The 72,089-nt window shown below is 36.4% G+C and overlaps 1 protein-coding gene and 1 long non-coding RNA gene across 3 annotated transcripts; both read left to right on the top strand.

Moving 5' to 3' along the window:
• The first annotated feature begins 14,975 nt into the window (after nt 1-14,975).
• On the top strand, nt 14,976-68,872 carry LOC149559615 (cell division cycle 5-like protein). The gene is made up of 4 exons (XM_089833463.1): nt 14,976-15,543; nt 63,601-65,328; nt 65,644-65,925; nt 66,733-68,872. The coding sequence occupies exons 1-4, from the start codon at nt 15,367-15,369 to the stop codon at nt 68,278-68,280; spliced, it is 3,735 nt and encodes a 1,244-aa protein (XP_089689589.1). The 5' UTR covers nt 14,976-15,366; the 3' UTR covers nt 68,281-68,872.
• Nucleotides 55,551-59,005, top strand: LOC149559616 (uncharacterized). Of its 2 annotated transcripts, XR_016364346.1 has the most exons (3): nt 55,551-57,802; nt 57,911-58,199; nt 58,314-58,985. It is a non-coding gene; the product is annotated as an uncharacterized LOC149559616 (long non-coding RNA). The 2 variants fall into 2 exon arrangements; XR_016364347.1 differs by having other exon boundaries at nt 55,551-58,199; nt 58,314-59,005.
• Nucleotides 68,873-72,089: the final 3,217 nt, after the last annotated feature.

Genomic DNA, 72,089 nt, shown 5'->3' with positions numbered 1-72,089 from the left:
ATCTGCATTAACCAAGGTAAAAAAGCAAAATACTTTGTCCATACTTAGGCAGGATCTAGAAACAGGGTGCCTAACAATGGAGATAGCCAAGCCCAACAAAGAAGGAAGAATTGAAGATATGACTATTGATGATTTTACTCTACACTTGGTGGACCTTTGAGAAGCTAGACATGACACCAAGGTTGGCTTGTGGAAGTCAACCAATGAAGTAATTGAGGGACAATTGGAAAACCTAAACTAGGATGAAGGCTGAGATAAAAGAATTGAACAGATTCATCAGACAATTGGTCACTCCATTGGCAACTATCTCCAAAGTATTAGTAACAATAAATCCTACTACTACTGAAGTTCAAGCCCTTATCTCTCAACTTCATGAAGATAGGCATTTTGGCCAAATTGGTAAATATTAGATCGGGAAGCTTAAACTAGAGGGAGTCGCTATTATAGAACAAATTGGCAATGTTATCTTAAGATTAGAAATAGAGAAGGATAACATCTTAGAAAATATCAATACTTGGGTTGGAGAAAGAGTGAAGTGCGACAATTGTATCTCTCTTCTGAAGATGATCATTTAAATGAAGATGAAGGAAGCCGTTGAAGCAAAAATCTTGTTGAAGGGAGATGAACCTCTGTTCAAACAGCTTTAGAGCATGCAGTTCAAGTAAGAAATGATCCTATTAGTAGAAAAAGGACTTAAGGAAATAGAGGATAAAGCGAAGAAGACCCAAGACAGAGGATTTGAGCTCATGAGGGGGCTACATATAGATTCACAAACAAGTGGCCAAGGGAAAGCACTCATTGGGATAAACGTCATAAAGGATAATTTCTCCAAATTCTTGGATAGTTTCACTGACGTGTCTTCAGGTAATCAAAATAGAGTTACAAAAATCCAAAAATTCAACAGATGCATACACGTGGCCATGGAGGAATTTCCAAGTCAATTGAATGTTGTGAAGGAGTTAGCCAGGGAACATTCTAAGTGGCTCTTGAGATACACCAACATACACGTGCCTAGGCATGAAGAGCTAATCCCAATCATAGTTGCCGCTAAGGCCTATAGAAAAAAAGTAGAAAAGGGGAAGAAGTCAAAGTGATTCACATTCTGCCCCCTTTTCACTTTCTTATGTAATTATTGCAATATGATAAACTACTTTCTTGCCATTTGTCATTCTTTGAGGAGATGAACTGATTGAACTTCTATTGTAACGATCATCTCAAAAATCCTATATGTATGAAATTGAAAGATTAATAACAAGTCAACAAATTTTTGGTGTGAAGTACTTGATGTTGCAGAGTCAATTGAATGGTATTTTGTATCAACTATTTTCTGTTCCATTTATGTTAGCTGTAGTTATATGTTTTATCTTTTGTCTAGAATGAAGTAAGGATAGAATGAAGTTTCATTCCCCTGTTTCAAGATAGTGAATGAATGTGATAAGTAGTGTCATTTCACATTCAAAGAGGAATTTCTTAAACCTTTTTCCCTTTAGTTGACTTCTTTTTCTCTTTAGTTCAGATCCTAATTGATCTAGTTCAGTATTAGTTGTTATACTATTAAGCTTTGTGAGCTCATAAGATGTGTGGGTTCATAAACTTAATCAATTCCTTATAAATATTTTTATGCCTAAGTTAGATCCTATTTAGGTCTAGCTCAATTTTACCTCTTTTGTTCTTAGGTCAAGAACACACCCCCGTACTAGTTTAGGAATAAAACATAATTCATTGCAAATCTACCATAGGGAGCTGTACCTATTAATTCAAAGAAAGGCCAATCTATCCAGAAGTGGTTTTTCAATTGCTTCTAATCAGATATTGTTCATAATTCGAGCATTCAAGAGTCATAATTAAAAAAGAACAAATCTATTTACCAACACAGTCATCATATTGTCTGGTGTATGTATTAGCCATAGATGTTTGCTTTGTGTGTGTTTGTGGTTGGATCATTATCTCCATCAGCATGACGAGTGTGGACCTACGGGTGCCACATGGTTGGGAGGCATAGCTACCTATACCACTACTAGGGACCGGTGTATAGAGACGGTCTATTGTTCTAGTGTGACCATTGCTGGATGTTTTCACCTGGTACTTAAGGTTCCAGAGTATGCATTCTTGTGATTTATGCTTTCTTTGGGATGCTTGTATATCATGTTTAGATGATTTTATATTTGATGCATTTCCTTATTATGATGATTAGCATGTGATAGGTGATGTTATCTACTTGTAGGATTATTTTATGCTTTACTTCTAGCATGTTAGATTTCCTTATGCTTGTTGTAGCATGTGTTAGTAGTGATGTCCCTATTATGATAGTACCGATGATTTGATCGTTGGCTTGAGATGTTACACGCAGGGGATGGCTAGGACCCATGATGGTCTTATGATGCTATTGACGGTTGGGAGGATCCACATACTTAGTTAGTTTGTACTGCTCATTGCGATGTTAATTCTGTTCATTGCGATGTTATTTCCATTTACTGTGATGTTGCTTTCAGTAGTTTGTGATGTTTCCCTTTTGTTCTTTTCCTTCACTGTATGTTTAGATGGTTAGATGTTATTTCCAACTTTGCATCTTTAAGATATGGTTTGAGTGTTCTTTCCTTGAAATGTAGATTCAGTACTCCCTGGTGTGGAGGAACTTCGTTACTTAGTTTCCTTAGTTTCCTTCTCTATTTTTGTTTTCTTTTTCTGGCACGTTGACTTGAGTTCTCATGTGAAATTGCACTTTCTCGTGCGAGATTGCAAGTCTTCATGCAGAGTGTTGGGTTTCTTCATGTGGCTTGGCACTTTCTCGCATGAAACCCTACACTAGTTTTGGGGTGACTTGGTTGTACGACCAAACACTTCCTCATGCATTTGAGCACATCTTCACATGAGAATTTGGTGCTCTGTGGTCTCGTGCAGAAAATAGGGGCTATCTAGGCTTATCGGAGAAAAGTTTGGAAATTGATTTTGGATACCCTTTTTGGTTTTACACCTTCCTAGTTCAAAATAGATTTCCTAAGGGGTTTAAAATATATCGTTTAAGTATATACTTAAGATATATATTAATATATGCAACGAGTCTTTTGAGATAGGTTCCAAACCTGTATGAGCTAAGATAAAGATTCTAGGTAATTTCAGGGCTTCAAAAATTCAAACTTAGCCAAATGTCAAGGCTTCAAGATTTTAGACTTAGCCAATTTTTAGGAGTTAGTTTTTGTCTTTCAGCTTGGTTGTTCTCTTATGTTTTCTTGCTTATGTTTTAGTCAATGGTGACGCTTGGAGATCTTTGGTGGTTGGTTGTTGGTTAGTCTTCTGTTGCGATCTTTATGATCCATGTATGATGATTGCCTTATGCTTTCATACTTGTTTGAATTTTTTTTATCTCGTCTTATATTTAACCTTGTTCCAAGGATCTCCGGGCAGGGCATTACATCTGGTATCAGAGCCCATGTTGCAACATTGGAATTTTTGTGTCATGCTTCCACTTTGGTTTTGTTCTGTTGTGTATTATTATTTGATAGTTGTTATTTTGTTATCTTGTCAGTTCATGGTTTTGAATCTTATGCTTGTGATCTGAGTGCTCTAACATTATCTTGTTGTTTCTAGAGAGATGCATCCTTTATGTAGACCTGGCAGCCGTGGCGGTACCCATAGCGATAATCGTAGAGAAGAACACCATGAAGAAGGATGTAGGAAGGAGAGGGATAACAGAGTAATGCTAATCATGTTGTTATGGGAGCATTGATGCTAGTGCTCCAAGAGATTCTTGCTTGGTTGGGCCCTCGCATAGAGGAACGTCAATATGAACATAATCATGAAGAGGGATCTCATCATGGAGATTCCCATCATTCTGAGCATAGAGAGGAAGAACATGAACCTAAACGTTCCCATACTCCACCTAGTGGCAGAAGGCACCATCAGGGTGGTATAGACCGCAATAGTGAAGATTCCATTAGATTGGATATCATGAAGTCTCTTCAACAATCCAAACCACCATTGTTTGATGGCAAGGGAAGTGACCTCAAGGATGAGACTTGGTTGTTGGACATGGAGCACTACTTCACCATGTATCTATATTCAACCAACATGAGGGCCCGTTGTGTAATTATACAGTTGACGGACCATGCATCCATTTGGTGGAACATTGAGAGTCAGAAGATTCAGATTAGTGTTGTTGATCTCACCTTGGAGATCTTTGAGGAGAGTTTCTGAGAGAGATTCTTATCTCCTCAGTTCAGAGAGGCCTGTGTTAATGAGTTCTACTTAATCTAACAAGGAAACATGATAGTGGATCGATACAAAATTCAATTCTTTGAGCTTAGGCAGTATTTATGCTACAACAATGATGATTTACTCCTAGCTCATCATTTCATGTGAGGCCTTAAGGATGCCCTCATTGGAGAAGTCTATATGCATCAGCCTAGGAATCTTGTTCTTGTTGTAGAGAAGGCACAAATTGTAGAGGAAAATCTGGCTAGAGGTTTCAGTAGTAGATTTGGTTCTCAAAACCAAAGTGCAAGGAATTCAGGGCAGGATGCACAATATTCTTAGTTCTTAGTGAAGGGCCAAGCCCAGTTAGAGCCTTCTCAAGGTGGTTATCACGATAAGGATAAGAAGAGGTTTTGGGGAAAGAAGGGACAATCTTCTAGTACCTCTGGAAAGAAAGGAGATAACCAAAATCGAGGACAAAAATTGCAGTAGGATCGTCCTCCTCAGAGAAATTCTTCTTCTTTATCTTTTTCCTCTTTGTGATAGGTTCTTGCATGCAACTATTCTACTAGATCTATAGATTTGTTCTCATCAAATCCTTCACCAAATATAGAACACCAAACCTATTTTGTACCTTTCATTTCAATATAAACGTAAATCCTAGGTTCCCACAATAGTCTAGACCCTACTTTAGCTCATTTCTAGTTTCTAGTAGTTAGTTATCAATTTCTTATCTCCAATTTTGTCTCTATTTGTATATTTTTCCTTCTATGCCTTTCTTTTTTCCATTTTTCAATTTACACATCTTTAGTGTATGATATTTTCTCAATTAGGACATAGGACCTGCTTGAGCCTATTGGGACATCTTACTTCTAAGTGTATAATTTGGAAAGGGAGAAGTAATCTACCCCTTTCCATTAGTTTCCTTTTCCCTGTGTATAGATCTAGATTAGAAATTATGCAAGAAATATTAAATGACTATTATATATTTAGACAATGACTATAAATATGAATCAATTAAGTGTATATAAATCAAAATTGGAAATGAAAATTAGAAGTAATACAAACATAAGTGTTCCAAGTTCACTAATATGGAATGTATGTAATGGGGTTCAGTAGTCTAAACAAACAAAACATGAATCAAACCCTTTTACATCAACATAAATTGAAGAATAAACAAATAGGTCTAACTTTAAACCCTTGAGAGAGTTGGACATAATGATTAAGGTTATTCTCTTTGTGATTTTATATGGTCGTACAAGATAGAATGCACAAATACAAGTAATATAAAGTTGTAAATTTGACAATATTCAATATAAATAGCAAGCTACATAACATATATGCAAACTCTAAGCATAGATCTAGAATTAGGAATCACTAAGGAACTTGTATATGAAATCTGAGACCACTCATGTTGGACTTTATGGCTAGGCTTCGTAGTCCTAGAGGTGTTTAACACAAATAACAAAATCAAATTTATAACCAAGATGCCCCACGAATAATCTCCCTAAATTTTTGTCAAAAGTGTCAAACTATGTACCAAGGCACAATGTCTACGGAATTGCTCTCTCTCTCTCTCTCCCCTAAATATGCAATCCTTATCCACTAGATTTGAGTTTTGCATATAAGAGAGAGAAAATGGTGTTAGATTATATAAGGACTTACCTAAGTCAAACCCCAAGAAGAAACTAAAAGCTCCTACAAAAATGGTAATTAGAAAGAGAGAGAGCCCTCAATTAGGCATATGCTAAAAACAAAAAGGAAATGCACAATTTGAAATGTTAAACCTTTGTTATGAATCTCCTTTTATTGAATGTTGTTAACAAGGCCATTTTCATTCAATACATTCTCAATGAGTTTGGTATCAAATTTTATAGGGCATTTAGCATATTTCATGACAACTACAGTGCTACCTCAACCTCTTTGAAGCTACTCTATCATGAACATATAAGACACCTTGAGGTCTATGCGCTATAGTTAAGAGTTCATTAATGGGTAGATTGCCAATATTTATTGTTGCGAAGATGACTTCACCAAACATTTATTGAGAATTAGTTTCTTCATCTATGAGCTTTATTAGGGGTGCTAGAGGCCACATCTAGAAGGTTGGATGGTCCTCTCATTCTTATTTACCTTCTTTTCTTAGGAGATGATTTTTTTAATATTTCTTCTATATGGTTTTTAATAGACATACATGTTAAAAGTGATACATGCAGAAGCTTCACCAAAGATCATCTCCATAGACTGGAGAAAAACTAGTATGAAGCCGAGGGCACAAAGCATAGTCAAAATGAAAAACCATTCTATGTGATCATAAGCTTTAGCAAAATCAATTTTGAGAAAAAGAGCTTGTTGCTTAGATCGGTGGGCCCACTCCATACCCTCCTAGGTAGCAATGATGTTGTCTAGGATAAAGCGAGATTTCATAAAACCAATATGGTCTGGGTGAACAATCAAAGCCAAAAGATGTTGAATCTTGAGCGCCAGGGCTTTGCCTATAATTTTATAGGAGACGTTCAATGGGGTGATGGGAAACCAATTACTAATGTCCTCTAGATCTCTAGTTTTAGGTATGAACTTAATGTTGCCTTTGTTGATAATATTGCCTAAATATTTGGAATAATGTGCTTCCAGGTACACCTTATGAAGATCAGGCCCAATGGAGTCCTAGAAGGCTTTGTAGAATTCACAAGGGAACCCATCACACCCAAGGGCTTTGTCATCTACCATAGAAAATGCAACCTCCTTGAGGTCACTGAGGGTAAGCAATTTCTCATAGAAGGAATGTTGCTCAATTGTGAGACAGTTAGGAGTAACAACAATGCATTCCTTCAAGACTTGCTCATGCTTGGGTGTAAAATCCTGAGCGGTGAATACCTTCTCGTAGTGATGAACAAAGGCTTGAAGAATGTCAAGAAGGTTGGAAAAACCCTGTTGCCCTTCCTTGATTCTTTTAATCTCCATAGAGGTATGACGAGCTCTAAGAGCTTCCAAAAACTCTTTTGAAGCCTAGTCCCCAACTTGGAGCCAGTGAAGGAAAACTTTGACATGGGCTCCCCTGGTAGCATAATTATCAATAATTTGTATTGGTGGTGAGGATTGGCAAGCCGAAGTTGCAAGTCTAAATCAAACAGATTCAAGGCCAAAGCATTAGAGGCTACACACAAATCTTTGGTGGTCACTTCGTATGAGTGTCTATGATAGAAAGCAAGCTGCTTGCCATAGATCTAAAGAAGTCTTCTTGTACGATCGATGATGTCATTCCACCACTATATCCACACAAATTGAGTGTGGGGTTGAGACTCTAAGTTCCAAACACACAAAATATGATTCATAGTGGGTTCATGATTCAGTAATGATGCATTGATTAGAAGGAAGCCTCTAAGTTGTTTTCCAAGTGACAGTAAAGAGAATGGGGAAATGATCTGACAAGGTTGCATCCAGCAGAGAAATGACAGGTAAATCCCTTTCTTCAAAAAAAGAGAAAAAGATTGTGCAAAAATCATTGCATGATCAAGCCTGTTAAAAATCTTGCTAGAGTCGACTCTAAAATTAGACCAAGTATGACAAGTCCCACTAGCTCAATAGCAGTGGACATTGGGATAAAAAAGGCCTAATTTATTTTGCATGTCGTACCAGGCTTCTCATTCTCCAGCTATCCAATGAAATGGCAGAGCTCCTTCTTTATCAGAAGCTAACTCAACCATATTAAAGTCCCCACACACAACTCAACTGGCAGGTGGCAACGAATCCACCATTCAACGCCAAAGTTGGGATCTCTCAACAACATCATTGGGAGCATAAACATTAACAATCCCAAAATAATCGTTATGGAAGGACAATTAAATCTACACAATCTTGTGCATGGGGTTAGAACCATGAGCAATAATAGAAGAAATCAAATGAGGTGAGAGGAGAGAAACTAAACCACCTCGACCAGCTTCATGTTGGGAAGAAAAAACAACGATGTCTAGCCAAATAACATGACAAGCAACATTAATAAAAAACCCTAAAATCTTAACTTCTTGGAGGCAAATGATGTCCAAGATACCAATCTAATGTGTAGTATCCTGCACATACTATTTGTGAGGGAGGTTGTTAAGACCCCACACATTCCATGAGAGAAACTTCATGGAAATAAATCTTGCATATCTTCCTCATCCCCAAGAGAGTATAAACTATTGTAAAAGAATGTACTGGAAGTAAGTGTCAGAGAGGAAACTCCCGTAGAGACAAGTCTCCTCTTCTTTGAGCTATTGTTGAGGTCTTCACCATGACCTTTAGGACTACAAAAATGCTGCAAGGGTTGGGACCCATGAGGGACAACCAAGGAGGCCGCCTGCCAAGTGCAGACCTAAGTGAGTCAAGGAGCGTTCATAGTCAAGTCCATCCCTTGGGAGCTAGGGTTTGAAATAGGTCGCAGAGCCACCGGAGTGTCGACCATAGCAAAGGTAGTAACAGGAACAATCTTTAAGGAAGGCTAGGAAGAAGAGGACTCTTGATGCTTAGTCGACAAGGAAGCCTTTCCTTTGCATGTCACAGTCGTCCATTCATTTTTTTTGGACTGATCAGCAGGCTTTGCCTATGTCTCCTTAGTAGAAACTATCTTGCGAGGCACAACTATCTTGTGAGGCACAACTAGAGGACAGTCTCTGATCTTGTGATCAACTGACTGACACCTATAGTAGGTGTTTGATAGGTTCAAATACAAGACCTTTTGAGTGAAGTTGTGTGCTCTAACCTAAATATCCATAGATTCCTTGAGGTCATGAGAAAGATCCACCTTAATGTAAACCCTCCTTTGAGGGTGCACATTAAAGAATTTCTTAGGCTTCGCACAAACAACATTTCCAAGGGTTTGAGAAATAACATGGATAAACTTCTAGCAGGGAATGGGTAGCCCCAAAAACTCAACCCAGACAAGGACTTTCGACTTCTTTTCATCAGACAGTGAAATCGTGAGACCACTATTGGAAAACCAACAAGGAAGACCTAATTGACCACAACATGTGGTTGAAAATCGTGTCTACCTGGGAAGGGATAGCAAGGTAAATGAAAAAAAAACTCTTAGTAAAACTCTGAATGCCATTGATCCAGACTCCATGAGGAGTCCAATTCTTGGCAACCCATTCCTTGAGCATGCTTTCAGGAGGAATGCAACCCACAAATATCCTATTCGGGTATGCTGCTCTAACTAGCTACGTGAATCTTCAAAATATTCAATGTTAAGGATGATATCAAGGGAAGAGGGTTGATATAGGAGCATCATTGGTTGGCTAGCAATCCTGCATGATGGTATGGTTTGACCTTGGAGTTAGAGGACTTGGTCAAAGAATGAAGTGTCACTCAGTTGATAATGAGTTGGTTTAGTTGTTGTGTTAATCAAGCGACTTGGTTAATGAAGATGTTCAATGAAGCTTGGGGCACTTGACATATACTAGTAGCTCAGCTTGCACTAGGAGCTCAACAATAGTGTTGCCCAAGTCAGCTTTGTCAATGAAGGGGCTTGGTTGCTTCTAGAGGACTTGACACATATTGGTGCTTAGTTAGTAAAGGTAATTGATTATGTCTGGTGGTATGCTGACACTTGGCGTGGTATTCTCTGATGCTCAGTTTGGTCTTGGTCCCTGTGGTGCTCAAGTTGTCTAAGAGCTGACTTTTGGTATTTAATTTGTGTTGCAACCAACTTGTGGCTTATGCAAACATTTAATGTAAGGGTTTATTTAATTTTTAATGAGCTAGACCAACTTGTGGCTTTGTTGGATATAAGTAAGGGTGTTTTGTGAAGTCTTTAGTCATTCATTTAGAGGAGTGAATTAGATTGTAGAATCATCTAGCTTGGAGAAGAGGATGAAGTGTAGGAGAAAATTTTGAGAAGGGCTAGTAGCTGAGGCTTGGTAAACTAGGAGATTGCTTGGTGGGCTTGCAATCACAAGTTGAGATATTCCTTGGGGTTTTCTACTAGTGTGTGGATCTGGACTAGTTAGGATTAATGTGGAGTTGGGTCTTAAGGGATCTTGTTGAATTATTTTGTAATTATTTTTTGTATTTGACCCTAACCCAGAAGGCCTTACAACTGGACATATTGCATGCAAATAGTTGACTTGTGAATAAAGTGTTTTGATTTGGTACGAGATCTTGCATTTGTGTTGTGTTTCCATTGTGTGGTTATTTGTAGGGATCTAGATTACCTCTAGTAGGGGTACCCTTGGATTCTCACTGTATCAGGTGGTATCAGAGCACAATTGTGCTAGAGTGTGTAGTCTAAGAGTCAAAGTTGAGGCAATTTGCATTAGGACTTGGGTGAAGGTTGGAAGTGAAGGTTGATCTTGTGGAGCTAGTTGATCTTCTAGATTTGTGGATTTATTGCTTTGTGTTTGCAAGGATCTTGGAAGATGCCTCCAAGAAGATTAGACCCTAGGGCGATTGATGATCTCTGTGATGCTGTGGAAGCAAGGCTCTTAGAGAAGATGGCATTGATGAAGAGTGACATGATTGTTGAAATTGTGAGTGCTATAGGTGGTGTACCTCGACATGTGGGTACTGAAAAATGGTTATGAAGAGGTTGTTGAAGACTTTGAAGTTGTTGGATCGAGTGGTGAGGAAAGAACTAATCATGTAGAGAGACCTATGGGAAATAGGGTTGGTCCGATTGCTAGACCTAAATCTCAGTTAAAGTTGAAACATAACATGGAGGTTTCTAATTGCTTAGGTACTTTGAATCCTGAATACCTAATTGATTGGATTGGTGAATTGGAAGACTACTTTGAGATTGAGGTTATTGAAGATCCACTCAGAGTAATTATTAGAATATAGAGTCCACCAATATAATTGTGGGGGGGGGGGGGGGGGGGGTGAATCAGTTATCCAACTAATATCACAATTATCAACTTTATTAAACTTTAACCATATGAGAAATATAATCAGAAACCACAACAAGATACTCATACACAATAACACTAGATATGTTAACTAGGGAAACCCTTGATCAAAGGGAAAACCCTGGTGGAGATGGCACCACAAGATGATATACTAATATAAATGTTCCTTATTAGAGTATGGACATTGTTAGGATTCTATGAATACGTTTAGTACAAAGGAGTCCCTATGAGGAGACTTTGAATCTCCGTTAGGAAATTCCAACCCTATTGGGAGTTGTGCCAACCCTGTTAGGGGTTGTTTTAGATAGTTGAACCCACTACCAAAGCAACTTCAAGTTTAAGATCAATGAACCCACTATCCAAATGATCTTTATATTATTCCTTGTAGAATAATATAAATGAAATGTACTTTCTTCCTCTATCATTGTTTTGTCAATCAGACCTCTACTCCTTCTAATCTTGTAACCATATCACAAAACTCACATCTAATAATCCCTTGGATCGCTTACTTGCATTCAGTAAACACTCTGCTCTTTTTTGCACTTTGTACTTCATACAATGATCATGACACATTACAATCAAGGAAAACATCTTTCCTTTATACCATATCTTTAAAATAATTCGTTGAGTCGGCCTTGAGGCTTTCCTAATTAATTATAATAAGATAATTAATTAATTATGATTATAATAGCACTGTCGACTCATAGTCTATACAAAACTTCACATGTGCAATACTAGGGCTTGCGCAGTTGCTGACATCACCAACAGACTATCCTTTGTCACTGGTTGACTGCCCATCTTCTCATTACATCTCAGATGTAAGATAGTGAACAAACATCAAGAATTGCTTTTCTAATGCTCTGTCTTTGAACTACTCTCTATAAATCAGGTAGAACTTCCATACATCTTCGACTTAGACTTTGTGCATTGAACCACATCATCAGGACATAGTATAGAACACGTTCATGGCCACACATCACTAGACAATCAAATCATTGTCTGTACGACTAAGATCTCTGTCTATTACTCAGCCAGTCTTTACAAAAACCATACTATGTTGACATCAATGACAAACACAATCATGAATGCAACGTGTCAATAGTTTCCAATGCTTAGGATACTCCCCAAAGTAGTACCATCAAGATTTATGCTAACAAGGTTGGCACAAACTAAGTTGAAAGGACATGCTGCTCTTTGGTGGAAAGAACTGCAAAGAGACAAAGAGGAGGAAGGTGAAATGAAGATCAATAGATGGAGGTTGATGGTAACTAAGTTGAAGGCTAAGTTCATTCTTGCTAATTATGAACTTGAGTTGTTCAAGAGGTTGCATAATTTCAAGCAGAAATATAGGACTATGAAAGATTATACTGAGGGGTTCTACAAGTTGACTATTCGGTCTAGTCATAGAGAATTGTCAAAGGAGAAGGTAGCCCAATGTATTAATGGTTTGGGATTCAATATCCAAGATGAGGTTGGTATGTTAAAGATTGATTCAGTTGAGGATGCTTATTAGTATGCCCTAAAGGAAGAAGATAAGTTGAAGAGGAAAGGTCAAGGTAATTTTAGAGGGAAAAGCTAAGATAAACCAAAACCTGTTGGCCAGAAGAGAAGGACAGGTAGAGGTGATTTTAAGGGTACTTGCTACAAATGTGGAGAACAGGGCATAGATTTTATGAATGTCCAAAGGTTGGTGACATAAGAGCTATTATTGTGAATGAGGTTGAAGGCCATGACATTCAACTTGAGCAAGGAGAGAGTTTACTAGTTTGGCGAGCACTGGTTAGTCAGAGGACACTGGATTCTTGTCAGAGGACTAGTCTATTCAGGACTCATTGTAAGTCTGGTGGTAAAGTCTACAATGTGATTGTGGATGGTGGTAGTACTGATAACCTTATTGCTGCGGAGATGGTTCAGAAACTTGGTTTGGAGAGAATGAGACATCCTCATTCTTACAAGATTGGCTAGTTGCAAAGTGAGCATGCTTTAGAAGTAAGGGAGCAGTATTTTGTTGATTTCCAAATTGGGCAGTATAAGGATCAAGTGTTGTGTGATATTGTGGACATGAACAATTGTCATGTATTGTTTGGTAGACCTTGGCAATATGATTGCAGGGCTGTGCATGATTGTGTCAAGAATATATTTTCAATTATGAAATGTGGCAGGAAGCATTCCCTGATTCCTTTGCAGAATAAAGAGCTCGGTAGGAGGAACCTAAGTATTGGTAGTTGAGTTGAGTTGAAGGATTATGAGAGGGTTGGTGATCATCATGGAAAGTAGACTTGTAGCACATCGAGGATGGATGTGAAGGAGTAGAAGAAGGTTAAGGGAAAGAGTGTACAAGTCGAGGACTTGGAGGATATGTATGTGAATAACCAATTTGGGATTTATGTGCTGAATCCCATAAGATGTTCTTCCAACTATCAAGAACATCTCTTTGAACCTAGGGTATTTGATGCAGGAGCATCCTTCATTGGCTAGCAATCTTGCATGATGGTATGGTTTGTCCTTGGAGTTGGAGGACTCAATCAAAGAATGAAGTGCGACTTAATTGATACTGAGTTGGTTTAGTTGCTCTGTCAACCAAGCAACTTGGTTAACGAAGACGTTCGTTGAAGCTTGGGGCACTCGACAGATATTGGGAGCTTAGTTTGCACTGGGAGCTCAACAATAGTGTTGCTCAAGTTAGCTTGGTCAATGAAGGAGTTCGGTTGCTTTTGGAGGACTTGACACATACTGGTGCTTGGTCAGTGAAGGTACTGAATTATGTTTGGTGCAATGCTGACACTCTATGTGGTTTTCTCTAACACTCGGTTTGGTCTTGGTCCCTATGGTGCCCTAGTTGTTTGAGAGCCAACTTTTGGCATTTAATTTGGGTATAGGTGTTTAATTTTTGTTGTAGTCAACTTGTAGCTTATCCAAACATTTAATGTAAGGGTTTAATTAATTTGTAATGGGCTAGGCCGACTTGTGGTTTAGTTGGGTATAAGTAAGGGTGTTTTGTGGAGTCTTTAGTCATTCATTCAGAGGAGTGAGTCAGATTGTAGAATCATCCTGCTTGGAGAAGAGGATGAAGCGTAGGAGTGAATTTTGAGAAGGGCTAGTTTGCTAAGGCTTGGTAAACCAAGAGATTGCTTGGTGGGCTTGTGAGCACAAGTTAAAATCTTCCTTGGGGTTTTCTATCAAAGTGTGGATCTGGACTAATTGGCACTAGTGTGGAGTTGGGTCTTGCATAACTATTTTGCAATTGCTTTTTGTATTTGGTCCTAACTTGAAAGGCCTTATAATCAGGCATATTGCATGTAAAGAATTGACTTATGAATAAAGTGTTTTGATTTGGTATGAGCTCTTGCATTTGTGTTGTGTTTTCGCTGTGTGGTTATTTGTAGGGATTCATATTACCTCTAGTAGGGATAGCCTTGGATTCTCGTTGTATCAAGGGCTTACATCATGAAACACTTTCTAGACAAACTTTCTTGGTCGTTTATTCAAAAGAGGTGCCATGAGCATCTATTGTAGCAACTCCAACACTAGTAAAACCTATTGGGCTAAAGTTGGTCGACCCATAATAAAAAACCCCAATGATCTCGTAGTTAATGCGGTATGACAGGCACAAAACTAGAAGTAAATTCAGGAAAAATGTCGTACAACATGCAAAACCCTAATAGAGTGATTTCACATTTGGTAAAAAAAAGCTAATTTTTTATTTCTAAATACTCTTGAAAGAGAGGTCACAAGTTCAAATTCCGTTGAAAGGTAAGGTATGTACGCCTCGTTTGTAGCACCAAGTGCCTCTCGAAAAAAGAGCACGAGGTAGTCCCATATCACTCTGTCACCATACTTAAACCCAAAAACTATGACTTAGTGTCATGGACTATAAAAACCACTTCCTTACCTTCTTTCTTTCTTTTATCACGGAATAATCTGGGGAAGCTCAGAAGTAGCTATACAGAGGAAGGAAAATTTAACGCAGGGAGCTAGAAGCACTATTGGTTGGTCCTTAGAGTCAGAGGACAGCGTTGCTCTTATTAGTTTCAGCCCAGTCGCCCGCGGCAATTCTGTATTCTTAATGCTTGCGCTTTCGTCATCAGATTGACACTGGATTTGGAAAAACAAAGTTCCGCGGAAGATTCTGCAGTTAAATAAGGGCTTTTTGATTATTATTTTTTTCATATTTACGAACATAAAAACCTACTGCTGATTGAAAAATATATATCGGATCAGCAAAGTATACTTCGTTTCTGATCAGGGCACATACAGAGTTCTTGTTCTAGGATTTAATTAAAATTGGAGCAAGATGAGGATTATGATAAAGGGAGGTGTTTGGAAAAACACCGAAGATGAGATTCTGAAGGCGGCTGTTATGAAATATGGCAAGAATCAATGGGCGCGTATTTCTTCTCTGCTTGTTCGGAAATCAGCAAAGCAGTGCAAAGCTCGGTGGTATGAGTGGCTCGATCCTTCCATTAAAAAGGTATTTATTGTTTACTTCAATTTATTTATTGTTTCGAGATTTCTTTAGGGTTTGTATCCGACGTATGCGTTTCTGATATTTTACTATTTCTTATCTTTTTAGAAAATTGGGAGTTGTAATGCAAGCATATTTTTTCCAATTCTGCAAGAAAGTGGGTTTTGTTTGGAAATAGGGTTTATTTTTGTAGTTTTAATACTGAAAGCTGTTTAATTTTGTATTATTTGTTTGTAATAAATCCATCTGTATACTGTGATCACCATAGTACATTCTATCCTTAGGGAAAACTGCCACCTGTATTTGTGGCTTTTGGACCGTAGATACTTTAGTTAAAATGGTAACAACTCAACGTTTTCTGTTTCGTGTCAATAGGCAAATTACTTATATGTGTGTGGCACAACAGTTTAACTAACGAGACTAAGGAACTGAGCTTGCGTAGGTAATTACCAGATTTCCCTTAGCACAGACTTCGGAGAGAATTCAAGTATATTTGGTCGTAGAAAAGACCTAGTGCATCTCATCAATTCACTCAATTAGCTGCTCCCACGAAAACTAGGAATCTTTTTCGAGAAAATTACCTTGAAGAAACTTCGTACCATACAAAATAATCACACAATTTATCAAATGACAATTATTACGCTAAGTTTGTTGTGCCGTAAATTTCTTGTTCTCCAGTTTCCCATTCCATGTATGTCTTTCGACAAAGAAATCGTTTGTCCTTTTAAAGGGACAGCAAAATAAAAATCACGAGAGAAAGACGTTGATGCGACCATTCATCAAACAAATATGATTAATTAGTGTTTAATGTATTCTCCAAAGGAAAGGAAAATGATAGCCCATCGACAGATTTATTACAACTGAATTTTGGCCATCTCAGACACAGATAATTTGCTTCATTTCAAATTTAATAATTGATAAATATTGGAACTAATAACTCTCCAATTCACGTCATTTCAAATTTCTGTAACTGATAGTTGTTTGAACTAGTAAGAACCCATTGTACTTAAATCTGAGCAATCCACTCGTCACTGCTATTAAGAATTCAGTAGATTTAATGTCGATTCTCTAAGTAGCTCTCAACAAATAAATATGCCGATTTATTAGTCTTTGATGCATAAAAAGGGAAGGACAATTATTGCCGAATGACAGATTTGTTATAACTGAATTCTGGCCATTTTAGACAAAGATAATTTGCTTCATTTCAAGTTCAATGACTGATAAATGTTTGAACTAATAACTCCCCAATCCAAGCCATTTCAAATTTTAATATCCGGAAGTTATTTGAACCAATAACTCTCCAGTGTACGTAAATCCAAGCAATCTGTCCATCACTAGATTATATATAAAATACAACTAGAGATCAAGGTCACCAAGAGATGGAAGTTCTTGGAGGCTCCGGAGTTTGGTACTAGTACTGCTATGACTAATTTCAAAGATAGGAGTTGGGGGGTCTTAAATGACTGATGGAAGCAATACTATCCGAGGGGACCTTGGTCGTAGTGCAAGGGGCATTTCCTCAGTGATTAAGTAGCTCCTAGAGGTGGGTCACCTTCAACACCACTTTACTAGCTTGAGTTATTACAAATAGAAGCTTTAGTAAAAGTGAAATAGAATTATCAATAGAGTTGTAATAAAAAAAAGCATTTCTGTTTTCTAATAAGGAAAAATTAGTTTCTACCTTGAAAACATGTTAGATTTGGGTATACTTGAATGGAATTTGAGGCCAATCCCCAAAGAGAACCATATGCTGGAAACAGTTGTGGCTGAAAGGGGCGAAAAAAGTCATGAATCCAACTCCACATATGTTAAGCATGATGAGAAAATCGGAAGAGGTGTTTGAAAGACTCTGGTTGGTCGCAAATTGGACATCAAGGTTCCAAATTATCCTTATGTCGAAGGCAAGAGCACAAAAGTAAGCCTCGGAAAAGAATATATTAGGCAAAATGGGCTTGCATGTCTTCCAAAGAACGAAGATTCATAGTAGCTCTTCATAAAACAAGTCAAAGGAAGGGTGAATGATTTTGAATATGCAAAGACCACTAGAGGTTATGTTGGTTGAAAGGAATACCATCTCAAAAGCTAAAGCTAGCCCACCAATGTAAGGGTTTATAATCAAGGTCTTTAATGACCAAAAGGGTTTGAAAATCAATCCCCTTCAAAGCAGGCTGATTGACTAGGAAATTGGAGGAGGACTTTGAAGGTTTCATCCTTAGAAACAACATGCCCAATCCATTTCACACAAAGCGCCAACCCTTGACGTTGAGTGGAGAGGAGCCCACGATTGTCGGAGTCACACGAGAGACAACAAAACCCCCAAGTAACATGATGAAAACTGTTGTAGTCTTGTTAACGGGGCTGCGGAAAATTATGTAGCCCCTCCAATTTCATGTAAGAGGCAATAAGAGGGGATTGATAGGAAGAATAACACATGGGTGGCTACAAGAATTTTAGAGCACATTCGAAATTACTTGCCAATAAAAGTGTCTTCATAGCCCAGTAGGAAGGCTTCTTCTCAAATCTACCAAGGACTGCATTCTAAGGCAAAGAGAATGCTTAGAAGCCTCATTTTGCTCATGACCAATCCATTTGTAGCCACAGCTAAGAAGCCATGGTAGCACAAGAAGAATTGGCAATAACATTGAGTTTTATGCTACAAGAAGGAAGAATAGGGAGCAGGACAGAAGGTGCCAAGGCATTGTACGACCTCTTTGATAATTTACTCTTCAATAAGTGCGAGAAAGAGTCATTTGCAAAATTCCCATTAACCTTTGGGTTAGGTGACTAAGGAACGACAATTCCTCTAAACCACTTTGAGGAGATATAGTTCGCTAACAAAAACACAAACCCTTCAACAACAAGAACATAAAATGAAGGAGTGAGTAAATAGCCTTGACGGATGGGAATGGTGAAGCCCATAAGCTTGAGACTGGTGACCATTAATGGTGATGCAGTTTGAGGCATCTCCAAAAAGCTTTCTCAAAGATTGAGTAAAGCGAAGGCCAAAACATAACTTAGATGAAGTGTCATTCAATGTGGTTGTAGGTCTCAGCAAAATGAATTTGATATGGGGCTTGTTGCTTAAAGAAAATAGCCCTTCTATGTTCCCCAAATGGCAATGATGTTGTCCAAACATTATAAAACTAGTTTTCTTAGGAGGAATAATTTGAGGAAGCAAATGATATATTTTCAAATCCAAAGCCTTTGAAATGATTTTATGGGAGATGTTAAACAATGTGATTGGCTGCTAGTTTCAAATATCCTTTGGTTTTCGTGGTTTAGGTATGAATTTGATGTTACCCTTGTTTATCAATTTTCCTAGAGATTGGTTATGAAAGGCCTCGAGATAGACCTTATGAAGATCAGAACCACATAAGGCCATAGAGCTTTATAGAACTTGCAAGGAAAACAATCACAACTAGGAGCTTTGTTATTCACCATTGAGTAGACAACCTCCTTTAGTTTCTCAATGGAGAGCAATTGCTCACAAAGCCATGTTGGGCCTTAGAAAGCCAATACAAGCCAACCTAAAGGCAATCATGAAGAGCTCTATCTCACTTAGGTGAAGCATCCTGCGCGATAGAGACCATTTCATAACAAATGCCTTAAGAATGTCTAGTAGCTTAGAGAGCATTGTCTTGCCTTCCTTGATTTTTTATTTATTTTGGTGAGTGACGAGCATAAATGGATAGGTAATGTTCTTTAGAAGCAAGATCAACATTCTTTAGGCAGTGTAATTTGGCTTTTATTTGAGCCTTTATGGCTGTATTTTTTTTAGCAATATGCTTAGAGTGGCAGAGTTGAGCCATCCAAACTTGCAAGTTGGGAGAAAAAGAGTTGGTGGCAAGCTCATTTGTTGCACAACAAAGATACGAGGGGGCAACCTTTTAGGATCTTTGGTGCAACATGGCAAGTTGGCTACCATAAATGTGGAGGAAGCGAGACATATGTTGAATAGAATTGTTAGAGTTTTAGGTGACTCTACAACACCCCCAAGATCAAATGAAAGACCAAGATAACTTCCACAAGAGAATGAAAAGACAATTGCATGAAGACACCAGAATGCTATTATTGATAATGGACTTGATTGACATCTAATTGATTGATTTGAAATGTACATAATAGGCCTCCTTATACAGGAGAGGCGATAAGAGGGTATGATAAGGACAAGATAAGCTATCACCCACACAAGGTGGAATCATATGTCCACAAAAGGTGATCATCCTCCATTATGCAATGAAGTATGTGTGATGATGAGGATGACAATGTGATAAGTGCACTAAAGGTGGAATGAGATAACAACTATGACCACCTAGAGTGGAATTCTCCTACACCATGTGTTTAATTGAGGTGCAAACTCCCAAGTGTCTCAATCACAAACTACTATGTAGTGCATTATCCTAAGTAAGCTTAAGTAAGTGTAATTAGCGAATATTTAATTACACCAACACCCCCCCTAAGTGCAAGTTAGGGGAATGCACTTAAACTCACAATGCAAGATTGGTCCTAGCTACTAGGCCATTTTAGGTACCCATGTACAATATGCAATGCAATTCATGAAATGTAATCTCTCATGAAGTGGAGAAAGAGAGAAAACCTCATGGGAAAAACCCTCCTCCAATAAGAGAGATGAAAATAAGATGCATGGATGGATGGAGTACTCAAGACTTTCAAAAAAGTGCATACATCATGTATATACAAAGAATGATCCACTTATAGGAAGGAAATCAGGAGACATGATATCCCCCCCATAATGAAGAAGCTCCAATGTATATGAAGAGTACCTGCAAGCAAAATATAATCCAATGCCTACAAGAAACATGTCTCTCCTTAGGAGGAGATAAATACATCAAAAGATGAAGAAGCCACTCCATGTAAAAAGTGAGGAAGGAGGAAGAAGTTCTCCATGTATGCATCTCTGAAGACTGAATAGGTGTCTCCAAGCTCAAAGATTCTGGCACAACATCAAGCTGACCTATGAGATGTGAAAAATCAAGAGAACATGAAGAGCTGGGAAATCCAATCTCCAAAGAAGGTGAAGAAGTATCTCAAAGAGAAACTCCCTCAGATGTATTAACCAAATTTGCATTATGAGACTCATCTGAAAGAGCATCCAAGAATTCATCCCACACTGCAAGATTTGAAGCATAAAGATCATCTCGCTGAATAGTAGAACTCATGTCTGAAGAAGCAAGAGTTGGAGTAGTAGGAAGTTCAACACTTGTCTCAAGAACAAAATGATTCAAGTGTCCAATGTTCTCCTCACACGAATAATTCACCTTTGATAAAGGGTTAGGTACATCATGAATATCATCATCATTATCAACAAAATGTGCAAAAGAATACAAGTGTGATGTATGATCAACAACTCCCATAGCTATGACATCTCTAGTCTCCATGTTCCTAATATAGACATAATTAGGAGTGAACTCAACAATTTTACCTTGTGCCCCATGAGTAATTTGGTAAATGGAAAGGAGATTAGTGGTCAAGGATGGTACACAAAGAACATCATTAAATGTACCCTCTCCCATAGGAATGGAACCTTTCCCACAAACCTTCATGTATGTATTATTACCCATCAATATAGGTGGAGAATTACGAGGCCCAATAAAAGAAAACATATCCATAGAAGATGCCATGTGATGTGATACACCTGAATTAAGAAGCCATTTACCTTGCTTAGGATGGTGGAAGCAATGAGTGCTTGTCCTTTGCCTTTGGATGATGATGTAGATGTAGTAGTTGCATGATATTGAGAAGAAGGAGAAGACACTGATGAGGGCAACTAGATATTGTTCTTTTGAAGAATGTGAGTGAGCTCATCAATCTTCTTATTGAAACATTTATGCTCATCATGTCCTAACTTTTTGCAATAAGCACATTTTATCTCTCTTTTTTCTAGATGATTCCTCTCTTGAAGAGGATTTGGACTCAATATTATGTTGTGAAGGAGAGTCGTCACCTTCTTCATGTTGCTTAGGATCCTTGTGTTGTTTGTTTCCCTTTCCTTTGGGAGCCTTTAGAGAGGAGTCATTTGCAACCAATGCTTGATGCTTTGAAGGCTTCAATTGACCCATGTCTGCTAACTTTGCTTGTTCCCTTGTGAGCTGAGTTGCAAATTCATCAAGAGAAGGCATTTTGTATGCACTACCAAGAGCATCCATAGTAGCATAGAATGTGGAAACAAAGATTGAATATTTAGGACCTAGCTTGGAAAGAATAGATAATATCAATTGCTCATCATCTTTAGTAATACCACAATTAGAAAGTTCCAATCTAATGGAATTGTACTTAGAGAAAAGTTCTTGAATATTGTCAAAATCACATGGACTTAGATCTATAAATTCATTCTCCAATTTGAATTTTCTTATTCTATTAGGTTTACCAAAGATTCCTTCCAATGTAGTCCAGACATCATGAGGATGTGTGCAGGATGCAATATGATATAGTAAATCATTGGAGGTGGTAGATCTAAGAGAGCCAAGTGCTTTATCCCTTCTATCAAACCATTTCCTTCTTTCTGGAACACCTATAGTTGTTTCTAGATCCTAATCAAGAATCATTGTAAGCAATCCAATACTCATCAACTAATTAGAAACTACTTGTTTCCATTCATGATAGTTATATGGAGTGAGTAATGGAACTTTTGAAAAATCCATAATGAATCAAAGAATGACTGAAATCAATTGATAACTTCTTCAAATTACTGATTCAATTAAGAAAATTGAAATCCAAGTATTCACCAATTGCAAGTGTAGTAAAAAAAAGACCTATTTTTGAAAGTGATATGCCCACTCCAAATCACTGAAATCTGATTACAGATCTGGAAAGTAGATTAAAAATCATGCATTTTCAAAAAAAATTGCACCTAAAAATGTTACCGGATGTGCCCAAATAGAGCCTTGAAAGTTGCGAAAAATGGGATTTGCAATTTTTAGAAAACTTCAGAGACAGAGATCCAAAATCACCTGCACCCCTGTGTAGATTGTGAAATTCTACCCCAAAACAAAAAAAATTGCTCAGAAAAAGGAGTTCGTATGAGGGAGATATCGCTGTTTGAAAATCGCCTTTGAATTTTTTTTTTTGAATTGTTGCTGTCGCACCTTCAAAAATCAGATGGCTCTAGAGTTAGCCTCAAATGTCCAATTTGGATGAAACAAAATTCGATTTAGGGGTTTTTGGACCTCCTCTCTATGATGCCAACCTTTGATTTGCACTAACAAGCTCCAATTTTCACCTGTAATAGATGATCACAAAATAGGACTCCTGAAATCTCCTCCAAATTGTGATGTCCAAATTGTCAAATGCTGCACAAACAATGAATCAAGCCAAGATTGCACTTCTTGAGAAGAATTCTTCACACCATGAGAGCTCTGATACCATGTTAGAGTTTTAGGTGACTCTACAACACCCCTGGGATCAAATGAAAGACCAAGATAACTTCCACAAGAGAATGACAAGACAATTGCATGAAGATGCAATAATGCTATTATTGATAATGGACCTGATTGACATCCAATCAATTGATTTTAAATGTACATAATAGGCCTCCTTATATAGGAGAGCCGATAAGAGACAATGATAAGAAGAAGATAAGCTATTACCCACACAAGGTGGAATCACATGTCCACAAAAGGTGGATCATCCTCCATTATGCAATGAAGTATGTGCAATGATGAGGGTGATAATGTGATAAGTGCACTAAAGGTGGAATGAGATAACAACTATGACCACCTAGAGTGGAATACTCATACACCATGTGTTTAATTGAGGTGCAAACTCCCAAGTATCTCAATCACAAACTACTATGCAATGCACTATCCTAAGTAAGCTTAAGTAAGTGTAATTAGTGAATATTTAATTCCACCAACAAGAACGATTCCACTAGTTCATCTACTCAGATTGTTGACTAGGATGACACTTGGGATGAATGTGGGCCTTTGGGCTTGTTACTCAACAAAGAGGTATTTAGAAAATCAAGGTTTTGGAAGCCTATTCCAGATCCAATTGCCAACTAATGCTGATTTGAATGGAAAAGTGGTATGACAGGGTACGCTTAGGATGGGGCATTGCTAGAAGAGCTTGAGAAGAGGCAAATGAGAAGAAAAATTGCGACATTATCATTGACATGATCAAGTCGTTCCAACCTTGAAATTACTCCATGCAACTTCAGGATGGTGGCAAAATATATTGGGCTCATAAAGACTCAATTTATTGTGCATGTAGAACCAAACCTCCCATTTGCCAATTGTCCAACAAAAAGGCAAGAGCCACTTTTTATTAGAAACCACCTCAACCATATGAAGTCACCATAGAAATCCCAAGTGGTAGGAGGCATTGAATTGCCATAGAGCAGATTTCTCAAGAAGATTGTTGGTAGCATAAAACCAATGGTCCCAAATGAATGATTATTAATTAACATGAGGACCCAAACAAGCTACTGTGCAAGATTTGACCCATGATCAATCATACAACAAGATCTTCGATAGAGCTCGAGTCCCTACCTTAAAAAATAAATCTAAACAACCTCATACCGTGTCAATTCCCAATATCATTTTTGTTTCTTTTTCAGTCAAAATGGTTATCAGTGCATCAAAATTAAACTTTCTACTTCCAACTTGTACTCACTAAGCAATTCAAGCATCCTATTAGGGCTATAAAGTCCTCTGACATAGGAAGTAGAAGAGGCACCATTTCAAAACCATCCTATAAATTCTCTAATTGAATATCCTCAAAAGATGGTAAGGAGTTTAAATTAGGTATCTGTTGACACATGGAAAATGGGATTGATGCAAATTCAAAATCATCCTTCTGGGAAATGACACCAATTGATCAAAGAAGTTGATCAGCCATGAATTCTGAGATGCGTGAAGGAACCTTTGATGGGAAATGTTGTCACAGTTGGTGTGTGCATTTGATAAATTGCAAGGATGAATAAGAATACTGCCTGAATTAGAGCCTTTAAAATGTATGCTTACAAGGATGGACCTATAGAAGTACATAGATTTTTCTTAATAGTGATATATGTTGCATAATGGTTGTGATAAATGTAACATTTGGATAGTCTATCTTTAGAAAGAAAATTGCATAAGATGCCAGAGAACACATAAATCACTTATAATCAATTACTTTTTGTAATACAATAGAATAATATGACACAGACATCTCTCATGTCAACTACAACCATACCAAAAGAAGGTGCATGAAGACTTGGTGTAGGTGTAGAAGAATGGGTCACAGAGACATCTTGCTTACAAGAGGATTATCTAGTAGTGTTCTCTGGATTAGATATTTGACAGCAATGAGTGTCTTTAGTAAGCATCATATGATAGATATGACAATTTCTAGAAGTATTCTCAATGAAAATTTCTCAGTTCCAGATTCCACGAATGAAGTTAACTTGGATAGCTGAGGGAAACACATTTTATGTGTCTACCAAAATACACAATCTAATTGTTTCATTGGGTCCATGCATTCCTTAATTTCATTCGTGAAGATTGTTACAGTAAATAATTAATTTATTAATTATTTATTCTATTACGTAAGCTTACTTAGGTAAATGCATTTATTTAATATTTTGTATTTAATGCATGTAGTGGTTAGTTGTTGACAACACGGGAGTTTGTTCCCTTCTAGCATGTTCCACCTTTTGTGGATATGTGCTGAGTTGTCATCCTTATCTTCTAACACCTTCTAGCTTGTTTTACAAGCTTCCATGAGCTCTTTATATTCGGGCTCCCTCTTTGTATTTTCAGAACACACATCACTTCTTGCATATTGTAAATACATTTTTTTCTTGTGTTTGCATACTTGTGGTCTCTCATGTCCGTTTAGGGTTTTTCCTTTGCTCCATGCTCTTCCTCTCCTTGGCTTCTCTTTGACAAGTTTTCGCATGCAGGTGATCTTGGGCGTCTTCGGAGTTGGCTTTCATCAACTCCAACAAAGATTCCAATATTATTAGCCATTTTTTTCTAATAGATGGAGTTCTTAGAATTCTAAAGATGAGTATTGGCATTGGATCTAGAAAGGAACAAATCGAGCATCAAAACTTGGGGCTATAAAATCTAGGGTCCTTGCATTCATACCCATACAAGATCCCTAATAAAACCATACTTTATGTCTATGAACAAAATCCCTTTCCTGGGGTGATTTAAAGAGAATTATAAACACACCCAAAGCTTCACGAAGATAAAATTTGAGAAGCCCCTTCCTATTCATCAAATAGAAAATCACAATGTTCTTGAATAGTAAAATGGATGTGCCAAAACAAATATCCTGGCTTTGAGGCGACAAAAGATCTGGTGGAAAGGTAATTCTAGGCACCCTTGATCTAACCAAACGAAGATGAGGGATCAGATTTGTTGTTGTTGATTGAGGGGTCCCCTATTTAGTTCTTTGGATCTTTGAAATCATTTCCTTGATCTCAACAGACCCCTTTTGAAGCGTATACGGGGAATCCTTGATATGCATATTGGAAGTCAACTTGAGGGATTTCCCTGTAGCTTATGTCTTCTCAAAGTCTTGGTTTTAGGTTATTCCAAACCTTGCAACCTATTTTGTCTCGGATTGAAGGGATCTCTCTTAGATGTAGCTACAGCTTGTTGTGGTTCTAATGATGAAACATTGTTTGGCAGGGGTCATTTTGTGTCTAGTTAAGGAGCCTGTACAGACGAAGACAAAGCCCTAAAATGCAAAAAAACCTAAAATAACACTAGGGCTCCAAAAAGCTCAACACCCCTCCTGCAATTGAGTTTTTTTAAATGAGTAACATTATCGAGAAATATGATATTTGACATCTGGACTGTATTGTTGAAAAATATTATCTCGATATGGTTTTTGTAATCTGTTGTTTAGCATAGGGTGCAGAAAATAGTATAAGGGATAACAAAGGTGAAAAAGGGGCATGGAGTCTAGAAGAGGACAATCAGCTCATTGAATACATAAGTTTAAGAAAATCTTTTATCATTTTACATAAAATAAGACAGTGAAATGCCAACTTGCATAATTTCTCAACATTCTTGAGGGCATTACTTCTGTTTGATTCAAACCATTCTATGGGAAACATCTCACCTCAAATGGATGGCGCGAGTATATCAACTGCTTGGCATGAAGATGCACTTGTCTCACCCTTACTCTTTGGCTTGGATTTTGCTGCTGCCAGGTGCGTACAAATCAATATAAACACAAATTAAGAGAATAAGAGAAACCCTAAATTGAAAACTCTAATAATGGTTATATAAATTGTCACAAGAGACATGAGCTTTGAAACAAAAGAAGCAAGAAATGATTTCAGATGATTCAGGCACCATGAACTCTAATATTTTAGGAGGGAAAAAAATACAGAGATGAGGGAAATATCCTTAGCAGATGAGAAGCTTTCGTCTGCCACAGAATTAGGCAGCAGTCTCCGCTGAAAACTTCCAACACACTGCCTGAACATTAGAATGACATGCACGAAACATAGGGCAGTGCATTTAATAGAGTGTATTTGCAATTTGAAAAAATAAGCACACACATATTGATGCACCAAACTTCTCCATCACCTTCCACATCAACACACGTTAAATTCCTATGTTATGCATGTGTGATGCTTTGCTAGTGTCAGAAATGCCAAATGTATTCTTTCTAATTTATGTAGAATTTGTATGAATAAAAACGAAATACTGCCTGCAAAATAGTGTTTAGCCAATAGGAAAATTACAATATAAATTTACTATATGTATAAAAACATAAGATTCTTGGACAACTATAGGTTTGCACTGTTATTTTCATTCAACACTTTTTCCAACAATTCAACTAATCGAAAAAGAAGGCAGTGAAAACTATAGTCTCCCACGTTTAAAGGCAGGGACAAAAAATGCCATTGTGATGCAAGAAGGGTAACAACCCCTCCATTACCCACTTCTTGGCTGGAGGGAAAAACCAAGCCAAAGGGCCAAATAATTTATCCAGTTGCAAAAGACATGAAATAATCAAGCTTAATTTCCTAAAGATGTAACACATTAATTCTAGGATATTTTTTGTTGAGTATCCCACACATGATATTTCTTGGCGAAGTCAGTGAGACCTTGGACATTCCATCCATTCATGTTTGGAAGTCTTTACATATCACCCTTGTTGTTGAGACATGAGAAACAATCTTGCATGAAGTTTGAAATCCATTGAAAGCCATGTAAATCATTCCTTCATTTTCTAAATGAAGCCACCTCAACCATATGAAGTCACATAGAAATCCCAAGTGGTAGGAGGCATTGAATTTCCATAGAGCAGATTTCTCAAGAAGATCATTGGGAGCATAAAACCAATGGTCCTAAAGGAATGATTATTAGTTAACATGAGGACCCAAACATGCCACTGAGCAAGATTTGACCCATGATCAATCATAAAAAAATGCCATTGTGATGCAAGAAGGGTAACAACCCCTCCGTGACCCACGTCTTGGCTGGAGGGAAAAACCAAGCCAACTGGCCAAATAATTTAGCCAACTGCAAAAGGCATGAAATAATCAAGCTTAATTCCCTAAAGATGTAACACATCAATTTTAGGATTTTTTTTGTTGAGTATCCCACGCATAATATTTCTTGGCGAGGTCAGTGAGACCTTGGACATTCCATGAAAGATTATTCATGATTGGAAGTCTTGCATATCACCCTTTTTGTTGAGACAGCAGAAATGATTTTGCATGAAGTTTGAAGCCCACTGAAAGCCATGTAAATCATTTCTTCATTTTCTAAAACAACCTCGCGCACTCCACATACCTAGAAGGGTTGCAAGAGTGGTGCAAAATATGCAGTTGAGCAAATAGGATTAAAGGCAATTGAGGTGCTTGTACAAAGGTAGGACGAATAGGAGCCTTAATTGCAACAAAATTAATAATATCTTTCCCTTTCTCAGAAGGGCTTGAACCTGGTGGCAGCGGTTACATAGCAATAGGTTCTTGAGATTTATTCAACAAGGTAGACTTCCCCTTACGAGTCATCATTGCCCATTTCTCCTTTGGCTTAGGAACCTTTGAGACCCATGGAAGGTCTAGAATATTGGGAGGGTTCTTAGCTCTTGAAGCAACCGACAAACAATCCTTAATTTTATGCTTTGAGGATTGGCATTGAAAGCATACACTAGGCAAATTTAGACTAGGACATGTTGGGTGTGATAAAAATCTCCTATATGTCAGTTGTGTCTTTGAGGTCATGGGACAAATCCGCCTCGACACAAACTTGCTTTTGAAGTTGGGTATGATAGAAATGGTCAGGCTCAACAAATAAGCCAAGTAGCTGATCTTGATGTTGGTTCATATTCGGAATCGGGGATTCAACAATTTTTTTATGGATGGATGCCGGTATCGCGGGTATATGCATAGGCATTTTCAAAACATATATATGTATGTAATATGTATATTTATAGATTCATACATGTAACATGTTCAGTGCTCATTCATCATTGGTCAAAGCTCCAAGCATATAATAATAAGTCAAAAGCATGATACTTATAAATCCATAATTAAAATTGCCAATAAAATTATAAATAAAATACCTCTCAGAATCATATATCATATTCATTGTTTACAAAAGTCTCAATGTCATTACATGCTGAAAATTTAAATTACAAGCCATATTATTGGAATTATATTAGTATCTTAGGTTCTTGCTATATTTAGCTTGTTCTTCTAGAACCTTAGTTAATGGTTGTTGATGTTTTGGTAGCGTTAGCAGGATAAACCTGTGAGATGAAAGAGAAATTAATATAAATAAAATGATTGATATATATATATATATATATATATATATATATATATATAAGTTTGCTTTTTTATTAATTATATCAATGAATAGACATGTCTCTTCTCGGTCTATTCCTCATGCAAATTCAAAGAGATCGATGCATTTGAAAAACACATACCAATACATCAGGCAGTGCTATTACATTTGCAGTGTTCCTGGAAAAGCAACATGGTATCAGAGCAGGCCGCAAATATAAGAAAATTTATTAGATGGCTTCTGTTTCATAGTTAGTGATGTTGTCTTTTCTGTGGCATAAACTGGTCACATAGAATGGGGAAATTAGGAATCAGAAAATAGTGGAATCAGCTTTGGGTAAACTTTACAGTAACTAATCTTGGCAGACAAAGTTTACAATCAGAGGTGAGCAGAATAGAGGAGGAGAATTCAGACTTTCTTGCAATAGTCAATGATCATTATCAATCATCCCACTATGGAACGGAAGTACTCAGAAATATTTGCTTTGAAACTCTTATGAAGAGATATGATTTCGATAGCCTTGTATCAGGCTTTGGCAGAGATAAAAATGGCTAGAGTTTATTCTATTCAGAAATGACTTTGACCATAAATATTATTATATGCAGCATTTAACGGAGCAAAAAGAATATAAGAAAAATAGTTAAAAGGGTGACCAATATAATGATGAACAAAATCTAACTTGCCCTGCAGAGTATCTACACGTGGATACATCCAAGCAGGTGTTAAAAGATCTATTACATCGTTTTTAATATGAAGTGGATGACCCACTCTGCGTGATAATAATTGTACCTACTGGCTGGGAATCAAGGATAGTTTCAGTCAAAGAAAGGAAGTGTGAATAAAAAAAATAAAAAATGGATGCAATGAGCAATAAGTCACAGCAAAAGATAAAATTAAATTACAGGGACCATTAAATGCAATGCGGGATAAATAAGCAAATTGGACAATGGGAAAATATATTGAAACAAACTTGTTAAAACAAGAATTGTGCTTGTTGATTCATTTCATGGAACATAACAGTTTGGACGGAGAAGGTTTTGACCCACTTAAGATAGGAAACGTCATCCTTGCAACATGCTGCCACTGTGGCAGAGGAAAATCAGTCGAATGGAGGGAAGAGTTAAATATCCTTAAATGCCAATTACAATTATCCATGGAGGGGACATAAGGAACATCTGTGTAGATATTGATATGGAGTCATGCAAGAAGTGATTGATCCTCTATAGACATTGTGGGTCCCCAATTAAGAAGATGGACATACCATGTAAATGGAAATGCCAACCATGCCTCGTATTGACGGGATAAAAAATAATACGAACTTCTCAAGATATGTGAGTTAGGAGTTTTTCATATAATTTGCGATGGCCACACAAGATTATTTTGTATACTATGCTTTGGTCTCACGTGCCAATGGGCATGTATAACAAACATAGAGAAAAATGCAAGCCACATCTGCAAAAGACATCAATCAGTGTCACATGGTCATCAATTAAATTCAAATAATAATATTAGAGACATGTAGATATCTGATTTTGACCACCGAGAAAGAGGGAAGATGTAAATTAGAGTTCCAAATTTGAACCATCCCTAGTGAGGAGATGATTCAAAAGAACATATGTCTCTCATACAATCTAAAGAGTTCTAATGTGATGTATATGGACCTTCATTCAAGCAACTTGTAACATGGTTGTACAAATAAGTATTCATTATATTGAGTATTTTATGGGTCTCTCTCTAATTTATATTTTCAATACGTACTATAAGAGCTATTTGCCTTGATCTTTTTTCTCGGAGAATGTTCTTGCAAACAAAAGAGGGAGTTTGAGACTTCACCTAAGGCAACATTAGATAAGAAGCTCAAAAGATTGATGCTCAGAGGGAGTTTGACGCATCTGTTTGAAGGAGCAGATAGAGGATATGCTTCAATTGATTTTTGAAGATCTTGATCATATCAGAATCAGGAGGAGTTTTGACATCATGTAAACTTAATAGTATCATGTGTGTGACTCCATGATTTAAGGGCCTACCCCCTGTGTATGTCATGAGGAGGTGATGGCTTCCAAATGATCATTACTCGTATTTGCAGAAGTTATTGAAAGGTGACGATCTTACAAAACTTAATTTTCTATTATGATGGATATCTTATGATGTCTATGCAGATCATAATAGATTATACTTTGCATGGTATGTGTTATGAGAATGCATGTGCATATACCTTATAAACATCATGGTGAATGTTATGCAAATTGATGTTCTGGGAGGCCATTACACAGAGTACTTGGTGAATATCATGTGACTTGATGTTAGAAATGGAAAAAGAAATATGTAAATAAGCAATACCAGGAAAGAATCTAAGAGAGTTAATGCATGAAAAGATATTACCATAAGATAGGAGAGAGAAAGCTTTAAGATCCAACACCATGAGACAAGATATTTGGAAAGGGGAAAGCAAAGAAAACCCCTTGTGACATTATGAATGAGGCATGAAAAGCCTAAGGAGAGAGAGAGAGAGAGAGAGAGAGAGAGAGAGAGCAATCGCTCATACAATAATTGAGAAGAGGATGAAACCTCATTAGAAATGAGAGAGGAGGGTCATCTCTTAAATAGAGATGAGAGAGAGGAGTTAGAATGTAACTCCCATGTCTATGAATGCCACCATTCATAAGTGTGTGAAGCCAAGTGTGAGATTCCTCTTAAGGAGGAATACTCTAAAATGCAAATTACAATAAATATTTGTCCTCATATTCCACTAGAGGACAAAATAAGATGTAGTGGAAAAAGGACAAAAAAGAAATATATTAGGATACCTTGGCTTATATCCTAATAAATTATAACAATAAAGAAAGGAGATCTAACCTTGGTTTATAAACACACCAAGGAAAGATTACAACTTCTAACACCCCCCTTTAATCTTTACTTGGGGAAATTACATCAAGGGTATTAAACCCAAATTTTACAATGATATGCTAAATAGAAGCAACTTGAGCTTTGACAATGTCTTCAATTATGTGAAAGGTCTCTTGTGAGTGTAGGAAGATCTTCATATAGCTAAGTGGATAGGTCGTTAAAGTACACCAAATCTTGTATGTGCCTGGATGGATTACTTGAAAAACATAGACACAAGAAACAAGACAACTATCCACAAGAAGTATTTCATCTTATATGCAAATTAGAAATCCTTTAAATAAGGATAATAAAACTCTCATAGAGAAACAATGAGGAAAATAAAACATGTTACCACAAAGCAATGGAGATAACCTGATATCAAAAATGAAGTATATGCTCAAAAATTATCAATAAGTACAAAAAAGTTTGATCAATGTTCTCATGAAAAGTATATTATACTAATGTACTAATGACCACAGACAAGGCCAACTAATGATACTTGCATCAACATTGCATCAATCATGTGGATATAGATAGTCCACTTAATGAATCATCTCACTGCAAGTAAATGGGGGCGTCCCTCCATAACATGCATGACTCATGATCTAAGCAATAAAGTATGCAAACCATTATCACATTAATATGAAAATAAAGTTAAAAAAGAGACATGCTGATCAAATTAGTATTATCATGATTTTTGTTAGGGTACTTAAACGAATGGATTATGAGGGTTTAACAACATATTGCCTTCAAATTGGATCAAATCATCTGAATTTGGAGGGAAAACTCCAATAATAGTATCCTCTTCATTGAGGAACAAAATGGAACAACATGGAGGGAAACTCCATAAATATCAACCTTTCAAAGTAGAGCATATAGAATCAAATGGAGGGAAACTCCATATAAATATCAATCTTTCAAAGTGGAACCAATAGATCGTGGGTCAAAACAACTTTCTCAAATAGAGTCTCGAATATTGGAGTGCTCCAAGATATGGTAGCCTCATCACCTATAGACTAAAAAATTAGCAAGGTGTAGGAAGTCATACCATGAATAAATCAAAACTAGGAGCATACACCAAGGAGACAAAGGGATTGGAATGGGAAATCCCCATAAAAATATCATCCTCGCATTGAGGACAAATGGAGGGAAACTCCATTGAAGTAAGTGCACACCAATTATAGGTTGGAGGGATACTCCACGGCTAGATAAGGCAACTATGAGTCAGTTAAAAACTGTCGGGTCCACCATAGTTAACCTTGATAAATTGGGGCTCCCGATGCAACTTACAAAAAAAAAAAAAAAAAAAAAATATATATATATATATATATATATATATATAATAAAAGAATGGTATTAAACCATGAAATGCTACTATGAGCATAAAGAGATGCTATAAAAGCATAAAATTGCAACCATGTGCAGATAGATCAATTAAGTCAAATCATTAAATAATGAAGGCAATAGTGTAAGATAACTCATAAACCTGAATAATTTGAGATGAATAAGAAGAATTTGGAAGAGCAATTAGCATAAATTATTAGATATCAGGTAGAAAACTCCATTAAGGGTAAGCATGAGTACTTAAGAGATTTTATGCAGTGGAGTCTTGAGCATATGTATTTTAGAGAAGAAAAAAAGACATTCTAAATTAATAAAATCACAATAGCTTGTATATTTATCTGGGTATATATGTGGGTCCCCATATATACTTGAATAAATATACTTAAAATATGAAATCCTACAATGAAACAAGGTCATATCTAGCTCACATGGAAGCCAAATTATTGATGGAACATAAATGTGTGTTTAAAAGAAATAGACTTGAGGTACTTACCTTGATGCTTGATCAAAAATTAAAATGAAAAATAATATAAATACCTATATTCACAAAAGAAATGATAAAATTTCTATCATTTTCTCTCCAAATTCAAATTTATTAAATTGCATTATAAGATTTTAAGGACGTGGACTTGTCAAATAAGATCAAAAACTTTAGTAGGTCTCTATTTGAACACTGAGTCCAAAGTTGAAAAGAAGAGTCTAATTCTTGCTGAAAGCATACTTAGCAACAACTGATGGCAAACTGTTGTCATATTGGTAAGGTTGTCAATATAATCTGCGAAAATATTACTTTGTGCACAACCACATTCGATTCGCCTTCACTAGTTTGCCAACTATTTAGAATTAAACACTTCAGAAAAACACAATATGAATTGACACATTCAAGAGCGCTACAAATTACCATTGCCTAACCCTGCAGAGCATATTTTTTTCGAGACTAGAAAATTGTAGGAGTTACTACATAGCTAATGCAATTTTTTCCAACATAAACTAAGAATATGGTTGTTTAGAATATATGAAACAATATGCACTAAAGGCCTTAAAATAGAGAAGTTTATTCTCGCTATGAAGGTTGATTATAGGTTGTATATGCAAATAAAATTTCATCATCAAATAACTGATTTATTCTAATCAATGTACAGATTGTTTACTGTTAGAATAGTAACAAGCAGTCCATTGACTATTCATTATTTAGAAAAGGACCTGCATCATATTTACAGCAAAGATTAGTAATGGCGGCTTTAATATCCAAAAAAAAACTCAGAAATTGTAAAGAACTCCAACAGTCGTAAGTGACAGTCACAGCTGGAATGAAAGTTCAGAGATGTATAACACAGATACCCAGAAGATGTGCAGCCACGGCAGTAAGATTCCTAGCTAAAGTCATGTCATATTACAATATGCAAACCCCAGAATGAGGAATCGTGACTCTTAGAAGCAAAAAAGGCAGAGAAATGTCACAGTATCAAGCAAAGGGGGGAAGATTTTATGAATAGCAGGAGTAAAGTTATATGTTTAAAAACTTTTGCAAATGAAAACATTTTTCAGACGACCTCCAGCCCGTGAAGCCAACTCCATATCAGAAAAAGCAAGAAGGTCGAGTAAAACCTTCAAGGGTGGGCTAAAATCAAACAGAAAATGTGTCCAGAATCACAGCTCACGTCAAAGCCTCCAAATGAAGAATAACATGGAATGTCCAGCAAGTATAAAAGAAGCATTTTTCTTACTTATACAATTTGGAGTAATTGCAAGTACATTGCAGAAATTCGAATCCTTCCAAATAATGCCGACAGAAAATTGCAAAAGATTTGAAAAATCCACAAGGAGTCATCTACAGTAAAGGGAAAAAATCAATAACAAGCTCTTGTCAAGCATCTTTCCAGAAAAGGGAATGCAGAAATTGATTTGTAATGATTTGATTTTTGAAAGAAGTGACAGAAAATGCAAAGAACGACTAAAAAAATGGTACAAACTCATAATAGAGTATGAGCTGGAGTAAAACAACAAATAGATTAGAGGCGTTATATAAATCATTCAATCCTCCATAACAAGTGTTAACAACTAAAAATAGAAAGAATATAATGAGAAAATCAGAGAAAAGGAGGAATAATAATTATGCATGTAAATAATCCAATGCATGTTCAGATAATTTAATGCAATGAAATAAGAAACAAAAGAAATAACTCGGATGAAGAGTGGGTGGGGAGAGCATGACACCTATCAAATGGAAGCCGCAAGCAAAAAGAAAAGCTATGACAGGAAGATTCAAAGAATATGAGCTCGAAATGACAGGTATATGACCTGCATAGGCCACCATGAATATGTGCTCGAAATGTTACAAAGATAATGTTTTGGAACAGACAAAGGCGACTAAAATTAAAGCAGCTGTGGAGAAATCTCTGGCAGGGAATTCAGAAATTTTGGTGGAGCAAAACCCTAGGGACACATATGCCATTTTTGGGTCGACTTCTTCTTGTTCATCTTGGCTTGCTGGTAACACAAGACAATGAGATACTTGTTGGCCGCATGAAAACCAGAGAGGTGATCGACGGCATTCTTAGCATCATAGATATCTTCGTAAACAACAAAGGCGGTGCCCCTAATGTCCTTGTTAGTGCCTATGCGAATTTGACGAATCGCCCCATATTTGCCAAAGATATCATACATCTCCTCAGAGGATATGTTGAAGGGAAAATTCCTCATGTACAAAACCCTGTTCACTTCTGGCGGTAGCCTTGTGTTGGCCTTTCTTAGATTGATGGTCGCCATCGAATTACGGTAGAAGCCCAACCTCAAATTCTTCAATCACCAGATCAGAACTCCGAAATCCAGGGATCCGTCCTCCCTCGTTTAACTGACGCCCGTTTGCTGGAAAACTATATTTTCCTCTTAGTACAGCATAGAGAAGTATGGTACTGAAGTATATAAGGGGTAGAAACTGCAGCGGCATAAGACGATCCATCAATTGCGACTTGCTTACTAATAGGCGACTTCCACATAGTTCGCAAAGATCCATGGGAGAGATGCTCACAAAAAAGCTCATGCAAGATCTCACATAAGGGAGGTCCCGAGTTCAAGTCACCCTACCACAAAACCTCGCTATGGCGACAACGGCAGCACTGGATCTCAGACTTGGTGCGATGCTAATGGCAAAGCAGGCAATGAGAAGCTTCAGAGTGGGCTTGATTATGCCAGAAGAATAGCTGAAAGGCCGGATCTTGCAACTTCGGTGGTGCGGCCAAAGTTGTCACCCAACCTCAAAAATTCGGCAGTTGCACTTTACTCAGCCTCGAAAAAGGAAATGTCTAAAAAAGTTCATAGAAAAGAATAGAAATGCAGGCTATTTCTAAAAATATAATATTTAAAGATTTAAAGAAAAAGTTGTAGATAAGAGAAGATTTTAAATTAATTAATTACTTTAAAAATAAAAATATATGAGATAGATTTAACCAAATAGAGAAAGAGTGAAAGTCCAATTAAAAAATAATAATCAAACTTAGAATTATGAAGTCTTCCCTACAAAAAATATTAGGGAAATAATAAATTTTAATTTTAAATATTGAAAAAGAAAAATTGCACACTATATAAAAAAAATTGTATTAAAATAAGAATTATAAATACTACTTGTTAAAAGAAGAACAAATTATTATTTTTTTATCAACAATATATCAAAACTTACACAAATTAGAGCAAACAGAAGTTATTCGGGTTTGGCGGTAAACCAGCCAAACCCAAAAAAAATATTCAATTTCTTCCAACTTAAGAAGATTAAAAAAGAAATTAGTGAAATCTCTCTCAAAAGTCTCCTTCAAATCGTACCTTCATGCAAACACTCAAAAACAAAGATTAAACTGCTCTGATACCATGTTAGAAATGGAAAAAGAAATATGTAAATAAGCAATACCAAGAAAGAATCTAAGAGAGTTAATGCATGAAAAGATATTACCATAAGATAGGAGAGAGAAAGCTTTAAGATCCAACACCATGAGACAAGATATTTGGAAAGGGGAAAGCAAAGAAAACCCCTTGTGACATTATGAATGAGGCATGAAAAGCCTAAGGAGAGAGAGAGAGAGAGAGAGAGAGAGAGAGAGAGAGAGAGAGAGAGAGAGCAATTGCTCATACAATAATTGAGAAGAAGAAGAAACCTCATTAGAAATGAGAGAGGAGGGTCATCTCTTAAATAGAGATGAGAGAGAGGAGTTAGAATGTAACTCCCATGTCTATGAATGCCACCATTCAGAAGTGTGTGAGGCCAAGTGTGAGATTCCTCTTAAGGAGGAATAATCTAAAATGCAAATTACAATAAATATTTGTCCTCACATATTCCACTAGAGGACAAAATAAGATGTAGTGGAAAAAGGACAAAAAAGAAATATATTAGGATACCTTGGCTTATATCCTAATATATTATAACAATAAAGAAAGGAGATCTAACCTTGGTTTATAAACACACCAAGGAAAGATTACAACTTCTAACATGAATGTTATGCAAATTGATGTTTTGGGAGGCCATTACACAGAGTACTTGGTGAATATCATGTGACTTGATGTTCTAGAGGCCATTACTCATAGTACTTGGTGAATCTTGCATCTCAACATTCTGGAAGGCCATTACTCGAAGAGCATTTGGTGAATATAATTGATATTCTGGGAGACCAAAACTCATGATATTAGATGTGATATCAAACCTAATTTGGATATTTGGTGAATACTATAGATACTCTAGGAAACCAATACTTATGATATCAGATGTGATATCAAACCTTATTTGAGTACTTGGTGAATATCATGTGTTGATATTCTGGAAGACCAATACTCACAATATCAAATGTGATATCAAAATATTGGATATCTTCTGATCAAAGATATCTTTAAAATTTGCCATACCTAATACCACCAATGGTGTAATACGTGTCCAATGTTTTTCCTCCTCAGCTAAGAGGGAGTGTTGATGTTTTTGTAGCTTTAGTAGGATAAACTTGTGAGATCAAAGAGAAATTGATATAATTAAAATTATATATATATATATATATATAATTTTGCCATTATATTAATTATATTAACGAATAGACATGTTCCTTCACGGGATATGTCTCTTCTCAGTCTATTCCTTCTACAAATTCAAAGAGATCGATGCATTTGAAAAACACATACCAATACCTCAGGTAGTGTTATATTACATTTGCAGTGATCCCGAAAGATCAATAATGGTCATTAGGCTTTCTTTGTAGATTGCTTATTCAATTTTGTTTTTAGATGTTGTCTTTACTTAGATAACTTTGCTTTTTGATTAACCTTTTTATAGCATTTGTAAATTCTATTAATGATTTGCATTGTTAATACAATTATCATTTTGATATTTGAAGTTTCATGGTATCAGAGCGGGAACTTGTCTGGGTATTACTCCCTTATGGGAGGGTTTCAATAATTTTTTCCTCAAAAATTATTTGTTGGGTTTTAATATCTTTTCCTCTAAAATTATCTATTTAGTATTTTTTGATATGGGTTTGTTTGGTATTGATTGATTTTTCACCTCCAAAATCGTGTTTGATTTTAGTCGATTTTTCTCCTCAAAATTGTTTCTAGTTTTTGTAATTTGCAAAGTTTGCTTGGGATTTTATGTCAAGGATTCCTTGTTTAGGGTTTTTTCCACGTTTTCCCCAAAAAACAAATGATGCTTTGTAAAAACTTTAAATCATGATATCTTGCAATAAGTTTTGGGGCATTTTTCTCATTTGCAAAGTTTGGAGGTTTTGCCGATTTTTTCTCAAAATTGTGGCAGCTATTCTTAGTGTGTGTCTTTGTCTATAGGGAGGACAATTCTATTACCCAACATCAGGTTGGATGTTTTGTGATGATTTCATGGTATCAAAGCAAACTTTTTGGGAGATCATTTTTCTGTAAATCGTGTTTGGAAAAGACGCGAGGAAAAATAATTAAAATTTCATGGTATCAGAGCATGTCAATGAGATTTTATAAATTTTGGCAAATGTTTTAAGAAAATTAGAGCCTCTTTTGAGTTAGATTTCTTATTTCCAGAACCTTTTTTGTTTTGATTTTTTTAAAATAATATTTTTGGAGATTTTTTATGAAAATAAAATTAAGAGAGGAAGAGTTTTATAAAAGTATAATGTGTTTTTTAAAGTGTTGATGATTCCTATCCTGTTGGGGATGCCCATCTATCTTTGGGACACCCATGGCATCCTTGAGGTTTCCTTGACTGTCCTCCAAAAACATTCTTGAAGTCTCCTGGCTGTTGCGATGTTTCCTATGAATTTCCAAAAAACAAGGAGGGGGTGGGGATGTCCCTTGGCCGTCCCTAATCTTGGAAAAGTTTTCGTTACGAGGACATGGGATTTTAGGCTGGGGATGCCTCTGCCTCTCAAATAATACATTTTGGAAGCCATAATAAAGATAGTTACTTTTTTGAAATCCTTGGTCCTCCTTTTAGTATGAGGCATTTTCTAAATTCCTTTAAGATTATATAATAATTTTCCAAACTGAAGTTCAGGTTCAGTTTCAATTTTTTGGTCTATGCATTCGGTCTTATTTAAAAAGGTATTTAATATCAGAAATATATACATATTTACAACAAAAATTAAGCTTAAATTATGTTGCCATATTATTAGTCAAACTTGAATGTTATGATATATATTAAACTTAAAAACTAATAATGTCAAGTGTCAACAATCACCATCATTGATTATGTAGGTCATCAAAAATATTAGATGACTATCTTCTTGGTTTACTTCACATGACAATCATTTGTGATTATGAGTTCTGTAGACTGTAGTCTCAATAAACTATGACATTTCATAGACAACAACATGATGACTATCATATCCATGGCTTTTCATGGAACATTGTGATACATATGATATATTCATAGGACACTATGTGATGGCGTCCCTTTATGTTGTCATCGTTTGATGTTGTATCACAAGGTATTTATGCACATTAGGGCTTCTTCGTTTTGAGGTTATAGGACCTTGAAATGTGTCAAGAATGTGGATAAGTCTTAAGGTATCCTTGAAGTAATGAACTGGCCTAGGGTTTCGACATGATTCTAACCCTTGTTCCCTATTATCTACAAATCAATATCCCTACACAAATGATAGAGTGCTTCAAGCAGTCATTTGATACTCTTGTAGACACAATCCACTGTTCTTAACAATGATAAACATGATTCATGCATTGGTTAATATTTGATAACAATAGAGATTGAGAATTGAATATGTACAGGTTTGCGATTCATACTAGACCTTCCATTTTTTACTACCATAGCAACCTGAGGTTCATACCAGAAATGAAAATAAACAGTAAGCAACATAACTGAACAAAAGACATGGTAAAGTATCTTGGGAAAACCCTCCAACTCGAGGGAGAAAAACCCAAACACAAATATATCACCTATATATTAATGAAATAGCATAAGATTTCTTTACAATGCCCAAAATAGGTCAAGATTGAAGCAATGATCATCACTCCAATGATTTGTAGATAATAAATGAAATATCCATTTGATACAATCACTCAGTAAAGAATATCAATCTATATAGTAAATTCCTTGTTGAAGAATATATAATATTGCCGTGCCACTTCATTATATATCTGTTACTAAGTGAAGACCCTTCAATGTCTTGACCCTCATTATCTTGACCCTTGACCCTTCAATGTGTTGTCTCTTCAAATTGAAGACCCTTTGATGTCTTTAATAAAAAATAGATTATTTATATATTTCAAATTTGGGAGAAAGATATCTTCCAAAGCTATATCTCCAACACGCTCTCTTAGCGAGGGAGGCATCTTTCCAAATATCCATCTCATGGAATCTCTCAACATGACACGCACAATGACTACACCAATTTGTGAAAAATATTTTATCACAAAATCTCTCAACATGATAACGTCATGGAATCACTCAACATGACATCGACCATGGCTACACCCATGTGTGGAAAGAAACATATACACAAGCTCACATTTTGAAGTCACTCAACATGATGTCATGAAATCTCTCAACATTTTGCCACCATGGCTACTCCCATGTATGGAAAGAAGCATATATGCCAGTGCCCATCACAGAATCACTCAACGTGATGTCATCATGGAATCTCTAAATATGCTATCCACTATGGCTACTCCCATGTGTGGAAAAATCAATATCTTTCAAGAGCTTTCACCTTATATTTGTCCATCTCAGAGATGGAGATATATGCATTAAAGAACGTCTCTGAGATGAATACATATGCATTAAAAAACAACATCTCTCAAGGGCGTTCACCTCATATTTCTCCATTTCAGGGAAATATGCATTAAGAAACAACATCCTACAAGGGCTTTCACCTCACATTTCTGTCTCAGAGAAATATGCATTTTAGCACATAGAAAGGATCACTGATGCTGAAACTCCCTCTTAACATCGTTTCCCTCATAGCAAGGGCAACATTTTCTGAATCACTAAGCTTGCCTCGGAAATGTGCAAATTTCACAATACTGAAACTTCCTCTTAATATCGACTCCCTGATAGCAAGGGCGACATTTTCAAATCACTAAGCTTGTCTCGGTAATGTGCAAATTTCATAGTAAATCAAAGCTGGCTCCAATGTTTGACCAGACAATCCTCAAGGAGCTTTCAAAGCCACACTGGTTCTCAAGCCGCTACACATGCTGCAAGATATTCAGCCTCTGCAGTGCTTTGTACCACAGAGGTCGGTCTCCTGCTACACCAGGAAACCATGGCAGACCCCAAACTAAAACAACATTCAGAGGTGTTACACTCCCCCCTGATCCCTGCCTAGTCACCATACTTGTCACATCAGTAAAGAATCATCAACTTTAGCGACTTCTAATACATGCACAACAGAATACTTTTCACAGCAAGTCCATATACTCAGCAAATGCCTTCATGGAGATTCCAATTAACTATATGCACTCTCAGCAGCAAGTTTGATGACCTGGAAGCATGTATCAAACCATGCGCAAGTACCAGCGCTCTTCAAATACTTGGCCCATTATTGTTCATGAAATATCTAATCATACCATAGTCTATTCGAATATGTTTGCCATATATTTTTCACTTCAGCATTGTCATCACACAAGAGGCCACCTATAAATACTTCATTTCCTCATACCAAAACATTAGCAATGTTTCACTTTATTATCCAAATAATAATCTTTCTATCTGCAGCAAAACTTCGATGGTATTCACAGCAAATATTAAATAATATTAACCGTATAAAATAAGCTTGATATTGAAATATTTATACCTGCAAGAAACAAGTATCGGGCCCTAGCTAAACAGACCATAATCTGTTTAGGCTATAAATCAGAGAAGACTTACCAAACAGCATGAGTGAAATGTTTCAAGAAATATAAACCACTACACTTGACAGTAACTCCTCTTCACAGACCATTGGCTTCTGCTCTGAAGAAATTTGAAACAGCTCAACACAAAATTCATGACAATAAATCCTTCATATGTCCGATGTATTCGATTCCAAACCTTTCACAAATACATTCAATTAAACAAATAAGAATCTTATCTCTCGGGTACATGGTCTGTAGACATTCCCAAGTATTGCTGAAACTATTACAAGACAAATATTTAAAATCTTCTGATATCGATGCTCCGCTTAATACAAGCTTTTCCTCTTGCAGATCTGATTACAAATATTCTATTGAGCAGCAAAAAAGTGAGGATATGAAGCATAGAACAATTGAAACTTCCTTTAAACATAGCAGCAGCAGAACTCTCCTCTACTACCGTTGTTGTTGCTCTCTGTACATTTGCAGTTAAACAAGGTTGCCAAAATAACCCAGAAAGCAGCAATGAGTGCCTGGATTAATTCTAAACAATTATTGACTTCAGAACAACATTCAGATCCTTATTACAAGCTTTCCCTCTTTGCAGATCTAATTACAACCCTTTTTTTGAGCAGCAGCAAAGCCAAGGTAACAAAGCATAAAACAGATGAGACTTCTTTTTAGCAGCAGTCATACATACTAGGAAGGAGCCTCTAAATTCAATGCCCAGGATCATGCAAGGGTTTGGCCTGTTGCCATTGTCGCTTCCAATCTGACTGAAAAATAATCCTGCACTTCTCCTTAAAAATTTCCTGTTAATTTTTCTCATCACTCATCCATGGAGACCATTCAAAAATTATCCATAATGAATGCAGTTTTAGTTTCCCTAATCAACCAAGTTACACATTTCCCATGTATGTTTTAATTGTACCACCACGTATTAAGCTAATGGAGAAAAGCGATTTAACAATGTCCCTTAACACTATAAAACCCACAATCCAAAATATAAAATAATGAGCACTCAGAAAAACTGAAAAACCTTTATTTTGATAAAAAACCAAGCACAGAAACTTACCAGATTAAACACGAAATCTGAAGCCCGAATATTGCCTCTGAATGAGACAATCAAATTATTATCCTAGCGAGATCTTTCACCAACGAATACAATGCATTCTCAGACTCTAAACCTGCAATTTTTCCGAAATGGCTATGCCGAGCAATTGAAGTGAACACAATCAAAGGAATTAATTGCAGAACTTGAAGTGCTATCAATAATAATATAAATCAACAGAAAGTCTTGAGATGTTAATATAAAATAATACCCTCATAGATATATGTTTCACACGTTAGCTTAATACAAAATCATTCATCTGGATATGAGATAAAGAACCTTCGATGCCCCTTAGTGCTGTTAGTATAATTGTCAGCATAGCCATTATTATTTTTTTTAATATATTTGTACAATCAAATTGAACACTAAAGACCCTTTGATGTCTTTAATAAAAAATATATTATTTTTTATAATTCAAATTGGGAGAAGGATATCTCATAAAGCTATATCTCCAACAACCCGATGATTGTTTCTTTATGCCATTGTTTTTACAATCTTCGTACCACTATTACAGATGAATATCTTACAATAAAAGGTTTAAAAAGTCGATTTTTAAAAAATATCCAAATTTGCTGGCTGGACACATCTATAGATGAAATTCAGCTCAGGTTTGCTTGTGTTTGTCCCTGACGAACCCACAAGCTGTGAGCAGACTGCTGGCTTAACCCATGGAGGACTGGACCAAATCGAAGTCAGTTCAAACCAGACCAAGACCCGGGGTTGCTTGGGGAAGAACGGGTAACCTTGATCACAATCATTAATATAGAAATTGACATCCAACAATATGAAATATTATTTTAAAAATTTAAGGGAATAAATAACAATTTTAGGAAACGTAATTATATTGATGCCATCCCATTTATTTATATTTGTAAATATCTTTAAATGTTAATAAGTTCAATGCTCATTCGAATCAGTGTACTTGGAAATGCCACTCTCAGCTTAGGAAGATTTTGGTGCTTTTGGCCCTTGTAAGTATGACACATTTCAGGAGGAAGTTCTCTTATACGCAATTTAGCTTGCTATTCATTTAATCTTATAGATTACTTTTTCCTCTACTGCATTGAGGAAGTGGTCTACCTATAATATCATCCACTTCTTTAAAAGAAATAGGCTTACCTCAAAACAAGCTGGAAAAGTAGTTGCTGTTCATAGTGCCTTGAGACTTCAGGATTGACTGACTATTGAGTGTCAATAGACTCTAGAAGCACATTGGATGTTGATTCTGAAGGTGTTAGGTAGATTGGCGGGGAGGAGGTGTAACTTTGAATGGCTGGGTTACCATTGGATGATCCAATTCAAGTAGAGTGATAGTGACATAGTTGGTTTTGAATTTTTGGGATATTGATAGTCTGAATGTGTAATAGTCCTCCTTGAATCTGAAGAAAAATTGACTTTCTAACCAAGGAATTTTACCAAACAGTTGGCATGCATGAGACTGCTGTTAATTAAATTACTCAATGTATTTGAGTTTAACAATCATAATCCAATCTAACCATCGCTGACCAGCATATGTGATTTAATGTTTACAAGGTTCGTAATACTGATATGTTAGGTACATCAAATCACAGCAAAGTAATCATGCAATAAGCTTAATAAAGACCAAGATGCAGTCGGATATATATATGCATGGAGTATCATAAGGAACCAACTCAGACATTAAAATGTTTATGGAAATAACTGTCATACAGCGGTATAGATATTCATATCTCAGAAAGTGTTAACTCAAAACACACACTCTTATTGCACCAGTATTGAAAATGTGAACATACAGCAGTCTTACAGCCTTCCGATTGAAAGATTCGATAGCAAAAATTATATTAAATGTAAGGAAGGGAGCGTGGCACCTGCAGTTACAACGCTCGTGGATTCTTCAGAGCCCTTGCTGAATATGATGTGCCGTCAGGAAATTATCTGCAGCAACGAATGGTGTTACTGCAACCTTAACCGCATGGGATTCTGTTTTTGCCCTGCCTGTAGGTGATACTTGTGATGGTGCCCTGCAATCCTGGAGTTAGAATAACACAGCTACGTTGGGTCACTGCCGAGATCACCCAACAATCTGATTACCTACGTGGAGTTTATACTGGCTGCGAACTGTAGATATATTAACTGTATGTGATTCCGACTATGGCACACCCGACCTGTATGTATTCCCTAACACCTGTAGATCTGCTACCAGGCTACTCCCACTCTTAGATGTGAAACAATGCCACAGCAAAACAAAGTTACTGTTATATTTACCTCTCAACTGTAAGTGTCTGCCAACTCTGTCTATCGTCCCAGCACCCACATCTGCCTGCCAAGAACTGTATATGTCAAGTAACTTTAGGTATTTCATTCACCACTTCTGCTTCATGCCGTGAAACTTCAACAATCAGAAAACCAATACATTAACCCAACTCATATTTCTGAACCTGCAATGTGAGCACTAGGTTTGCGTCTAGACTCACTTTTTCCTTAAGGGATTTCGTCCTTAGGAAATACCCAGTCACATTTAAGCAACCGTTAGGATTTATACAATAACATATATTCGTTGTGACAATCCCAATGTAGCTCCACGCTTTTATAATCTTGATATGAGGGAAGACACAAACAACTAGGCAATGTGGGATTAAAAGCCAATTTCATCTTTTAGTCACTTAAGTGACTTTATAACTTAAATTAATAACATTAAATATTTAAATAAATCACTTAAGTCACTTAAACTTTAGTATCTCTTGAAATGTTTGTCTGATTGCCATACCGTTTGAAATAGGAATCTCTCCTCATAATTCCCCATGTGACCAAATACACTTTCTAAAAATAGAAAGGGTCCATCTCTAATACCCATGACTTACTAAGCATAGTAAGTATGGCAAATGGAGTCCAAATGACATCGAACTAAGGCCAAATCCATAAATTGCTGAATGTTGGAGATGAACCAATCCTCAGAAGACCCTCTAACCATCCTCATTAGCCTACGAGGATCCAATATTAGGCTAATCCCTGAAATGCTGATGCTGGCAACCAATGGGGACATTACAGAATGAGGCTTACTCTCATAGATTTTTGTGTTTTGATGTTTAAGGCTTTGAGCGACTTTAAAATAAAAATTTGAAGTTGATTAACAAAATGCTTTAATACACTAATTAAAACTTAATACTATTGGTATGGATCTCAGTTGGTTTATGTTTTAAGCTGTTATACTGTTGTTATACTAAGTTGAAGTTTACTACAAAGTTATACTAGTCATGATTTATTTACGTATTGATATTGTTGTTATCAGTTATTGACATTTCTCTCTATATAATATATTTTGAAACACACAAAAATTGAAAAATTCATATATAACCATGCCCAATAAATGGCCCTTGGACTACATCCATGAAATCCCTTGTTGTCCCCTTGTCGTCATCCCTGAAATGTCAAGGAACATAGTTCTCCCATGTTTGGGGATGACTTACCTGCAGCTCAATGTGCCTCAATTGGGATTTTTTCAGTCTTAGAAGCCTTCAGTAACAGTCAAAGTGATTGAGCACTTGATATGGAAACCAAGCAAACACAACAGTCAGAGAACAAATTCAGGCTATGACATTCTTATTACTGCATGAAATGATAATTCAATGATATTACACAGGCATGGAAATCCCTAAATTAAAGATTGTGTAATATTATCCAAATCTAAATAAAGTGGAAAAAATAACATTTTTTTTCGTATGAAAAACTAATTGATCTTCATCTGAATAAGACTAACCTCCCAACAACTAGGAAACTGACCTTTGACTTTTTAATAGGATTAAAAACTAACTTAATGATAACATAATAATTCTATGCTAATGACACATATATAACCTATGTACACCCAATGATTCTTCATCATTCCTCCAAACAATAGTGATATTGGACTCTAGTCTCAAAAGAGAAGGAAAAACTTTGGATAGCTGATGGTGAGAGATCCAACGAGCTTAGTGTGGAAGTTGACCATGATTGGCAATAAGGTAGGAAGTGGTGGAACCATGTCGTGTTTTGACGAGTCTTTTTATTAAAAACTTGGTTAGAATTGACTCGAAGCTAAATATCAGGAACAACATCTGCTGCATGGCTTACGAGAAGCTCACTCTGTATGTTAACATTGACAGCAGTGTGGATGCCTGGCTAAGCTGTAAGATCAAGTTTTTAAAGGATTTTCGGACAGCTTTTGAAGAATAGTGTAAAGCCCATAGGGAAGTAGCTTGACCTTATTGTGTACTTTCTTGTAGAAATGATATTTGTCCAACTAAACTATACCCCCAACTTGAAAAGTATTAGAGAGACAATGGAAATCTGTAAGTTATTTTTCCTTTTCTTGAGTTTTCTAAAGAATTATATATAGATAGCACTGAATATTCTACAATGTTGGATGAAGGCTTAGGCCTTATCTTGCTCTTCTTGAATATGCATGGTGGTTGTAGACAACACAGATAAAGGCAACTCATATGCTTAAAACCGAGATATTTCTCAAAAGGTGAGTGATCTGTAGATGAATTGTCCCATTGTAAACATGCTCTATGTATGTTAGGTAGAGTGGGTTTAGCCATGGAGGAAACTCCGTAGTTAAGTGTGCTCAAGCTGGAGTAGTGCTGGGATGGGTGACCTCCTAGGAAGTCCCGGTGCTTCATCTCTGTGAGCATCACCTAGATCCAACGAGTACTAAACATTCCATTTATTCTCATGAGAGATGGATTTCTGTGAATCGCTACTCATGAAACACGGGTCAATGAGTATGACTCAAAAACTAGACAGTTAAATCCTAATAGCAATATCATAGTTTGACTTGCTGTGGAAAATATCTCCTACTTAGCAATTAATGAGCTTAAGGGGCTTTCTAATGAATGGTTCATAAGGCACAACACTTGGTGAAGGTTTTGCAAATGGGGTTGCAAGAGAGTGGGTTTAACCATGGAGGAAACTTCGTAGTCAAGCGTGCTCAAGCTGGAGTAGTACTGGGATGGGTGAACTTTCGGGAAGTCTCAGTGCTTCACCTCTATGAGCATCACCTAGATCCAATTAGTGCTAAGTATTCCATTTATTCTCACGAGACATGGTTTCATGTGAATCACTACTCATGAAACATGGGTCAATGAGTTTGACTAAAAAACTAAATAGTTAAATCCTGATAGCAATATCACAATCTGACTTGCTATGGAAAATATTTCCTACTTATCAATTGATGAGCTGAAGGGGCTTTCTAATGAATGGTGCATAAGGCACAACACTTGGTGAAGGTTTTGCAAATGGGGTTGCAAGTAGAGTGAGTTTAACCATAGAGGAAACTTTGTAGTTAAGTGCACTCAAGCTGGGGTAATATTGGGATGGGTGACCTATCGGGAAGTCGCAGTGCTTCACCTCTATGAGCATCACCTAGATCCAATGAGTGCTAAGTGTTCCATTTATTGTCACGAGAGATGGATTTGTGTGAATCACTACTCATGAAACATGGGTCAATTAGTTAGACTCAAAAACTACACAGTTAAATCCTTATAGCAATATTACAATTTGTCTTGCTGTGGAAAATATCTCCTACTTATCATTTGATGAGCTTAAGAGGCTTTCTAGTGAATGGTTCACAGGGCACAACACTTGGTGAAGGTTTTGCAAATGAAGTTGCAAGTAGAATGGGTTTAACCATGGAGGAAACTCCGTAGTTAAGCGCGCTCAAGTTGGAGTAGTACTGGGATGAGTGACCTCCCGGTGCTTCATCTCTGTGAGCATCACCTAAATCCAATGGGTGCTAAGTGTTCCATTTATTCTCATGAGAGATGGATTCATGTGAATCACTACTCATGAAACACGGGTCAATGAGTTTGACTCAAAAACTACACAGTTAAATCCTGATAGCAATATCACAATTAATCATAATTGTCCTTTTCAGCTGAAGGTGACCATAACAGTATTAACTCTTAGAGATAAAGATCTCTATCGCAGCTACAATCTCCAACACTCTCTCTTAGCAAGAGAGGGAGATCTTTAGCTGAATAGTTAAACAAAGCTGCAACCAAAATATCAACGATAAAATCTGATCACATAGATCCTATAAAATTCATGCAATCACTCAACATGAAAACCCTGCAAGAAACACAACCAGCTTTCATCTTGAAAGACAACAATTTACTTTTTGTTAATAATCATGGAATCACTCAACAATATAGACCTGTAATAGTTACTCATAATCATGGAATCACTTAACATGATAGAGTTGTAAGAATCACAACTAAGCCTTTAATCAAAAACTCTCTCAATGTGAACTGTCATGGAATCTCTCAACACGACATCCAACTCCCATCACAAAATCTCTCAACATGATGTTCACTTCATAGAGTGAAAGAGTTATCATAACCGATTCTTACAATCTTATTCACACAAAAATAGAAATAGGCATAACTAAAACAAGACCTAGTTTCATTTTAAGTGTCAAATACCGCAAGCATATATGAGAATGAAGGGGATTCCATAAGCAACTCCCTCTTAATTATGAAGCCTCCCTCTGAAGCTAAAATCTCCCTCTAAAGCTCAACATCTACCTCTTACTTAAAGCAACATATTGCCTTTCTTGTTGCATCCTACAACGATGAGAGATAAAAGATCAATCAGTCATTTATACCAATACAATATCATACTCTATTAATGTATCAAGAATGTATAATCAAGAACAACTTATCTTTATGCTGATGTGAAACAAAGGCCAAAATAAATATGAAATGCCTCTATAGTAAGATGCGAACACAGAGTCTTTAAAGAGATCTGGTTTCTTCTTGATCCATGCAGAAATCATTTCCATAGTTTAATCTCCAACCTGCTCTCCTGTTACACACAAGATATTAATAGGAAGTCACCGTTGGCTCCCAAACTGACACGATGCCTTCAAACTCAAAAATCGTGACTCATACAGTATCGACTTGTTATTCTATCTGCACCATTTTATACACATTATAATTTTAGTGCTAGATTTATGGCCTTTCTGTTGACTCTGAAACAGTTCCTTTCAAGAGCCCGATACAAAAATGGTAGAAATAACAGAACTCCAGATTAAGCAATTACACAAGAACACAACTCTCCGAAAGACATGAACAGGCACCCAGCTTAGAATGTATAAAGAAAAATGTAAGCTGTACTCAATACACACTCAGACATACAAATCAAGAATAAATTGGAAGAATTTACTGAGGTTCTTTGCTTGCTGAAAATGCTTTCGATCTTGATGGACTTTATGAGCTACAAAGAAAGCTTTATCCAAATGCCAATCTCCCCCTGTAACGTTGATCTCCATAGCACAACCAACGCTAATGTTTTTTTGAGAATGTTCAAGACAACATCATGTTGAAGATCTTAATCGGGAAAAGCTTCACAAAACCAGTTCAGGAGAACATGATTCTCCACTCCTCTCCATGTTCACTTGTAAAATTGACACTACCAACAAAGATAGGAAACGTGCACATTAGTCAATAAGGAAACCAAAGGGAACACAGATTGATGCATTACGGTTATGGGATGATGTGAACACAAATCCAAAAATAGCATGAGTAGTGACATCTTGAAAGATGCCACAAAATTGTCCACAACGGCACTAGTAATAACAAGTATTATAAAACAATACACCAACTATCAGAATGCTTGACTAGAATCACTCCCCGCCTTGAAGCATACTCGTTCCATAGAATCTGGTGAAAGAAACTGCTCATCTAGTTGTCTTACCACAATGAAGAGGAGCAGGAAGCTGAAACGAGGGAGGCCCAACATTAAAGAAAAAACGTCATAACAAAGATGCCTAACGATAATTGACTGCAAAGGATAACAAAAGCAAGAAGATGCTTTGTAATCACTATACTTTCTCGAACCTCGACATATATACGAGGCACAAAATTGAGTTGCATTAACTGACGTCTTCAATAGCCAAGTGGAGTCATCGACACATGAAATAACTACTCCTGCATATGGTCTAGCTAGCAGACAGTGAACTTGGACCATGCAGAATGCAATAGCCACACTCAAAGAAAACTGAAAAGAATATTGAGGAAAATCAGATTAGAATTGATATAAAAAACTTTTCTCTCAATCTCCAAATGCTCTTCGACTTTGCAAGAAAGCAAAATGTTATTTCCATGAACATCAAATGTTCTTAGATTCGTAGAATACTCTTTATACTAAGTTACCATATTCGCTCAAAAACTAGGAAATTCGACATTTGATTCGCTCAAATTCAAAGTTGGTTTGAGATCATTACAAATTCCCCTGTTACCATCAGAATTCCTTGTAAATTCGTAGTTTCAAACCCTAGTCGAATTCAAAGGAATTTTGAGCTAATTTGGTTGCCGATAGTGGAGCTTGGGAGGAATGTGAAACGAATTTGGGCAAATTTTGAGGCCACATCATCTTATTGACTTGTCAACTTAGTTTTAGGTAGCGATTTGCATATTAAAACCTAAAACGACGCCGCTTGGGATTTTTCCATATTGCAATCCATGTTTGCCAGCGACAGCATGGGATTTTTGGCAGCGGCATTTTGGATGCGTATGTTTGCTATTGGCTTGGTTTGGTCCCCATTGGAAGGAGCTCGTCCTTGTTTATTGGCTTGGTCTGAATTTTTTTTGATGATTTTTTATGATACATTGATATTTGATCGCGTATGAGTCTATGACTGATTACTGATTAGTATTGTTGACATTGGTGTTTTAAAGTTTAGGAACCGAAACATTCATATGGTGGTGTATTTTGCTAAATTGCTTTATATTAGCATAGTGGTGTATGAACTTATTTATTGCAGCATATTTTTACATACATGTATTTAAAAAAAAAAAAAAATCTTGTACGGACAAACCTATAATGAACCGGAAACCCAGCCCAAAGTTTTTTTGAGCGAATTCCTAACCCGAATATTGAACTTGCATTTGAACCAAAATTCGAACCGGCAACTTGGTCTTTATATGATCACCTAATCACTTCCAAGCTTGCCGTAAATGCATGATATTATACCCGAGATCAACTAAATTCATCCAGACTTGCCATCTTAGAACAAAGCCTAGAAAACAACAGTATACAGAAACAAGTCACAGTCCTATAGCATTAGCATTAGCATTAGCTTGATAAAACAGCAGTATAGACAGACAGGCCATAGACCTGTAGCTTAGCATTACATATGAAGCAACCAAAAATATGAGAAGCAAGGAATATACGAAGAGTTTCAATAGAGCATGAAAATGTACAGAAACATCAGACAACTGCTCATATGTAGATCATGCAAAGCTGGACTCATTGCTGATATCAACTATGCTCTGATACCATGTTGGGATTTAGCCCAGAAAACAAATAAATAGTTATAATGAATAACCAGGAAAAATACAAGAGACACATAGAAATATCCTAAGAAAACCTTTCGAGAATGAAGGGAAAAACCCAGCCACACACAACAAAAGATCATTTCATTGAGAATGAAATTCAAGTGTACAATGCCTTCCGCTTGAAGCGATATATGTAACCTAAAGAGAGATTCTTCAATTTCCAAAACGTAACTCTTAATTATTGTTAAGAGTTTTAGGTGACTCTACAACACCCCCAGGATCAAATGAAAGACCAAGATAACTTTCACAAGAGAATGACAAGACAATTGCATGAAGATGCAAGAATGCTATTATTGATAATGGACTTAATTGACATCCAATGGATTGATTTGAAATGTACATAATAGGCCTACTTATATAGGAGAGACGATAAGAGACAATGATAAGGAGAAGATAAGCTATCACCCACACAAGGTGGAATCACATGTCCACGAAAGGTGGATCATCCTCCATTATGCACTGAAGTATGTGCGATGATGAGAATGATAATGTGATAAGTACACTAAAGGTGGAATGAGATAACAACTATGACCACCTAGAGTGGAATTCTCCTACACCATGTGTTTAATTGATGTGTGAACTCCTAAGTGTCAATCACAAACTACTATGCAATGCATTATTCTAAGTAAGCTTAAGTAAGTGTAATTAGTGAATATTTAATTACACCAACAATTACAAATACAACTTTTCATATTTTATGCCTCAACACATGTTGAATGATACACGTCATTATATTTAATATTACAATCGAATCATAATTGTCCTTTTCAGCTAAAGGTGACCATAATGTATTAATGCCTAGAGATAAATATCTCATTTGTAGCTACAATCTCCAATAGTATGTTTGTTTAGAACTTCAGTTTGACTTTGTGACTAAGAATGGAAAGTAGTGAAGAAGTTAAGGGAAACTCCCAAAAGCTTCCACAAAGATCGCTAGAAATGACCCCACAAAATGTGAGTTAGGATCATAAACAATGCTAGTTGGTAAACCAATAAATCTCTAAACAAAGTGGAAGAAGAATTAGGCTGTGTCATATTTAGCTCATTTAGGTTATTAGGTAATCTGTATTTTCTTAGTCTTTTAGAGCCTTTTTTTCTTTTGAAAGATTCCAACAACAATCATTTTTTATGCGTTTGTTTAGCTCTCTAGGGGCTTTGGATATGTGCTCCACCCTGTTTGAAGAGGTCATGCTTGCTTGTGTTTTTTGGTTTGTGTTCATGCGACCTACATTTTTGTCACGTCTTTTGGGCTAATTTAGCACAATCATGCAAACTAACAGAGGGATTAGGTTATAAGGTGATTTCTATTTTCTTAGTCTTTTAGAGTCGTTTTTTTCCCTTTTGAAAGCTTCCATTAACAATCATTTTTTTATGCGTTTGTTTGGCTCTTTGGGGGCTTTTGATATGTGCTCGACCTTGTTTGTAGAGATCATGCTTGCTTGTGTTCATGTGACCTACATTTTTGTTGCATCTTTTGGGCTAATTTGGCACAATTAGGTAAACTAACAAAGGGATTAGGTTATTAGGTAATTTCTATTTTCTTAGTCTTTTAGAGCCGTTTTTTTTTTTCGAAAGCTTCCAACAAAAATCATTTTTTTATGCGTTTGTTTGGCTCTCTGGGGGCTTTCGATATGTGTTCAACCTTGTTTGTAGAGATCATGCTTGCTTGTGTTTTTTGTTTGTGTTCATGCGACCTACGTTTTTGTCGCATCTTTTGGGCTAATTTGGCACAATTGGTCAAACTAATAGAGGGATTGGGCACTAATCGTGTTAGTTCCGAGGCTTCTATCACCCATCATGGTATCTTTTTAGGTTAACGATGGGTGTGCTTTTTTGGGAGAGGTTTTACATACTAGTGCAAGTTTTCTTTTGTGAAAGTTTATGCATTTTGGCGGCTAGAGTTTGTGGGCGCAGTTTGAGCTGGGAGGGGTTTTGAATTTTAAAAATTATTTTGTGGGTTTTAATAATTTTTTCCTTTCAATTTTTTTGCAAGGTTTTATAATATTTTCTTAAAAAATTATTTTGAGGTATTCTACCCATTAAGTCTAATGTTTTTCTACATGAAGGATTCTCATATGACTTTTAACAAATTTATTCCTCAAAATTTGGTAGGGTTTTATAATTTTGTCCATAATAAAACAAAATGTGCATTTTGTGCGATTTTTCGCCTTAAAATCGTTTTGTTAAAGTAATTTGCCATTTTTTTCTCAAACAAAGTTTTGTATTATTATCATCATCTTGAATTTTTTGTTTTCTTTCGAACATTTTTTCCTCAAAAATTGTGTTTGGTTTTTTGGTTTTATCTTCAAAAATAATTTTTGGGGTTTGCTTGATTTTGTCCTCAAAAGTCATGGGTTCTTGTTTAGAGGGTTTTAAATTTTTTTCCATTTTTTTTTACATTAGAGGTTCATATTTTAGTTGTGTTCCACGGGGTCGTGTCCCCTAGGTTTTTTCCCTTATACTCGTATTGGGTACGAAACGAGGACGTGGGTACCCCCTTTTTGCCATCCCTTGTGTAGTGCCAAATGGTGGATTTCGGGTACCGCCCCCGAAACATTGATTTGAGTTTGCCAAGAAATGTGGATACGACAATCCATACTGGGGACGCCATTCTTGTCCCTCGAGTGTCCCTGAAACCTCATACGGTCCCCCTTTTTCGAGAAAGCTGTTAGCGGCCATAAAGGTTATTTTTTTTTTTTTTTTGGTTTTGTCTCCCATTCGTGAGGGCCCCACATGGACGTTGGGGATTGATAAAATAATGCAAACCCTATTTTGGCTTTATAACACAAAAGACTCAAGTCTTTTCTTCGTTTGAGTTATTTGCAAGTTGGGAAGAGGAAGAGGAAAACATCAGTAGCCAAAGAGGAGTGCATTTTGGAGGTGCAAGAGGAGGTTTTGCCTTCATTTCTTCTTCATGCCAAGTATGTTTTTAATTTTCTTTTTGTTTGATTCAAACATTATTATTGTTTGTTGCCATTTTTCTTTTTTTTTTTCAATGACAAAGAGAGGCATGTTGAATGGAACATTGAAATGTTTTTTTTCCATAACTTGCAACAATATATTTGTATAATCCAGAGGCAAAAACATGAGCAGCAGTGAGAGTGAGGGAAGTAGTGATAGCATGATTGTTGCAATGCAAGAAACTCAAGTGTTACGTTTACAAAGACCAAGAAAAAGACCTAGGACAACCATGGATGATTCTTTATCTGAGCCTAATACAGATGTCCTTGTGGAAGATGCAATGTCTAATCCATTTGAGTGCCCTTCCAAAGTCCTTAAAAAAATGCCAAAGGTCCATTCAACTCTAAGAAACCTCTCCTACAATTTGCCACAAAAGTAAACAACAATAAGAAGAAAAATTCGCGGGGTAGTGCGGAATGGGAGTGCCATATATGTAAGAAACATTATTTTGGGAGCTACACAAGAGTGTATTGTCATCTTTTATGCATAGGTGGGCAAGGGGTGAAAGGTTGCAAAAAAATTAAAGATGATGAAAAACTTGAGGCCGATGGGTTGTATGTGGAGGGGAAGTTATTGAAATCAGGGGGTCCTATAGGTACCACACACACACCCTCATTCACTCCCACTAGCACTACTAGTAAAGGGAAGAGAAAGGCCAAGAGAGATACCAATTTGGCTGATTTATTTAACATACAAGCAAAAGAGAGAGCTGAAGAGTCCATTGGCAGACTTATTTTTGCTCATGGCATACCATTCTATGTTTCTCGTTCCTCATTCTATAAACAAATGTGCAAAGATATTTATGCTTCTGGTCCCTCATTTGTACCACCAAGTGAGACTAAATTACGCACCACTATCTTTGATAAAGAGTACTCAAAAGTAAACATTTTGATGGAGGATATGAGACAAACATGGATGAGTGATGGATGTCCTATCATCATGGATGGGCGGACCGATATCAAACATCGGCCACTCATCAATCTTATTGTTAGTAGTACAACAGGGGCCTATTTTCTTACAGCCATTGATTGTTCGGGAAAAAAGGAGGATGCATCCTTCCAATTTCAGATTTTGAAGGATGTTGTAGAAGAGGTAGGGGCTTCAAATGTTGTGTAAGTAGTCATTTATTCAGCCCGGGTGTGTAAATCAGCTGGATTGATAGTAGAGAGCGCCTATAGACACATTTTTTTGGACCCCATGTTGTTTACATGCATTGAATAACACCTTGAAGGACTTTGGAAAAATTGATTGGATAAAGGCTATGGTGACCAAGGCTAGAGACGTGCAAATGTTTATTTGCATTCATCACACATCTCTTGTATTATTTAGGACATTTTCCAAAAAAGAATTCCTCAAGCCTATGGACTCTAGGCATGCTAGCTACTTCATTTTGTTGGAGAGGATGGTTGAGGTCCAAGAGGGGCCTTACAATCCATGGTGGTCAATGCAGAGTGGAATAGATGACATGTATCAAGCACCCCGGATGGAAGACTTGTCAAATGAAGAATCCTGGATGAGAATTGGTGGACCACAATGAGGTAAGAAACTTAAATAATTGACATCATAATTGTTATTTCTGATTTAAGCACTTGCTGATTTTTTTTGAAATATGATGTTTCTCACTTGCAATTTTCTTTCATTTGCAGATACATTTGCTCCTTTATTGACCCTATTGTGCAGGCCCTTAGATATGCTAATACTGACTCGCCTATCCTTGGAGAGATTTATGAGACCTTTGACAGCATGCTTGGGCAAATCAAGCAAGCTATTAAAGAGTAAGAACCTACTTTGGAGTTTTATGAGGAGCATCTTAAGAACATTGTGATGAAAAGGTGGAACACTATGAATAGCCCACTTCATATGGCAGCCTATGCAGTCAATCTAAAATGGTATACACCAAGGCCTAGGAGAGTGCCAACATCTACTGACGAGGAGGTGAGTTTAATTTATTTTTAAGATTTCTCATTTTTTAATATGTTTTTAAAATTTTAATTTTATTTGTAAAGTTTATAGATTCTTAACTTCTAAATTTTTGTTTGTTCAATATAGGTGAAGGAGGGCTTCTTCAAGGACCTTTCAAAAATGTATAATGCAGAGATGTTGCAAAAATTCGGGGGCAATGGCTTGACTTTGTCAATCTTCGTGGTCCAACATTTGGTAGACTAGAGGTGAGGATTGATAGAGCTACATTAGCTCAAAGGGACCCGATTGGATGGTGGACATGGCATGGTAGAGATGCACCTGAGCTGAAAGGTCTTGCCATCCGTCTTCTCTCATAGGTTGTGAGTTCCTTTGCTGCAGAGAGGAATTGGTCTATATATAGCTTCATCCAATTTGTCAATAGGAACAAACTTACCTCTAGACGGTCGGAGAAGCTTGTGGCTATTCACAGTGTATTTGCGACTATAGGAGTGACAAAGTCTTCAGTATCAACAGACTCCAGCACTACGTTGGGATGTAAATCCTTAGGATGCGTTGCAAATTGATGAGGATGACACACCTCCAAGGCTGCTTGGTGTTCCATTGGATGAGGACCCTCTGCCTACTTGTGCCAGTGATTCAGAGGAAGAGATTGGAGCTGATCTTGATTTAGATTCCTAGAGGACAGCCATATATTTGGCTTTGAGCTTTGTTGATACTCGGATACATTATTGCTTTTGATTATTATGGAGTTGGACATCTCATTTACACTTCTAGTATTTACTTTAATTATGTCATTTTGATTCATGCATGACGATGATACATTGATACTTGGAGCCTTTGGGCATTTTTGCTAATTGTATGTGATATTCGGATATATCATATATCATATATCATTATCATATTCTCATTTTGATTTTAATCTTGATAGTTTTCAATTTCCATGTATTGATCTTCTAAATGTCTATGAATCTATGATTCTATGGTGAATAGTTTGTCAATGTTATGATATGCATATTTGAATTATGTCTCTAAAGTCTAATACTCCCTATATAAAAAAATTAAAAATCCCCTATAATTTATAGCTATCCCCTGAGGTCCTGTCCCCTAAATTTTTGCTTCGACCCGTACCCGTACCAAAAACACGTCCCTGTCCTGGAAACTCCATGGAGCATAGTATTTTAGGGTTCTTATGATGTTTTGCTAACTTTAGTACTAGGGTTTGGCAATATATTTCTCAAAAAATGTGGTTTCTTGCAGTTTGTTTTGGGTTGCACCTAGAATTTCTTCGGTGAACATCTGCAAACATTCTTTTGCAGTTTTGGCAAAATTGTATTTGTAGGATTTGCCAATTTTTCCTCAAAATCGTGGTTCCAAGTTTCATCAGCTGATCTTAGAGGGATAGCTTTGTTACCCAACATCAGGTTTGATAGATTTCAATACTTTTGACTATCTATAGAAGTTCTGCAGATTCAAGGAGGGTATCAGCAGTAGGCTCACATGTAACTTTTTATTTACCCTCCCTTAATGACCATTAATAGAAATTACCTAATAACCTAAATGACCATTAATAAAAATTACCTAATAACCTAAATGACCATTAATGTAACTTTATTTACAAAACGATTTTAAGGTGGAAAATCACACAAATGCACAATTTTTAATTATTATGGACAATTATAAAACCCTCCCATATTTTGAGGAATAAATTTGTTAAAACTCATATGAGAATTGTTACTGCGGAAAAAACATTAGACTTCATGTGGCAGAATACCCAAAAATAATTTATTAAGAAAAAAATAAAAAACCTTGCAAAAAAATTTGAAGGGAAAAATTTATAATGGTCATTTTGCACTTGCAGAATCAAACCATTAAGGGCGGGTAAGAAAAGTTATATTAATGGTCATTTAGGTTATTGGGTAATTTCTATTCTTTTGGTTAGTCTTTTAGAAAGTTTCTGTTTTGCTCTGTTATTTTTCTTTATGAGGAGTTATAAGGAGACTGTCTCCATTTGTAATCACTCAATTATCAATTAATGAAATTTTGTAACATTGTAGTATTGGAACAAACTTTAACAACCACAAAAACACAATCATGACTATGTGTAGTCAATGGAAAATCACTAACCAAATCCAGGCAAATACTTTCCCAAGGATGAGAAGGACCAGGCAAAGGATGCTCAAGCCAATCATTCGATTGGATGGTTTCGACCTGCAAAAAGCTGCACGTTGTTTAAGGAAATGTAGTACACCTTGTTGCATATGAGGCCAATAGAAGAACCTCTACAAATGAGGAAGTGTTTTCTGCTTGCATGAAATGACAACCATAAAAAAGTACAATGCACTTCTTTGAGATGAGACGTGTAGTGGTTTCGATCAAAAGTTCATCCAACTTGCAGAGTAACCTTTCCTTGCATTAGGTGTCAAATTTGAAGTTGAAGGATTTCGAAGACTTGTGTATGTTGTGCCCAAATCAGGATCTTGAGCATATTGATACGACCATGTTTGAAATGCCAAATGAGAAGTGGTTATGATAGTTAAATCGTAAAGCATATGTTGTAGGAGGACGACATTAACAATGTGCAATATTGTTTGTAGCCCTCCTTATATTTGATGTCGAAGTAAAACTTTGTAAATATGAAACTCACTTTATATGCCTAGCTGCCTCAATGTTGTTCTGAGATGGAAGAAATCTTAGAGGCAAATGATCGCTATGGATTATTGGTTCTTTCTTCCAAAAGATACTATTAATCCCATGTTAATAACTTATACATATGCATACCCTATGAATCCTCATCAGCACAAGTAGTGATGAAGTTTAAAAGAAGCTGTTTTTGCAGGAGCAGCAAATTCTGTCATGTTAAACTCCAAACATTTTTTTTGAAGTTCGTGATCTTTTACCATTGGCTTCTATTCAAAATCCATTTCCCCAGACTAGGAAATTTTGCCATGAACTTTTGAGTCCACAATGACTTATAAAAAGATGTTGTGAAGTCTCTCTCAGTTGAAACTTGATATTCTCCTCATAAATAAATAAAAAATGATGTCATATAGACTTTAGTGTTATATATATATATATATATATATATATATATATATATATATATATATATATATATTTTGGCAAAACTTGATATTTATATTAATTATAACGGGTTCAAAATGGCTTCCGGAGAAAAGAACCAGAAAAGAAAACTCGGGTCATTGCCTGATACAAAAAGGATGCAGAAGAAGAAAGGCTGCATCTAGAGAGAGTATCTATCAACACTAATGAATCTTGTCATTGCGAATCCCAAATCTAGAAAATTGTGATTACAAAGAGCCCAAAACTCATATGAATACAATTCATTGTTTGGTGTCGGAGACAACACCAAGAGTCAAGCCAAAAACTCTTAAAAAAGTTTCCATTGTTGATCTTATCCAAAACTCCAATTGAGACCGTGATATTAGGAAAAACCCATCCGATGCAAGTGCAATCCAGGACCTTGAACTGCATACAATATCTCAAAAGAACAAGTGAGATCCATAAAAGTTAAACAAGTGAAATCGCAGAGAAGCCGTGATTTACTATCAACTTTAGTATTATATTACACATGTAATTTTGTCTTATTTATTTATTTATTGATTGATGTCAAGAGGCATTCTCGGTCACCTCCCTTAGAGACCACAATCCCTATGCTCGAATCTGATTCCCTTGACTCCTTTCGACTGCTCCAGTTACAATTCTCAGATTAATGTCGAAGCATAAAAGGTTAAATTTGCAAGGATTTTGTTTTTCAAAGAGTTTTCTCTAGGTTTGCATCTGGAAAGGATTAGCCTTCATTCAATTTTTGCTATGTCACAAGGTTCAAATTCAAATTTGAGTTTGTCCATCATAAAATTTGGACGAAATTCGACAAGGGTAAAAATTCTGAAAAAAATCGACATTAAATTTAACTTTTATACATAGAAATTATTTTTAAATATAAGTAATATATTCACAAAATTTACAAAATAGTTTGACATTGCTAAATTATTAAACTAAATAACTCAATATTTTTTTGAAGTAAAATTTAATAACTATCAATAACACTTATATTAAATATCATAAAATTCGGATGAAGTTCGGAAAGGGTAAAAATTCGCTGAAATTCTAACTTCATGGATGAAATTTGAATTTCATGGATGAAATTTGGCATATCCCATGACTTATAATTTTAGAATAAATAAACACCTTTGAAGCCTTTTGTTGCCAGAGCTCAATAATCAATACACATTGCTTCTAAAGTTAGCTCCAAGATTGACCATCCTAAAGTTGCTTCTAATAAACCATTGCAAAAAGTAAGCTAAGTCGGCCTATGGACCTGATTTAATAAAATTATTTAATAGTTACCTCTATTGACAAATTTTATATATTTATTTAATTATTTAGAAAACAAGCACTGGCAAGCAACTCAGCTGACCCTCCTTAATTGGGAACATTGCAAGTTGTTACTTTTATTTTACATATGTTTTTTGGATTTTTTTCAACAAATAATCTGTCTATCTATGTATATGCCATATACACAGAGTCAGATATTTTGATGTTTCCAGGTACCATCACCTATTTAAAAAATGGCATGCACCTGTACTGACACCCATCACCTGTACCAGGAACAGTACCAGTCTCTTGGCAACACCGTTTTTTTTCCTGTTGTATAATTTATATCTCAATATCCGGTGCAAGAACTAGTCTTGTTTGCGGTTTTGTATTTTTGATGCACGATTAATAGATTATGCTGCTTAATGAAACATTCTAAATTATAATTTTCTCATAGCCATTTACAGATGGATATTTGATTGAGGATATACAAGAAAAATGTAACAATCTGGTAATTTTATTGTGTAGCTTATCTGTTTGTTTTAAATGTTGTTCTCTTTGTTGGAGGGTTTTTATATCAAACCTGTAGAATTGTTTTGCTACCTTTATGGGAGAATAAGCCTTGGGCTGAAAACTTTTTGCTTTGGCTGAGAGCCAAGGACGGGGTATTTTGGTCACATCGTGAAATTGGGATTGAATGTTTTTGTTCCTCTGAGGTTTATATGTCTCTTGGCATTTAATGTATATAACTATATATGTATTTAAGACGACTGAGTTAGTTTACTTGTACATTATAATTTATGGCACATGCCTGTTTTCTTGAAGTTTTTGTGAAGAACCATTATTTAGGCTTAAAAATAAGCTGAAAATCAAATGTGCTGCAGATTTTCATCCCTGAATTAAGCCATATGTATTCTGCCATCATATTCTGTTATGTAAGCATACTACTGTAAAATAAAGATGGACTATGTGATCTTATTTGTCATTTTCTATTCAAAATAAGCATTAAAGATGTTTTAAGAGTTAAGCTAGAAATATCAATTATTCATACCGAAGATTTTATTCTGTTTGATTGCAGACAGAGTGGACAAGAGAAGAGGATGAGAAGTTACTTCATCTTGCCAAACTTATGCCAACACAATGGAGGACGATCGCACCAATTGTTGGGCGAACTCCATCTCAATGCCTGGAACGGTATGAGAAACTTTTGGATGCGGCCTGTGTGAAGGATGAAAACTATGAACCTGCTGATGATCCTCGGAAGCTGAGGCCTGGTGAAATAGATCCTAATCCAGAATCCAAACCTGCAAGGCCTGATCCAGTTGATATGGATGAAGATGAAAAAGAGATGTTATCTGAAGCCCGAGCTCGCTTAGCCAACACTCGAGGTAAAAAAGCAAAGAGAAAAGCACGAGAAAAGCAACTTGAGGAGGCAAGAAGGCTTGCCTCTCTTCAGAAACGGAGGGAATTGAAGGCAGCAGGCATTGAAGGCAAGCAGAGGAAAAGAAAAAGGAAAGGAATTGATTATAATGCAGAGATTCCATTTGAGAAGAAGCCTCCCCCAGGGTTCTTTGATGTAGCAGATGAGGAAAGACAGGTTGAGCAGCCTCAGTTTCCAACTACAATAGAAGAGCTGGAAGGAAAGAGACGGGTCGATATAGAAGCTCAATTAAGAAAACAAGACATTGCACGCAATAAAATTGTAGGGAGGCATGATACGCCCTCAGCTGTAATGCAGGTAAACAAGCTCAATGATCCAGAAGCAGTTAGGAAGAGATCAAGACTTATGCTTCCGGCTCCACAAATTTCAGATCGAGAGCTTGAAGAAATAGCAAAAATGGGTTATGCAAGTGATCTTGTTTTGGGGGAAGATGAACTTGCAGGTGGTAGTGGTGCCACCCATGACCTCCTTGCAAACTATAGTCAAACTCCCCGGCTGGGTATGACACCTTTGAGAACGCCACAAAGAACGCCAGGTGGGAAAGCAGATGCCATTATGATGGAGGCTGAAAATCAAGCACGTTTAAGAGAGGCACAGACTCCACTTTTTGGGGGAGAAAACCCAGAGTTGCATCCTTCTGATTTCACGGGAGTCACTCCCAGAAAAAAAGAGGTTCAGACTCCGAATCCTATTGGAACACCTCTGCACACTCCTGGAGCAACAGGTTTAACTCCTAGAATTGGAATGACTCCATCAAGAGAGATATCTACCTTTGGCATGACTCCGAGAGGGACCCCTATTCGAGATGAGCTTCGTATAAATGAAGGTATGGAAACTCCTGACAGCTCCAAGGCTGAAAGTCGAAGGCAAGCAGAGATAAGGAGGAGCTTGCAAGCTGGTTTAAGTGAACTTCCTGCACCACAGAATGAATATCAGATAGTTGTCCCTGAGCCTCCAACAGATGATATTGAGGTGACAGAACAAATGGAAGAAGACATGTCTGATAAATTAGCTAGAGAGAAAGCAGAAGCAGCTGCAAGACATGCAGCGTTGCTTAGAAAAAGATCAAAGGTTTTGCAGAGGGGTCTTCCAAGACCTTCTCTTGCCGCTGTGGCTTTCATTAGGAATTCTTTGAAGAGAATAGATGATGATAATGGCTCACTTGCTCCAGCAAGCTTCATGGAGCAAGCTGATGAATTGATCAGAAAAGAACTAACGTCTTTACTGGAGCACGACAATGCAAAGTATCCATTTGAAGATGACCTCATAAAGGAGAAAAAAAAGGGTAGCAAGAATACTCCAAATGGAGTGCCACAAGTTCCTATTCCTCAAATAGATGATTTTGATGAGAGAGAACTAACAGAGGTATACCTTCCAGATCTGGTTGCCTTCAACTTTGTTAATGCATGTGATCTAATAAATAATGCCAGTAAGTAAGTCTTCTGTAGATTGTCATAGACAGCCATATTTCAATCCTTTTGTAAATTTGCTAATAAAAAATGCATAATGACAATGTTACAGTTTTTGTGAATTTTGTCAGTTACCTGTAAACCTGAGTAAAATCTCCATCCAGATAATTTGAATCATGATTTTTTTTTGTTAATCAGCTTCGTCATTTAAGTGGAATTTTTTAACTTATGCTCATATGAATTTTTTAACTTATGCTCATATAACTTCCAGGCATCCCAGTTAATTGAAGATGAGGTCTCAATCTTACGGGTAGGAATGGGGCATGACGAAGCTTCAGTGGATGATTTTGCTGAAGCCCATGACGCTTGTCTGGAAGATATGATGTTCTTCCCAGTTCGCAACACCTATGGTCTTGCAAGTGTCGCCAGTGTTTCAGAAAAACTTGCAGCACTACAAAATGAATTTGAAAATGTGCGTAATCAAATGGAAAGTGGGACCAGAAAAGCTGTTCGTCTTGAGCAGAAGTTGAAAATGTTGACTCAAGGCTATCAAGTATACATGATCTTATGCCAAGCTAAATATTTGTATTTCTGTTTTTGCTTCTTCCTAGAACTTTCTGTTGTTAATTGCTGTAACCTCTACTCCCATGGACCTAATAATGGCTGTCTGTGGACATTAATATAACTTCTTTCTTTCAAAACCTTGCAGAATGCCTATGAATGATTGTAACCTTGGGGCTTTCTGTAGAATGGTTATGTTTTTACCACTAGGCATTTGAGAAGGATAAGGTTTAGTTGTGTACTTAGCTGGAGTTTTTAAGCACAGTCTGTTTTTCAAGAAAATGAAGATGCTTCTGAAGAACTAGGAATCCACTTCATTTCTATGACATAGATTCTGATTTTGAAGTTCCCTCGGGATTGAATTGTTGTAATTATATATGAATGATATACTAAGTGGAAGAAAAAATTATAACTTACAAATGACATTTGTGCTTTCTTTCATATTTAAAAGAACTAGAATGCTAAAAATCCTTTCAATACACAAGACTTGAGAGTAGGATATTTTTCTGCTCCATTACGGTTTATGATTTTTGGCTCATGTGGGGCAGTTTATTATGCATTTGCTTGTAAAGGATGTTTTGTTTTATTTAAATTATGTAGTTAGTAGTGTTGGAGGCTAGAGCCTTTTCAGCCTTTAGTCCTTTTGTACACAAAATTAACATTATTATTGCAAGCTGTTACTGGATTGTGGAAATCTTCCGACTCTTATTAACATTACTTTCAACCTAATGTTAGTGATACATTATTTAACATTATTTACCAATATTATTGATTTTAACTTTTTTGTTTGTGTGGATAGTTGAGGGCAGGCAAATTGTGGACACAAATAGAGGCAGCCTTCAGACAGGCAGATACTTCTGGGACTGAACTGGAATGTTTCCGGGCATTACATAAGCAAGAGGAATTGGCAGCTTCTAACAGAATTGAAAGTTTACGAGAAGCCGTCAGTCAGCAAAAAGATCTTGAAAGACAACTACAGATCCGATATGAAAATCTGCTTGTGGAACATGATAACATGCAGAAATTTATACAGGAACACAAGGAAAGAATAGCTGAACAAAATGATACTAGCAAAGGGGATGGCAGCAAACTTGAGCTGGCGCAGTCGTCTTCTTACCAGGTTGATGTAGTTGGATTAGATACTGAGAAGGTTGTGGATGGCAGTAACTCCAACCTGACAGAAATGGCTCCTGAAGAGGTTGATATGGGTGGATTTGAAGCTGAGAAGGTTGTGGATGGCAGCAACCCCAAGTTAGCACAGTTGGCTTCATGCCAGGTCAATGTTGGGGAAATAGAAATTAAGGTGGTTGTCACAGATGCCTTGGAAGTTTCATCTGAAGGCAATGATATTGCAATGCAAGACAAGAGGGCTCTTAATGATCATCATTCTTTTTCACCAGTCCAGGATGGTGTTGGGGAGGCTAGCACTTCTGGTCAAAACAAAGATAAGGTAGAAGATTCTGAAAAGGCTACAGATACGAGGACTGAGCATGCACTTAAGTTGGATGGACCTAACGCTATTTTAGAGGATGAAAAAGCTAATCAAGTTCCACATGATGAGGCCAAGCAGGTGGTTGTTTCAGATGAGCAGACTCTTGTTTTCCCCGGTGAACTTGAACAAATTGTTCAACATCAGAGTGACATAATGGACAGATTTCATGGCCAGATTTCTGTTACAGATGATGTGGGTGCTCAACATGAAAAGCAACATAATAGCGATATGGTGGCTCAGGCAGCGGGTTCAAATACTGTTTTCTTATATGATAATTTTGAACAATCAGACCAACAGAATACAAACATGATAAATCAATCAAATGGTGAGAATGGTGCTTCAATGTTTGAGAATGTCAAACAAGCAAACCAACATGAAACTGGCCTGGTAGCTCTGTCATATGTTCAGAATGATGTTTTGTTGGATCAAAATGTTGAAACAAATCAACATAATATTGACCTCTTAGCTCATTCAGACAGACAGAATTTGCTCGTAAAGGATGAAGATGCTGAACTAGTTGAAAAAGAGAGAGAAATGGTGGAATCCTCAATACCTCCCCTGAATGATATCAACAAAGATGTTGGCGAACCTGTGAAGTTGCAGAACCCACTTCGAAAGTTGGATTTGTCACTTGAAGATCCGAATACACAGGTAGAGGCTTTGGATACTACAGGACAAGGTTTTTCCACCCAAATTCAACCGGAGGTTGGCAACAAAGTTGATGCCATTGTGGATGATTGTAAAGCTAGGTTTGAGGAGCAAGTGGTTTTGTCAAAAGCTGATGATGGAACACAAATTATTATTAGTACAGAGAAAGATAAGTTTGCTTCACATATGGAGAATGTTAAGCCTTAGCAACGATATTTTGAGAATAGCGAGGTCTTCATCTGCAATGTTTTGTTGGAATTGAGCAAAGCTAGAAACCACAGTCGTCCTTATGAAGGTGGGGGTGTACTTTGGGAACAAAACATTCTTCTCAGACAGGACATATATTGACTACCATCTGTTGGATTACTTTGTAGAATTGTCATTGAGACAGTCCGTGTACTTGTGAAAACCATAAAGAGTAAACTTTCAAACTTAATCCTTTCCCAGTCTTCCTAGACTTCAAAATCTAATTATTTTATTACTTCTGTTCACAGCTGCACCGAGACTGCCATATTATACCTTAGGCCACCTTAGGCTTTTCTTTTGGGCACAGGTCAGTGATCAGTCCACTTACACCCGAGTTCACACACTTGACTAACTTGGTTAGTTTCTTTGCTCTTATTGAATGTAAGGGAACAGAGGTTATTGGAGCTTTTGAAACTATTGGAGTTCTGATTTGGCTTCCTATGTCGAAGTTGGCTATTTTGTACAATTGAAAAAGAATTCACCAAATGTTTAGTTTTCAAACAATATTTGCTATGTTTTTATTATTCTATATATAGACATCAAGTTACTGGGAGATCTTTGGGATTTATACACATTAATATTTACATTTTTGTTGTGTTTAATGTAAAATATAAGACAGTTACTCATTAAATGAGAACTATGTATGCTCTTTTTCCTGTCGGCTAAAACCATTTGCGGGACAGATTGTCAGGCTAAACTGTTTTCCAACGAACTGTATAATATGCCGATGACAATGATTCCAGATTTGAAAGATTTAAATCTAAATTCAGGTTAATCCATGCTGATACCATGCTAAATGATTGTATTCAAGTTAACCCGTTCCCGTAGCTTCAAAATTGCATTATGTTTATTTGTAGTAATCTGCTTCTTATAACTTGCTACAGCAAATGAAGAGCACATAAAGTGCAATCAGACAAAGCATACAGCTCTCATTATGCTCTATGTGGTGTTGCGGCATCAACTTTTTGTACTTAAAATATTTGAGTTGCAGTTCATTTTAATCTCCGCGCGGTCTTATATCATTATATTTAGTTTCCCCGTGTTGTATCTTTGCAGCTTATATTGATCATGTTGCAGCTAACCTTAATATTCTTTTTCATTTTACCCATTCACTTGAAAAGAATTAAGGAAAATAGCTAACTGTATCTTCATGACAAGTCTTAACTACTATCTGAAAGATTAAATAACTATAGAAGAATGATCAAGTTAGATTAACAAGTATGTTGCACATGAAAGAGAAACGAGATATAACTGAAAATTACCATTTAATATAAACAAAATAAAATAACTGCATCATTATAATTACCATTTAATATAAACAAAATAAATTAACTGCACACCATATATAACTGAAACTGATTTTAGATACTAAAGAAAGAAGGTAATGGAAAGCTAACAAAGCTCCGATCACACCATATCAAGTGATGTAGAATCCGTTTAGTTGTGTACAAGTCTTGACAATTGGAGGAGAGTAGGAGCATTGTCAGAGGCTTAACCTCTGAATAATGGACTTGGTATAATTCCCACTCATTCTCAACTAAGAATGATCCTATCCTGCACGGGATATGACACGTTACACCCTCTTGTCATTGTCAACTGTATAGCCGGCTAGACTACATAACCCATCAATAGACTATCCATCCGACTATTAGTTATCTTGACCTCTAGTGATCATAGTAGTGTAGACACCCAAAAATCTTTTAGAAAATAAAATATTTTTATTTTCTGAAAAAAGTCCCTGATGATATCATCATTTATTAATTTATTTTTATGCTATTAAATCTTTTTATCTTAATTAAAAATATTTAATTAAGGAATCTCTTCAAAAATGTTTAAATTTTATTTATTAATTATTTAATTAATAAATTGATCAAAAAATTCAAAATAAATAAAAAATTTATTTTTTGCCCAAAACTTGGCCAATTTCTTTAAGACCACTAATCTCTTTCAAAATTTTCTAATTTTTCTTTAATTTTGATTAAAGGCTAATCCCATCATTTCCTACCCCTAATTCCAACTCAAAATATTTAATTAAGATTAAATATTAATCCTCATGTTTATTAAAAAAGTTTTAATAAATATCTCCTCAATCCAAACGCTTGAAATAAATAAAACTATATTTATTTTCTAAAAATCTAATTTATCCTCATCCTAAGAAGTTCTAGACTCTTCTAGAAAGTCTTCATCCTCATTCTAGGAAATTCTAGACTATTGTAGAAAGTCTTTATCCTCATCCAAAGTCTAGACTCTTCTAGAAGATGTCTTTAAACCTAATCTTAATCCCCTCCTAACCTTGTCACATTCTCTAAACATAGGTTAAGACTTACTAACCCAAGTCAAAGTTAACAAATATCTCCTCCTTCACCCACTTTCATTAAATGCCATCCACTTGCATATCCCTAAGCTAATCCTAAACCATCCTAATCCATCCTCTAATCATTTGCACAATCCTAAGCAAGCTTAAAACCTTCCTAATCAAGCCCAAGTCAAAATTCTTCTCATCTCCTTCAAAATATCCCAACCATAAAACTTTATGAAGCCCACTAGGCCATAAATGACTCTTTCAAAGCCCTTTCATTGTTCTTACAAGTCATTATGAAGGTTTTTATGAAGATTTTATCCCTTGAGCCTCCTTTGTTGACTCATTCTTCCCCTTTCCTCCATCCTCTCACCCTGTGACATGTGGCACTCCTTGATTGGCTATAAAGAAACACAATCCATGAGAGGCATCCTAGCCCTTGATCCCTCAAGCCCTCTGCCTATTTAAGGAATCCTCTCCCAAGCCATTTTAACACAATCCATGAAGTAAAGTCATAATGCCATTTTAAGAAGCTATTTTACATCAAAACCATACACTCACACCCAAATTCCAACTCCATTTGAAGCCCTTTTTGAAGCATAAGCTCGAGCATACATCCTATCTATTTAGACAAAGCTACTCAACAAGAGAGACCCCATTAATGGCTCATATTCTCAATTGAGAGCTCATTTTAGTCTATCTTGAAGTTTATGAATTTTGTTTAGTTTGTAGAAGTTTTATTTAAATTTGATTTCTATTAGCATACTAACATTGCTCATATACAAGTAGCACCATTCACTACTAAACCTACACTGGCCATGGATTTCAAGGACACTGTGTGCCCGCTCACAACCACTCGACTCGACATACAAGACAATACCCTTTTCCCACTGAGCTGACTAAATCATCATTTTTAATTTGTAATTTTTTAAAGTTTTGATACATTTCCTTGTTTCTAGTAGACTATTCATGTTGTCTATTTAATATGGACTACACCATTCATCTATGCCATTCTTGGCTATCCCTAATGAATTATGGTGTTCTTTCCAGCTTTCATTATGTTTGATAAATGTAACATCTTTTGCCATCAAGAAATTTAAAAATGATAGAAAGAGAAAGAGCCATGGTTTTAATGCAGCGACCCTTTCAACCATGACTAGGCTTCCCAATCTCAGAAACAGATGAGGTCGATGCCTCTGTATTGGGAACCTCACAATATATACTCAGGGTTCTTATTATATTACATTATTCGAATATAAATAAAGAAAAACTAGAGATCCAATCTAAGGGTTCTTATTATATTACATTATTCGAATATAAATAAAGAAAAACTAGAGATCCAATCTAAGCCCACTGGCTCCTTGTATGATTGATATAATAGTTCGATCCTAGTTGACTAGCTTGCAATGCTTGACAAGGTTTGATTGGACCAACATGAAAGATTATTGCATCACAATTTAATACTAATTAA

This window comes from Cupressus sempervirens, chromosome 5, assembly GCF_028749045.1.
Source record: "Cupressus sempervirens isolate cs-2001-9-10 chromosome 5, ASM2874904v1, whole genome shotgun sequence".
Classification (NCBI taxonomy): domain Eukaryota; kingdom Viridiplantae; phylum Streptophyta; class Pinopsida; order Cupressales; family Cupressaceae; genus Cupressus; species Cupressus sempervirens.
The sequence above is the reverse complement of the archived record's forward strand: the minus strand, read 5'-3'. Positions and strand labels throughout refer to the sequence as shown.

What these genes read in the sequence shown, in the direction of transcription:
- LOC149559615 (XM_089833463.1), top strand. Translation starts at nt 15,367, where the DNA reads ATGAGGATTATGATAAAGGGAGGTGTTTGGAAAAACACCGAAGATGAG. An exon ending in TCGATCCTTCCATTAAAAAG is followed by an intron (nt 15,544 to 63,600) that starts GTATTTATTGTT and finishes GTTTGATTGCAG; the next exon opens with ACAGAGTGGACAAGAGAAGA. An exon ending in ATGAGAGAGAACTAACAGAG is followed by an intron (nt 65,329 to 65,643) that starts GTATACCTTCCA and finishes TATAACTTCCAG; the next exon opens with GCATCCCAGTTAATTGAAGA.